This window comes from Phaseolus vulgaris, chromosome 10, assembly GCF_051622355.1.
Source record: "Phaseolus vulgaris cultivar YP4 chromosome 10, ASM5162235v1, whole genome shotgun sequence".
NCBI lineage: Eukaryota > Viridiplantae > Streptophyta > Magnoliopsida > Fabales > Fabaceae > Phaseolus > Phaseolus vulgaris.
In genome coordinates, this window is record NC_143507.1 from 26,856,102 (window position 1) to 26,927,154 (window position 71,053).

General features: G+C 46.0%; 4 protein-coding genes across 4 annotated transcripts; all 4 read left to right on the top strand.

The window, feature by feature from the left end:
• Positions 1-22,177: 22,177 nt before the first annotated feature.
• On the top strand, positions 22,178-38,678 carry LOC137807707 (uncharacterized). The gene is made up of 4 exons (XM_090296112.1): positions 22,178-24,763; positions 25,754-27,477; positions 37,762-38,254; positions 38,397-38,678. The coding sequence occupies exons 1-4, from the start codon at positions 22,178-22,180 to the stop codon at positions 38,676-38,678; spliced, it is 5,085 nt and encodes a 1,694-aa protein (XP_090152238.1).
• A 7,380-nt stretch (positions 38,679-46,058) lies between these two features.
• Positions 46,059-52,221, top strand: LOC137818237 (alanine--glyoxylate aminotransferase 2 homolog 2, mitochondrial). The gene is made up of 9 exons (XM_068621527.2): positions 46,059-46,625; positions 47,368-47,598; positions 48,420-48,590; positions 50,334-50,477; positions 50,656-50,835; positions 51,238-51,463; positions 51,556-51,669; positions 51,757-51,843; positions 51,934-52,221. The coding sequence occupies exons 1-9, from the start codon at positions 46,275-46,277 to the stop codon at positions 51,975-51,977; spliced, it is 1,548 nt and encodes a 515-aa protein (XP_068477628.1). The 5' UTR covers positions 46,059-46,274; the 3' UTR covers positions 51,978-52,221.
• Positions 52,222-53,933: 1,712 nt separating this feature from the next.
• On the top strand, positions 53,934-56,634 carry LOC137818238 (uncharacterized). Its single transcript, XM_068621529.2, has 2 exons — positions 53,934-54,815; positions 54,993-56,634. Exon 2 carries the CDS (start codon positions 55,691-55,693, stop codon positions 56,504-56,506), a length of 816 nt encoding a protein of 271 aa, XP_068477630.1. The 5' UTR covers positions 53,934-54,815; positions 54,993-55,690; the 3' UTR covers positions 56,507-56,634.
• A 9,966-nt stretch (positions 56,635-66,600) lies between these two features.
• LOC150024704 (uncharacterized) lies at positions 66,601-67,194 on the top strand. Its single transcript, XM_090296113.1, has one exon. The coding sequence runs from the start codon at positions 66,601-66,603 to the stop codon at positions 67,192-67,194; it is 594 nt and encodes a 197-aa protein (XP_090152239.1).
• Positions 67,195-71,053: the final 3,859 nt, after the last annotated feature.

The window sequence follows — 71,053 nt, forward strand, 5'->3', positions numbered from 1 at the left end:
AACAAGTTTGCTTGGACGAAGGAGTGCGAGGAAGCCTTCGTCAAGCTCAAGGAGTATCTGGCGAGCCCGCCGATTTTGTGCAAACCGCTGGTGGGAACCCCTCTCAGGTTGTATTTTGCTGTAACTGAGAGGGCGGTGAGTGCGGTGCTCGCCCAGGACCAAGATCAGGTTCAGAAGCCTATTTATTTCGTTAGTAAGGTCCTGCAGGGCCCCGAGACGAGGTATCAGGCCCTGGAAAAGGCTGCGCTGGCTGTGGTATTTTCGGCGAGGAGGTTGCGCCATTATTTCCATTGCTTCACCATACTGGTGATGACTGACCTGCCCATCCAGAAGGTCTTGAAGAAGCCTGACGTTGCAGGAAGGATGGTGAAGTGGGCAGTAGAATTGTCAGAATTTGACATCAAGTATGAGCCCCGAGGCCCGATCAAGGGACAAATCTTTGCAGATTTCGTGGTCGAGCTCTCATCTGAGGCAACACGAATGGAAGGGGACGACTTCCGTTGGGTACTCTCGGTGGATGGATCGTCGAACCAGCAGGGTAGCGGTGCTGGAGTCATTTTGGAAGGACCCAACGGCGTGCTGATCGAACAATCTTTGAGGTTTGCCTTCAAAGGCAGTAACAGTCAAGCAGAATATGAGGCGCTTATCGCCGGGATTTTGCTGGCTAAAGAGATGGGAGCCAGGGTGTTAATGGCTAAGAGCGACTCGCTGCTAGTCACAGGGCAAGTAACAGGCGAGTTCCAGGCTAAAGATCCACAAATGGCGGCTTACCTAGAGTATGTGCAGGAATTGAAGAGTTCTTTTGCCTCCTTTGAAGTAGTGCATGTGCCCAGAGAGCAGAATGCCCGAGCTGACTTGCTAGCTAAGCTCGCCAGCTCAGGCAAGGGGGGTAGGCAGAGGACGGTGATTCAAGAAACACTGAAGACGCCAAGAGCATTTGTAGCATATCACCTGGTTCTTCAGATAAGCAAGTCGACGGAGAAAGCAGCGAGAAGTCACAAATCCCTGACGCAAGAAACTTTGAGATCGCCGAGAATTAGAGCATGTCGAGGAGAGAAGGTGAACATGACGCAGGTCTGCGCTATCCATGAGCCAGACACCTGGATAACACAGTACAAGCGGTGCCTGGCAGATGGCCTTCTCCCGCTGGATCCGACAGAGGCTAGGAAGGTAAAGAAAAATTCTAGCAAGTACACAATGATCGATGGCGATTTGTACAGGTTTGGGTTCACTCACCCACTCCTGGAATGTGTGTATGGTGAGAAATGCACGAGGATTATGGCAGAGCTCCATGAAGGTATATGCGGAAGCCACGTCGGGGGTCGAGCTCTGGCCGCAAGGACCCTCCGTGCAGGTTACTACTGGCCAACGATGAGAGAAGACTGCAAGAAGTATGCGCAGTGTTGCAAACAATGCCAGCAACACGCCGATTGGCACAAGGCGCCACCCGAGGAGTTGAAATCGATCTACAGCCCTTGGCCGTTTCATACTTGGGGAATCGACATCCTGGGACCATTCCCGCTGGCGATCAGGCAGACGAAGTTCTTGGTGGTGGCGATTGAGTATTTCACCAAGTGGATCGAAGCGGAATCCGTGGCCCAGATCACCGCACACAAGATCGAAGGTTTCGTGTGGAAGAACATTGTGTGCCGGTTTGGTGTGCCCAAGCGCCTGGTGTCGGACAACGGGACTCAGTTTGCAAGTCATCTGTTGAAGAAGCTGTGCGAAGGGGTGGGAATTCAACAAGTGTTTGCATCCGTCGAGCACCCTCAGACAAATGGCCAAGTAGAGTCAGCTAATCGGGTGTTGCTGAGAGGGTTGAAGAGAAGGCTCGAGAAAGGAGGTACCCCGTATAGTCTGGGCGTACCACACCACCGAACAGTCAGGAACGCATGAGACCCCGTTCAGCTTGGTCTATGGGTGTGATGCGATGATTCCAGTAGAAATTCAGGAGAGCTCGCCGAGATTCCAGAACTTCGTAGAGGAAGACTCGAATGAAGAGAGAAGACTGAACCTGGATCTACTGGATGAGGTCAGGGAAGAGGCGAGATTGAAAGCTGAGGCGGTAAAGAGAAGGATTGAACGAAGATACAACTCGAAGGTGATGCCAAGACAGTTTAGAGAGGGCGACCTGGTGATGAGAAAAGCCCACCAGTACGAGATGGAGAATAAACTGTCGCCCAAGTGGACAGGGCCGTTCAGAATAACCGAGGCGCTCGGGAACGGCGCCTACCGCTTAGAGACATTGGAAGGAGGGGCGATTCCTCGAACTTGGAACGCCACGCACCTGAAGTTGTATTACAGTTAAGAAGCTTTGTAAGTAAAGACAAACACAAAAGTTATGTTACAATGTCTCTGTTAAAACAGTTTGAAGGGGGCACTCTTTTTTCCCTAAGGAGGGTTTTTTATGAGGCCACCCAATAAAAGAAGAGTTTTCAAAGTTCAAAGTTGTTTTAGATTGCGTGCTTGTTGTTTTCAGAAAGTGTTGAAGAAAGACCTTGTCACTTATATGTGATTTAAGGCAAGTAAAGATATATTGCATGCTTTCTAAAAGGTTTTAAAGTCCTCATCGTTTTTCGGCGATCGGAGGCATCAGTTAAAGTTTTAAAGTCCTCATCGTCTTTCGGCGATCGGAGGCACCAGTTAAAGACCTCGACGCCCTCGCGCGTCCTGAGGCGAGTTAAAGACCTCCTCGCCGTCGAGCGAGTGCAGGCGAGGAAGAGCGAAAAGTCCTCAGTGTTTCTGGGGGCAAGAAGATGTAACCCCTGGGGCAATGTAGAGGCACCAGTGAAAAGTCCTCAATGTTTCTGAGGGCGAGAAGATGTAACCCCTGGGGCAATGTAGAGGCACCAGTGAAAAGTCCTCAGTGTTTCTGGGGGCGAGAAGATGTAACCCCTGGGGCAATGTAGAGGCACCAGTGAAAAGTCCTCAGTGTTTCTGGGGGCGAGAAGATGTAACCCCTGGGGCAATGTAGAGGCACCAGTAAAAAGTCCTCAGTGTTTCTGGGGGGGAGGAGATGTAACCCCTGGGGCAATGTAGAGGCACGATTTAAAGACCTTCTCGCCTATGAGCGAGTTCAGGCGAGTTAAAGACCTTCTCGCCTATGAGCGAGTTCAGGCGAGATAAAGACCTTCTCGCCTATGAGCGAGTTCAGGCAAGATAAAATCCTTCTCGTCTCGAACGAGTTCAGGTATGGTGTAAAGGGTGGAAGAAGTTTGGAAGGTGGCTAAGGTAGGTTCGAAGAGAGCGCCTAGCCACCCGGTCTTTTGTTCTGAAGCTCAGGAAGGTAGAGAAGGATCCGAAAGGCGCCTCTACCCCCAGATAAAAGAACAATGGCCAAGGTGAAGCCAGAAAGAAGCTGACATCGCCAAGAGTCTTGGCGACCGGAAAAAGTTCAAACAGTGGCGAGAAAGTTAAAGACCCGTTTTGATGAAGCAGATCGGGTGAAGCGATGTTTTAAGCCAGTAGTTGCGTTAAAGTTCGTTGCTTGAAGAGTAATTTTGCGCTAGGGTTCATTGCCTTAAGATTACAAGGTGTTGAAGTGATTATTATTTGAAGTCGAAGTGGTTCGAAGCAGTTAAGTGTATGCTCGCGCTTACAAAATCGCTAAGTTAATTTCTTGAAGAAAGGTTAAAGCAGCTAAAGAAGTTATAAGAAGTGTACCGCCCTGGAAGTCGGAAGTGATGACGTGGCACCAAGCTACAGAGTAGGCGTGTGGATAAGGCGCCAGAGTGGCAGAAGGGAAGGAAGTCGGGTGGTTCGTGTAATCGCCAGTTATTAAGTTGGCGTGCTCCGATCTTCAACATGCCAGGCGATCGCCCAGTTGAACTCAGGCGACCATGTGATTGGAGATCGCCAGAACAAAGCACATCGCCGAAGGTGAAGGTGGTGCAGATTACGAAGGCGGCCGGCGAGACCACAAGGAAGGTGTACGAGAGCACCCTAACTCGCCCGTTCCAGTAGAGATCGCACTCTTAAGTTAGCTATGCACTGGGCAAAACCATGCATAAGTAACTTAGCCAAAAGGAGAGTCAGAAGAAGCGCCCAAGTCAAGGAGGCTCCAGATGATGGCACGTGTACGACTGGATGTGAGCCACGTGTCCAGGTCTGTAACTGCCAGGAGAGAGAAAGTGACCAGGTATATAAGAGTTCTCAACGAACTCTCTGAGGTACGCACGTTCAGAATACACTCTTTACGCTTGCGAGTTCGAGAGCACACTGTGAGAGAGAACATTGCACGGTTCCTTGAGATTTCTTGAGTGTTCTTGCTCTTAGTATTTGGTGGTGTTGTCACTGACTTGGGCGTTGGAGTGCGATCGGCCGCAGCGGCGCTGCTCTGTTCTTTTGCAGGTTCTTGAGCTGGATCTCGAAGGAGAACGGAAGCTTGAAGCGGTGCACACGTCGATCCTTTGACGAGGCAGTTTCCAGCGTTCTGGTCAACAGGCAGGATCATCAGGCGCCCACCGTGGGACCGTGTAAAACTTGCTCCCATCCACAGCATGAGTTCTTGGAGGTTTTCGAAGTTTTCTGCGTGGTTGTGTGCTGGTGCAACCATCGTTCGCTGTTTGCTTGAGATTCGTTCGGTGAATTCGCGTTTTATACTGTTCGTTTGGGTTTTTGATCGGCGAAGTGAGGTTTTCCTGCTGTTTACGCGTGATTTGTTCGGTGGAGTTGAGTTCTTTCGATCGTCTGGTTATCCGCGGGAAAAGCGGTGGTTTCTGGTGGAGTTGTTAGTTTGTTTGAAGGTTTGCAGTGTTTTTGAGTTTTCTTGCGGAGTTTCGCACAGTTTTTCCGATTGATCGCTGAGTCGATCGTAGCTGATGTAAGTGTCGTTCGCTGCATTCTGTGATTCGCTGAGTTTCATGAGAAAAATGAGAAGCAATCGTTCAAGTCCAGTTGCACCCGTCGCTGCTGAAGGTGCCGCAGCCATGACCATGGCACAGATGGTAGAGATGATGCGTTCGTTGCAGGCAACTGTGGAAGCCTCGCGCATAGAACAAGCGAGAATGCATGAAGACCTGGTCGCCTCTCGCGCCAGGAATGAGGAGCTCAGCAAGGTGACTGAGGAGCTGCGCCAAGCTCTTCAGGAGCAGCAAGGGCGTTCTTCTGCTGAAGAGGTTGCGCCGTCGTCGCCACCTCGTGTTTTTCCTATGCCTTTTGTTCAGGCGATTACTGACACGCCTATTCCTGCAAGCGTGGTTCCGGTTAAGGCTGTTTTCACCGGCGTGGAGGATCCTGAAGCTCATCTCACCACGTTCCATACGCAGATGATGCTGTCAGGGGGATCAGACGCCGTGTATTGCAAGATGTTTGTGAGCACGCTCCAGGGAACGGCGCTGGACTGGTTTGTGAGCCTGCCTAACGGTCACATAACCAATTTTCAACAGTTCTCGAAGATTTTCGTCGAGCAATACATTGTGAATAAGGCACCGCCCAGGGTGTCTTATGATTTGTTCGATATAAGGCAATATCAGGGAGAGTCCCTCAGAGACTACCTGAATCGCTTTGGGGCGCAGATGGTCAGATCGCCGGCCAAAGATGAAGAAATGCTGGTCTATGCATTCAAGAAGGGCGTGTTGCCAGGACCATTCTACGAGGCGTTGATCAGGGCACACCCCGCCACGTTTGCTGAGGTTAGGCGACTTGCGGTGGCCCACATCGCCGACGAGAGCGAAGTCGCCGAGAAGAGGGGAAGCGTGGCTCCCGCCAGGCCACGCGCCCAGACGAGGATCCAGCCGCAGAGGGTGCTGGAGACAGCGGCAGCCAGGAGGGATCAGAGGACTCGCCATCCTTATGATCCAAGGAAGAACAAGGGTAGGGGCCAAGGACGCCAGCAACCAGCACGCCGGGAATACAATCGCCCGCCTAAGCACAAGTTTGTCATGGGATTGGCGGATCTGATCGTCATTCCCAATATATCCGCTAGGCTGAAAGCGCCAGAAAAGGTGGGCGACAAGGTGCTGGGACCAAAGCCAGACGCCTGGTGTGAGTTTCACCAAGGCTTTGGCCACACTCTGGACTCGTGTTTGTCCTTAGGGTATCAGCTCGATGATCTGGTTAAGAGCGGGTTCCTAAATGACTATCTGCTGGACAGGAGGACGGGGGGAGCGTCGAGTTCCCAGCCAGCGGGTGGAGAAGCCCAGCAACACGAGATGCCTATCCACGGGGAAATCCACACCATTGCAGGAGGCTTCTCAGGTGGTGCATGCACCGCATCGCAGAGGAAGAAGTACGCGCGGTCGGTGATGACAGTGGATATGTTTAAAGATCACTCGCCGGAGGTGGACATTACGTTCACCAAGCAGGATCTTCGGGACGTTGTGCCCCATGACAACGATCCCATAGTCATTTCGTTGATTACGGCGGGGAGGAAGGTCCACAGAGTTCTGGTGGACGAGGGAAGCTCGGCAGACGTGATGTTCTGGTCGACTTTCACGCAGCTGGAGTTGCCCCTTGACCATCTAAGGCCCTATGGAGGGTGCCTGTATGGGTTCGCTGGTGACCAGGTGGAGGTCAGGGGGTACATTGAGTTGAGAACCACGTTTACAGATGAGGCTGGTTCGAGGACGAAGAAAATCACGTACCTCATTGTAAACACTCCTTCAGCATACAACATCCTGTTGGGAAGGCCCACGCTTAACAGGATAGGCGCTATACCGTCGACTCGGCACATGAAGGTGAAATTGCCGTCTATGGAGGGGGTGGTGATCACGATCAAGTCTGATCAGAAAGAAGCAAAAAAGTGCTATGAGAATAGCCTGAAAAACAAGAAATCAGTGAGTTATGTAACAACCACCCCACCTCCCGGTGTGAAGCCCAGATCGACGGTAACAGAAGAGACCGCCGGAAGGGACGTGGAGATGGTGGACGCTGAGCTGGGGAAGGGGAACGCTGGTCTGGAGGAGGAAGAGGCGCGGAATCGCCCTGAGGAAGCGAGAGAGCAAGGAATCGCCAAGGCGGTGATCGCCAGAGAATCCAGGCCAAAACCTGTCGAGCAGTGGCTCGAGAAAGAGATCGGGGGAAAGATCTTCAAGTTGGGAAGATCTCTGGAGGTCGAGCTCCAGGACCAGATCGCCAAGGTGATTGAGCGGCATCTGGACGCGTTTGCATGGTCCGCTTCAGACATGCCCGGGATTGATCCCGACTTCTTGTGCCATCATCTGGCGATGGACAACTTGGTGAGACCAGTGCGACAAAGAAGAAGAAAGTTCAACGAGGAAAGGAGGCAGGCGATTAGAGATGAAACACAGAAACTCCTTGCTGCAGGCCACATCAGGGAAGTCCAGTACCCTGAATGGCTGGCGAATGTCGTGCTGGTGAAGAAGAGTAACGGGAAATGAAGCATGTGCGTCGATTTCACCGACCTGAACAAAGCTTGCCCAAAGGATTCGTATCCTTTACCAAGCATAGACGCCCTGGTAGATAGTGCTGCAGGGTGTAAGTTGCTGAGTTTCCTGGATGCCTTCTCGGGGTATAACCAGATCAAGATGCATCCCATGGATGAAGAGAAGACAGCCTTCATGACGGAGAGGTCGTGCTATTGCTATAAGGTGATGCGGTTTGGGCTGAAGAACGCGGGGGCCACGTACCAGAGGCTGATGGATCGTGTACTTGCACCAATGCTGGGAAGGAACGTGCAAGCGTATGTCGATGACATGGTCGTGACCTCGCCGGAAAAGAGCAAGCACGTTGCAGACTTGGAAGAATTGTTCACGACGATCGCCAAGTTCAGATTAAAGCTCAACCCAGAGAAATGCATTTTCGGCGTGGAGGCTGGGAAGTTTTTGGGTTTCCTCTTGACTGAAAGAGGCATAGAGGCCAACCCTGATAAGTGTGCCGCCATCTTGGCGATGAGGAGCCCAACTACGGCGAAAGAAGTCCAGCAGCTAACAGGTCGGATGGCAGCCCTGTCTCGCTTCGTGTCAGCTAGCTGAAGGAGTATCTGGCGAGCCCGCCGGTTCTGTGCAAACCGCTGGTGGGAACCCCTCTCAGGATGTATTTTGCTGTAACTGAGAAGGCGGTGAGTGCGGTGCTCGCCCAGGATCAAGATCAGGCTCAGAAGCCTATTTATTTTGTGAGTAAGGTGTTGCAGGGCCCCGAGACGAGATATCAGGCCCTAGAAAAGGCTGCGCTGGCTGTGGTATTTGCGGCGAGGAGGTTGCGCCACTACTTCCATAGCTTCACAATACTGGTGATGACTGACCTGCCCATCCAGAAGGTCTTGAAGAAGCCGGACGTTGCGGGAAGGATGGTGAAGTGGGCAGTAGAATTGTCAAAGTTTGATATCAAATATGAGCCCCGATGCCCGTTTAAGGGGCAAATCTTTGCAGATTTTGTGGTCGAGCTCTCATCTGAGGCAACGCGAGTTGAAGGGGACGATTTCCGTTGGGTACTCTCGGTGGATGGATCATCGAACCAGCAGGGTAGCGGTGCCGGAGTCATTTTGGAAGGACCCAACGGCGTGCTGATCGAACAATCTCTGAGGTTTGCCTTCAAAGCCAGTAACAATCAAGAAGAATATGAAGCGCTGATTGCCGGGATTTTGCTGGCTAAAGAGATGGGAGCCAGGGTGCTGATGGCTAAGAGTGACTCGCTGCTAGTCACGGGGCAAGTAACAGGCGAGTTCCAGGCTAAAGATCCACAAATGGCGGCTTACTTGGAGTATGTGCAGGAATTGAAGAGTTCCTTTGCCTCCTTTGAAGTAGTGCATGTGCCCAGAGAGCAGAATGCCCGAGCTGACTTGCTAGCCAAGCTCGCCAGTTCAGGCAAGGGGGGTAGACAGAGGACGGTGATTCAAGAAACTCTGAAGACGCCAAGAGCATTTGTAGCAGATCACCTGGTTCTTCAGATAAGCAAGTCGACGGAGAAAGCAGCGAGAAGTCATAAGTCCCTGACGCAAGAAACGCTGAGATCGCCGAGAATTAGAGCATGTCGAGGAGAGAAGGTGAACATGACGCAGGTTTGCGCTATCCATGAGCCAGACACCTGGATAACACAGTACAAGCGATGCCTGGCAGATGGCCTTCTCCCACTGGATCCGACAGAGGCTAGGAAGGTAAAGAAAAATTCTAGCAAGTACACGTTGATTGATGGCGATCTGTACAGGTTTGGGTTCACTCACCCACTCCTGGAATGTGTACATGGCGAGAAGTGCACAAGAATCATGGCAGAGCTCCACGAAAGTATATGCGGAAGCCACGTCGGGGGTCGAGCTCTGGCCGCGAGGACTCTCCGTGCAGGTTACTACTGGCCATCGATGAGAGAAGATTGCAAGAAGTATGCCCAATGTTGCAAACAATACCAACAGCACGCCGATTGGCATAAGGCGCCTCCCGAGGAGTTGAAGTCGATCTATAGCCCTTGGCCGTTTCATACCTGGGGAATCGACATCCTGGGGCCTTTCCCGCTGGCGATCAGGCAGATGAAGTACTTGGTGGTGGCGATTGAATATTTCACCAAGTGGATCGAAGCAGAACCAGTGGCCCAAATCACCGCACACAAGATCGAAGGTTTCGTGTGGAAAAACATTGTGTGCCGGTTTGGAGTGTCTAAGCGCCTGGTGTCGGACAATGGGACTCAGTTTGCAAGCCATTTGTTGAAGAAGCTTTGCGAAGGGGTGGGAATTCAACAAGTGTTTGCATCCGTCGAGCACCCTCAGACAAATGGCCAGGTGGAGTCAGCTAATCAGGTGTTGCTGAGAGGATTGAAGAGAAGGCTAGAGAAAGCCAAGGGAAGCTGGGCTGAGGAAGTGCCCCGTATAGTCTGGGCATACCACACCACCGAGCAGTCAGGAACCCACGAGACCCCGTTCAGCTTGGTCTATGGGTGTGATGCGATGATTCCAGTAGAGATTCAGGAGAGCTCGCCGAGATTCCAGAACTTCGTAGAGGAAGACTCGAATGAAGAGAGAAGGCTGAACCTGGATCTACTGGATGAGGTCAGGGAAGAGGCGAGATTGAAGGCTGAAGCGGTGAAGAGAAGGGTTGAACGAAGGTACAACTCGAGGGTGATGCCAAGGCAGTTTAGAGAAGGCGACCTGGTGATGAGAAAGGCCCACCAGTACGAGATGGAGAATAAACTGTCGCCCAAGTGGACTGGACCGTTCAGAATAACCGAGGCGCTCGGGAACGGCGCCTATCGCTTAGAGACATTGGAAGGAGGGGCGATTCCTCGCACTTGGAACGCCACGCACTTGAAGTTGTATTACAGTTAAGAACTTTGTAAGTAAAGATAAACACGAGTTACATTACAATGTCTCTGTTAAAGTTTTTTAAGTCCTCGTCGTTTTTCGGCGATTGGAGGCATCAGTTAAAGTTTTTTAAGTCCTCGTCGTTTTTCGGCGATTGGAGGCATCAGTTAAAGTTTTTTAAGTCCTCATCGTTTTTCGGCGATTGGAGGCATCAGTTAAAGTTTTTTAAGTCCTCATCGTTTTTCGGCGATCGGAGGCACCAATTAAAAGACCTCAACGCCCTCGCGCGTCCTGAGGCAAGTTAAAGACCTCCTCGTCGTCGAGCGAGTGCAGGCAGGGAAGAGTGAAAAGTCCTCAGTGCTTCTGGGGGCGAAAAGATGTAACCCCTGGAGCAACGTAGAGGCACCAGTGAAAAGTCCTCAGTGTTTCTGGGGGCGAGAAGATGTAACCCCTGGAGCAATGTAGAGGCACCAGTGAAAAGTCCTCAGTGTTTCTGGGGGCGAGAAGATGTAACCCCTGGGGCAATGTAGAGGCAAGTAAAAGACCTTCTCGCCTATGAGCGAGGTCAGGCGAGTTAAAGACCTTCTCGCCTATGCGCGAGTTCAGGCAAGATAAAATCCTTCTCGTCTCGAACGAGTTCAGGTATGGTGTTAAGGGTGGACGAAGTTTGGAAGGTGGCTAAGGCAGGTTCGAAGAGAGCGCCTAGCCACCCGGCCTGTGGTCCTGAAGTTCAGGAAGGTAGAGGAGGATCCGAAAGGCGCCTCTACCCCCAAATCAAAGAACAATGGCCAAGGCGTGAAGCCAAAAAGAAGCTGATCGCCAAGAGTCTCTGGCGACCAGGAAAAGTTCAAACAGTGGCGAGAAAGTTAAAAGACCCGTTTTGATGGAGCAGATCGGGTGAAGCAGTGTTTAAGCCAGTAGCTGAGTCAAAGTTTGTTGCTTGAGGAATATTTTTACGATAAGGTTAATTGCCTTAAGTTTACGAATTGTTAAAGTGATTGTTGCTCAAGGCTGAAGTGGTTCGAAGCAGTTAAGTCAAAGGTCGTGCCTACAGTTTTGCTAAGTCATTTCTTTGGAATTTAAACACGCAAGGAAAGTTGAAGCAATTGAAGAAGTTATAAGAGGAAAAACGTAGACCTTTGTCATTAACAGTGAATATCAGTTCAAAACATATATACGAAAAGACATAAAGTCTGTTACAAGTTATATACAAGGGAAAGTATAAAAGCAATGGATGGATTAAATTGATCAGTCTTCGGCGGGCACCACTTTTCCATCCACCACTTCATTATTCAAAGACACCATGCTGAGATCCAGATCAGGGAACAAGCAGGCGAACTGTTCCCGTGTAGCCTCGAATCCGGCGGCCAGAATTTGGGCGGAACTCAGATTGAGATCTTCAATTTGCTTCTTAAGCTCTTCAATCTGTTTCTCGAGTTCTTCAGCTTGTTCTTTCAGCCCCTTATTCTGTTGCTCCAGCTCTTCAACTTGCTTTTTGAGTTGTTCGTTGGTTTCTTGAGCTTGGAGAAGGTCTTCAGCAACCTTCTTGGATTCCGCTTGCACTTGGCCCAATTCAGTAGCTATCTTTCCCTTCTCTTTGTTGGCCTCGGTGAGATCAGCTATGGCGTCGTCCCTTGCCTTTTCCACCTGCCCAAGGAGGGTCTCTTGGTCGGCTGACCTTTTCTCCAATTTCTTCACCTTGGCGGCGTCGGTTTTTACGAGAGCCTCCAGGTCAGCCACCTTGACGCGATAAGGTACAATTTTGCTCTCCAGTTCAATTTTTTCTTGAGCCAGTTGTTGCACCTTATGGCGGAGATCAGTGGCCTCCTTGCGCGCCAACCTGAGCTCGGTGCTCATCGCGTCTTCTACTCGGGAGTGCTCAATCTCCGCGAGTGTCAGATTGGCAGACAACTTCTCCACCTCGACCCTGATGGTGCTATTCTCGGTTTTGAGGGTGAAGAGGTCGTCTTGGAGCCTCCTGGTGGAGCTCTCCACCGCTCTGGTTATGATGGCAGGGATGTCTTCTGCTATCGTCTTCAGCTTAGCAGATAGAGGCTCCCACATCCTCGTAACCTCAAGAGGGAGGTTTGCTGCTTGTAGAGGCACTGTGGGAGCCTGTTGTTGGTTCTCGTCGCCACCTTCCTTAGCAGGTTCTTCAGTAGGCGCTTCTTGGCGTGGTGACGGAATCGGGGATTCAGTGATCAGAATCGGCGAGGTATGAGCAACCTCATCCCCGATTGGAGCAACCTCTGCGGCTGAGGCATTTGAAGGGGGACCCCCTCCAGCTGATACATATGGTGTGGAGGCGCTCGGGGGGTCCTCCATGAAATTTGGTTCTCGGGCCTCAACCGCAGGTGGCGCAATGGCCAGCGGGATCGCTTGGACTGGTGAAACAGGAGCTTGTGGGGGTGGTGATGATGGAGGTGGAGCAGGCGTGGATGGTGGCGTTGACGTGGGAAGAGGGGGTGGTGCAGGTGGTGAAGAAGGTGCCACCCTCTTCCTCTTCGTGACAAGGCCATCTTCAGTGGCCTCGTCGTCCTCCTCTTCCTCTTCGTGAATCACTTGAGGAGCTTTCCTCTTGGGCCTTTTGAGGACTAGTTTCTTACGTTGGGCGGCGGGTTGGACATCAGAGGGAGCCGGGCCCTTAGGTGGCGATCGTCCGTGGGCGATGGCTTTCTCCACCACCGAGTTGGGCACTGTTTGAGAGCCCGTCGCCAACCCGTGGGTTCGGGCGAGCGCCCTCAATTCCGCGAGCTTGCCTTGGCCCAACATGTTATCTGCATAAAGCGAAAATACAGGAGTTAGTTCAAAGAAAAAAAGTCAATGCACAAGGCAGTATGAAACAGCAAAGCGGATAAAGAATGCAGAAAAATAAAACCAAAGTCTTGCGCGCAGCGCACAAGACGCCCAGAAACAGTTGACAAAAGCAATATTGAAACAACAATTTAAATGTTCTAACCTATTCGAATTTCGAGTTGGTCCTCGTAGAATTCGAAGCAGATCAGGGTAGTGGTGAGGAAGGTGATGTTGGCCTCCGCCACACTCTTCCAAAAGAGACAGAGGTCTCTGTCCAATGCACCCATGCTGTCAGGACTTCTAGGTCTCCTGAAGCAGCTCTTGGACTCTTTCTTCCCCTTGTCCACCCAGTACAAGGGGAAGCCGTCGAGTAGGGAGGCGTCCTTGTCGTTGGGGCGCACTTGGACGAACTTCCCTTTCCAATCTTTATAGGATTGCTGGAAGATGGAGAAGATCGATCTCTCAGCGATCCCATTTAATCTAACCCATAGGCGGTCTCCCAGGTGCTTGGCTTCGAAGAGAAACAAAAACACGTCTACGGATGCGGGCAGCCCCAGGTGGTCGCACATCACTTGGAATGCTCGCACAAACGCCCAGCTGTTGGGGTGAAGCTGGGCGGCGGCAATGTTGAGCTCGGTGAGGAGTTCCCTCTCGAATCGGGTAAAGGGAAACTTCAGTTTCACCTTCTTGAATAGTGTTGTGTAGACGAAGCAGAAGGGCCCGTCAGCACTCGCCTTATCATCAGCACAAACGGGCAGATCGGGGGGGCAAGGTAGCACTATCATCTTCTCATCGTGCTCCTTATGAAACGTTTGGTTAGGTTCATCCCCCTTAGTCAGTCGCAAAACTGCCCCAGCAGTGTTCACGGAAGACGTTTCCCTCAACAGGGTCGAGTTGGCCCAGGGGTAGAGTTTTTTGAAGTCTGGTGGGGGAACGGGGGCTCCTTCGGTGGTAGGTGGAGTCGCCTGGGCCAGGTTCGGGCGGGAGGGTGCAGGCCTCTCAGCCTGGGAAGATGAAGCACCGCGCGCTCGCAGTTGCGGGTTGAGTGCTTGAGAAGAAGGGTTTCGCGATGAAGGAGGAGGATTCGGGGTGATCTTTGAGCGAGTCATTCTCGAAGCTGCAAAGGAAGAAGAAAAGGAGAAACGATCAGGGTTCGCAAAGGCTGACTCGATCATGGGAGGAGGGTGAAAAGCGAACGAACGAAGGTTCGTTGTAACGATAGACAAAGCCCTAAGTAACGAGAAAGGAGAAATGGAAAAACAACCCACAACGTATGCACCAGACAGTTACAGGATGATGCGAATCGGTTAAAATGCAAGAAAAACAAGCAGGAGAAGGAAAGTAGGTACCTTTTGATGATCAGGAAGACGATGAAGGATGATGGTGGTTCAGAATGTTGAAGAGCGCTGAGAGAGTTTTTTGCAGGAGAAGGTGAGAGCGTTTGAGAATACGAAGAAAAGTGATGGAACAGTAGAGTGAAAATGGGTTTAAGAGTTTTTTCGAAATGGGTTTGGGAAGCGCAAACGGTAACTGAAGGTAACCGTTGATGAAGCCACGTGTCGAGCGATGGGCGAGGGGTTTGGTGGAGCGTCAGAGAAGCAGAAGGTACAACCGCTTGGAATTCTGCGTCAGTGCCACGTAGACCGGTGTTGACGTGACTCTTTCAGTCTTTTCGCTGGACAAGTCTTCGCTTAAGACTGGGGGGCTTGTGTACCGCCCTGGAAGTCGGAAGTGATGACGTGGCACCAAGCTACAGAGTAGGTGTGTGGATAAGGCGCCAGAGTGGCAGAAGGGAAGGAAGTCGGGTGGTTCGTGTAATCGCCAGTTATTAAGTTGGCGTGCTCCGATCTTCAACATGCCAGGCGATCGCCCAGTTGAACTCAGGCGACCAAGTGATTGGAGATCGCCAGAACAAAGCACATCGCCGAAGGTGAAGGTGGTGCACATTACGAAGGCGGCCGGCGAAACCACAAGGAAGGTGTACGAGAGCACCCTAACTCGCCCGTTCCAGTAGAGATCGCACTCTTAAGTTAGCTATGCACTGGCAAAACCATGCAGAAGTAACTTAGCCAAAAGGAGAGTCAGAAGAAGCGCCCAAGTCAAGGAGGCTCCAGATGATGGCACGTGTACGACTGGATGTGAGCCACGTGTCCAGGTCTGTAACTGCCAGGAGAGAGAAAGTGACCAGGTATATAAGAGTTCTCAACGAACTCTCTGAGGTACGCACGTTCAGAATACACTCTTTACGCTTGCGAGTTCGAGAGCACACTGTGAGAGAGAACATTGCACGGTTCCTTGAGATTTCTTGAGTGTTCTTGCTCTTAGTATTTGGTGGTGCTGTCACTGACTTGGGCGTTGGAGTGCGATCGGCCGCAGCGGCGCCGCTCTGTTCTTTTGCAGGTTCTTGAGGTGGATCTCGAAGGAGAACGGAAGCTTGAAGCGATGCACACGTCGATCCTTTGACGAGGCAGTTTCCAGCGTTCTGGTCAACAGGCAGGATCAAGAAGGAAAACCAAGACTTTGTCATTAAAAGTAAATATCAGTTCAGAACTCGTGTACAAGAAAATATGAAGTTTTTTTTACAAGTTATATACAAAGAGAAAGCACAAAGACAGCGGATGGAGGGAATTGATCAGTCTTCAGCGGGAACCACTTTCCCATCCACTACTTCGTTGTCAAGGGACACCATGCTAAGGTCCAGATCGGGGAACAAGCAGGCGAACTTCTCCCGTGCAGCCTCGAATCCAACAGCCAGAATTTGGGCAGAACTCAGATTAAGTTCTTCAATCTGCTTCTTGAGTTCCTCAGTTTGTTCCTTCAGCCCTTTATTTTGCTGCTCCAGCTCTTCAACTTGTTTCTTGAGTTTTTCGTTGGTTTCTTGAGCCTGGAGAAGGTCTTCAGCAACCTTCTTGGATTCTTCTTGCACCTGGCCCAGCTCAGCAGCAAGCTCCCCTTTCTCCTTGTTGGCGTCGGCAAGCTCAGCCATGGCGTCATCCCTTGCTTTCTCCACCTTACCAAGGAAGACCTCTCGGTCGGCTGACCTTTGCTCCAGTTTCTTCACCTTGACGGCGTCGGTTTTAATGAGGGCCTCCAGGTCAGCCACCTTGACGTGATAAGGCACAATCTTGCTCTCCAGCTCGATTTTCTCTTGTGCCAAGAGTTGTACCTTATGGCGGAGATCGGTAGCTTCCTTGCACGCCACCCGGAGCTCGGTGCTCATTGCGTCTTCTACTCGGGAGTGTTCAATCTCCGCGAGTGTCAGATTGCAGGACAACTTTTCCGCCTCGATTCTTATGGTGCTGTTTTCGGTTCGAAGGGCGTAGAGGTCGTCCTGGAGCTTCCTGGTGGAGCTCTCCACAGCTCTAGAGATAATGGTGGGGAAGTCTTCTGCCATCATCTCCAGCTTGGCAGAGAAAGGCTCCCACATCCTCGTGACCTCAAGAGAGAGGTTTGCTGCTTGTGGAGGCACCGGGTGGGCCTGTTGCTGGCTTTCGTCGCCACCTTCTTTAGTTGGCTCTTCAATAGGCACTTCTGGGCGTGGTGGCGACGTCGGGGATTCGGTAATTAGAATCAGAGAGTTGTGGGCGACGTCATCCCCGATTGGTGCGATGTTGGCGGTTGAGGCATTCGAAGGAGGACCCCCTCCAGCTGATACAAAAGGTGTGGAGGCGCTTGGGGGGTCCTCCATGAAGTTCTGCTCGGGGGCCTCAACCGCAGGTGGCGCAGTTGCCAATGGAATGGCTTGGACTGGTGAGGCAGGAGCTGGTTGGGGTGGAGATGATGGAGGAGGGGCAGGCGTAGATGGCGGCGTTGATGTTGGAAGAGGGGATGGTGCAGGTGGTGAAGAGGGTGCCACCCTCTTCCTTTTCGTGACAAGGCCATCTTCAGTTGCCTCGTCGTCCTCCTCTTCCTCCTCGTGGACTACCTGGGGGGCTTTCCTTTTGGGTCTCCTGAGGACCAGTTTCTTGCGTTGGGCGGCGGTTTGGACATCGGAAGGAGTTGGGCCCCTGGGTGGCGATCTGCCTTGAGCAGCGGCGATCTCCACCACAGAGTTTGGCACTGTTTGAGAGCCCGTTGCCAATCCGTGGGTTCGGGCGAGCGTCCTCAATTCATCAAGCTTGCCCCGCCCCAACATGTTATCTGCATAGAGTGAAAATGCAGGGGTTAGCTCAGAAAGAAGATAAATGCATAAGACAGTATGCAACCAAGCAGACAAATAGTGCAGAAAAATAAAACCAAAGTCTTGCGCACAACGCACAAGACGCCCAGAAACAGTTAACAGAGAAACGAAAACTTAAATGTTCTAACCTATTCGAATTTCGAGTTGGCCCTCGAAGAACTCGAAGCATATGAGTGTGGTGGTGAGGAAGGTGATGTTGGCGTCCGCCACACTCTTCCAAAAGAAGCAGAGATCTCTGTCCAAAGCACCCATGCTATCAGGACTTCTGGGTCTCCTGAAGCTGCTCTTGGACTCTTTGTTCCCCTTGTTTACCCAGTACAGGGGGAAACCGTCGAGTAGGGAAGCGTCCTTGTCGTTGGGGCGCACTTGGACGAACTTTCCCTTCCAGTCTTTATAGGATTGCTGGAAGATGGAGAGGATCGACCTCCCAGCAATCCCATTCAAGCTTACCCACAGGCGGTCTCCTGGGTGCTTGGCTTCAAAAAGAAACAAGAAAACGTCCACCGACGCTGGCAGCCCCAAGTGGTCGCACATGATTTGAAACGCCCGCACAAACGCCCAGCTGTTGGGATGGAGCTGGACGGCGGCGATGTTGAGCTCGGTGAGAAGCTCCCTCTCGAAACGAGTAAAGGGAAACTTGAGTTTCACCTTCTTGAACAGAGTTGTGTAAATGAAGCAGAAGGGCCCATTGTTGCTCGCCTTGTCATCGGCGCAAACTGGCAGGTCGGGGGGGCAAGGCAGCACCGTCATCATCTCGTCGTGCTCCTTGTGGAATGTTTGATGAGGCTCATCCCCCTTCGTCAACCGCAGAACTGCCCCAGCAGTGTTTACAGAAGACGTTTCCCTCAAAAGGGTCGAGTTGGCCCAGGGATACAACTTTTTGAAGTCTGGTGGGGGGACGGAGGCTCCTCCGGTGACAGGCGGAGTAGCCTGGGCCAGGTTGGGGCGGGAAGGTGCAGGCCTCTCAGCCTGAGAAGATGAAGCGCCGCGTGCTCGCGGTGGGTCGTGTGCTTGTGAGGAAGGGTTTCGTGATGAAGGTGGAGGATTTGGGGTGATCTTTGAGTGAGTCATTGTTGAAGCTGCAAAGGAAGAAGAAAAGGAAGAATGATCAGGGTTCGCAGAGGCTGACTCGATCATAAGGAAAGGGTGAAAAACGAACGAACGTAGGTTCGTTGTGAACGTTAACGAAGCCCTAAGTTACGAAGAAGGAGAAATAGCAAAAACAACCCACAACGTATGCACCAGACAGTTAAAGGATGATGCGAATCGGTTAAAATGCAGGAAAAACCAGCAGAAGAAGGAAAGGAAGTACCTTTTTATGATCGGGAAGGCGATGAAAGATGTTGGTGTTTCAGAATGTTGAAGAACGCTGAGAGCTTTTTTACAGAAGAGAGTTGGAGCGTCTGAGAATACGAAGAAAGTGATGGAACAGTGAAACGAAAATGAGTTTAAGGGTTTTTCAAAATGGGTTTGGGAAGCGCAAACGTTAACTGAAGGTAACCGTTGATGACGCCACGTGTCGAGCGATGGGTGAGGGGTTTGGTGGAGCGTCAGAGAAGCAGAAAGTACAACCGCTTGGAATTCTGCGTCAGTGCCACGTAGATCGGTGTTGGCGTGACTCTTTTAGTCTTTTCGCTGGACAAGTCTTCGCTTAAGACTGGGGGGCTTGTGTACCGCCCTGGTAGTCGGAAGTGATGACGTGGCACCAAGCTACAGTGTAGGCGTGTTGACAAGGCGCCAGATTCGCAGAAGGGAAGGAAGTCGGGGGGGCTCGTGTAGTCGCCAGTTATTAAGTTGGCGTGCTCCGATCTCCAGCATACCAGGCGATCGCCCAGTTGAAGATGAAGTCGCCAGACGATAATCAGGCGACCAAGTGGTTGGAGATCGCCAGAGCAAGCACATCGCCGAAGATGAAGGTGGTGCAGATTATGAAGGCGGCCGGCGAGACAACAGGGAAGGTGTACGAAGGCACCCTAACTCGCCAAGTCTAGTAGAGATCGCGCTCCCAAGTTAGCTATGCACTGAGCAGTACCATGCATAAGTAACTTAGCCAAAAGAGAGTCAGGAGCAGCGCCCAAGTCAAGGAGGCTCCAGATGATGGCACGTGTACGACTGGATGCGAGCCACGTGTCCAGGTCTGTAACTGCCAAGAGAGAGAAAGTGACCAGGTATTTAAGGGTTTCTCAACGAACTTTCGAGGTACGCACGTTCAGATTATACTCTTTACGCTTGCGAGTTCTTGAGCATACTGTGAGAGAGAATATTGCACGGTTCCTTGAGAGTCCTAGAGTGTTCTTGCTCTTAGTATTTGGTGGTTCGGTCACTGACTTGGGCGTTGGAGTGCGATCGGCCGCAGCGGCGCCGCTCTGTTCTTTTGCAGGTTCTTGAGGTGGATCTTGAAGAAGGACGGAGGTTAGAAGCGGTGCACACGTCGATCCAGGTTTGACGAGGCAAGTTCCAACGTTCTGGTCAACAGGCAGGATCATATTTCAAACAGTAAAAAACAATCAATGAATGTACCTAATAAATGACTGAAAAATATTTCAGTCTTTATTTAATACTTACTTAAATTTCCTAGAAAAAGCTTTTATTAACGAAAGATCAAACAGTAAATCTTGCACCGGATTCATTGTACCAGATCTATATAACGATTATAATATAATCAAGACTAACTGTGTTCGCACATGTTCTATCAGACCTATCATTTTTTATTATTTTTCTCCTTTCAAAATAATTATTGTGTTTAATTTTTCTTTTAGAACATTGATGCTTTATAAAATTAAATTTATTAGTCATTTATATCATATTTAATAATTTGATTAAAATTATTTAAAATAAATATTAATTTATATTTTTTTATAACTTATTTAGAAAACATTTCATCAAAAATAAACTATATTTATATTTTAATTAGATAAGAATAGTTTTTCTTTCACTAATAAATAACAAAAAGCAATTGATCGAATACATCAGTCCATTAAAAAAGAGTAGGATGAGAAGGCGTGACTCGAAGTCTTGTGTAGAAAACACGCAAGGCAGATTATTTATTTTAATTAGTTGGTCCACTTAGATCCGTTCTACATGCAGTCTTATATGGACTAAGTTCGGAACAGGATGCACTGACTTGCATAACTTGTATATCATAAAAGTTTAGAAAATTTTTGTGTACTTTATTGCAGTCTCATATTCTCAATAATTCTAAAATTATTCATTTCAAATTCTATAATCCAAAATACAAATTTATATTTTTGATTGTGTGATCTAGAATATTGTATAGTACAAATACAAATTTTAACTTACAAATTCTATAACCAGAGAAGTCTATGAATTCTGTACCGCCCAGGTAGTCGGAAGTGATGACGTGGCAGCAAGCTATTATGTAGGCGTGTTAAGCAGGGCTCATGGCTGGCAGAAGAGAAGGAAGTCGGGGGGCTCGTGTAGTCGCCAGTTATTAAGTTGGCGTGCTCCGATCTCTAGCATACCTAAACCGGCAGTCACCGGGTTTGAGGTGAAGTCGCCGGATGCGAACCCAGACGACCAAGTGGTTAGAGATCGTCGAAAGAAGGACATCGCCGGAAGATCAGGAAAGCTTGTTCCAGGCTTTCGAAGCAGAGGATAAAGTCGTCAGATAGTCATTCCCTAGCTAGCCAGAGGTTGAGGTCGGGGAACAGCTTACCTGAACATGCACGATGAAGCAAGTGAAGTAGATCATGAAGGCGGCCGGCGAGACCACAAGGAAGGTGTGTATGAAGGCACCCGTACTCGCCACACAGAAGAGATCACGCTCCAAGGCAGCTATGCGCTGAGTTGTTTCATGCATAAGTAACTTATCCAAAAGCCTGAAGAGTAAGAAGTGGCGCCCAAGTCAAGGATGCTCCAGATGGTGACACGTGTACAGCTGGATGCAAGCCACGTGTCCAGATGTGTAACTGTCAGGAGAGAGAAAGTGCACAGGTATATAAGAGATTCTAACGAACTTCTGAGGTACGCGCGTTTTAGAATACTTCTTTTACGCTTGCGAGAACTTGAGTGCGCTGAGAGAGAATTTTGCACGGTTCCTGTTCTTAGTTTTCTCTTAGTATTTTGGTGGTTCAGTCGCTGACTTGGGCGTCGGAGCATGATCGGCCGTAGCGGCGCCGTTCTGTCTTTTGCAGGTTCTTGAGGCGAATCAAGGCGAAGGACCGAAGCTAACACGGCGTAGAGTCGATCCAGATTTGACGAGGCAAGGTTCTTTCGTCCTGGTCAACAGGCAGGATCAAATTCCACATACTGAAATTAAAGAAAAAAACATTCAATAAAAATGTAAAAGTGCAATTTAAGTATTTTTCGAAATATGGAATGTCAGAAGAAAGGCATGGAGGTGTTGGAAGAAACTCCCATCAATCCCTAATTCAGTACTGGTAGGCACCGGACGAACGCACGTGGCCGACCGGCCTTATACACAATAAATGGAAACGAACGCACGTGGCCGACCGGCCGTATACACAATAAATGGAAACGAACGCACGTTCCGACCGGCCGTATACACAATAAATGTAAGGGCATTTATGTGACAAGCTAAGGTGGTTAAGATACACCTCCGAAGAATAAGGAATATGCGTTTAGAGAAGATATGTTCCCCGGGTATTCCGGAGCACGACTGACAAGACATATCCATAACCACCCTGAGCCCAAGGGATAGAAAGCCCATTAGGCAATCCTATAAATACTGTGCTCAAGCCAGAGAAAGGTACGTTTTCATTCACTTACGAAACTGCGCTTAGAATCTCATACTTACTTGAGCGTCGGAGTGCCTTCGCAGGTACCCTCCCCCGCCCGACCGAAGTGGATAGCATGAAGGGACGACCGACCAAAGGAGACAGCAAGAAAGGACAATCGACCAGAGGAGAAGAAGATCAACACGTCAGCAATTACACCACGTCAACCGACCGTGCCTGGGCCCCATCTCTCCACTCAGGTACAATTGGCGCCCACCGTGGGGCCGAGGCAAATCTTCAATTTTTGAAGCTATAATGGTTGCGACAAGAAACAACAACGACGCTATGGCAGAACAGATGACTATGATTCAAATCCTCCAAGCTCAGATGGAGGAACTGCGACAAAAGGGGATGGAAGACCATCGTCAACATGATGAAGATAGACGCCTCCAAGAAGAAGATAGACGCCGCCAAGAAGAAGAAATCGCCTTATTAAGAGAGCAGAATGCACGACTCCAACAACAGGTCGATAATCCCGAACGAGAAGGCCAATCCCATATGGCCGACCGAACCGCCTCTCGCATACCTACACCTGCCAATACCAATCCTGCTTCCAGAGCTGAAACAGTCGAAAGAAAGTCAAGTAAAAGGGGTCATCCTTTTACAGACGAAATTATCACCACTCCACTTCCTGACAAATGGAGAGGCCTCGTCATTAAACTCTATGACGGCTCGACCGACCCGGACGAACACTTAAATGTCTACAAGACGCAAATGACTTTGTATACCACAGATAACAATGTGTGGTGTAAAGTATTTCCCACGTCGCTCCAGGGAGAACCTCTTACCTGGTTCACAGAGTTGCCTCCAAACTCCATTAACGATTTTGACATCCTAGCCGCAAAATTCTCCACTCAATATGCCACTAGCCGACCGCATCACATGTCCTCCATGTCTCTCCTAGCGGTACAACAAGAAAAAGGTGAATCTCTTAGAACCTTTCTAGATAGGTTCAACAAAGCATGCATGAACATCCGAGGGCTCAAACAAGAGGTTGCATTGCACCATTTGGTCTCGGCCATCCGACCGAGCCGTTTCACTGAAAGTCTCATTAAGAAACCACCTCAAGACATGGAGGACCTTCGAACTCGAGCAACCAATTTCATGCAAATCGAAGAACACATTGATTACCATCAACGGTTCAAAGCTGTCGGATTCGGAGCCCTTAAAGACCAAACTCAAAGTAAAGAAAGAGAAGTCGAAACCGAACGAACCGTCCGAACCACTCTGAGGTCCGACCGGAATAGGGGAGGCCGAATCCCCAGGTTTAACAGTTACACCCCTTTAACTGTGCCGAGGGGACGAGCCCTAGATGAAGCACTACAAACGGACCTAATCCCGACATTGAAGCAGTATCAAACACCACCGAATGCAGATACTGCTAAGCGTTGTCAATACCATCAGAATTTCGGTCACACGACCGAAGGATGTCAAGCTTTGAAGGATAAAATTGAAGAACTCATCCAAGCTGGCCATTTACGGCAGTTCGTCAAGAGGACAAGGAGTTCAAGATCCCCACCACGGAATACTGACCGTCCTTCCCGTGGTGTCGACCGGTCGTACCGTAACGATTACAAACGCCACACTGACCGTAGCCAGACTTCGCGAAAACGCAGCGAAAGCCCCGTTCGGCGTACACGCGCCCGTAGCACAAGTCCCGACCGAAACGCCCGACCTCGCCAACGAGTCCGCGAAGTCATCAACATGATTGCTGGACCCGTTAACTTGGGCGAACCGAACCACGAAACAAATTATATAGCTGGAGGATTTGCCGGTGGCGGGTGCTCAAATTCCGCCCGAAAGAAACATCTCCGTGACATCCAGTCCGCTCATGCTACCACGAGGAGGCGTCCACATATACCTCTGATTACTTTCACTGACGAAGACTTTACAGCCATAGATCCAGCCCAGGACGACCCCATGGTCATCACTGTAGAAATTGACAAGTTCGCAATTGCCAAGACTTTGGTAGATCAGGGTAGCTCGGTCGACATACTGTATTGGGACATTTTCAAGAAAATGCGCATCCCAGAAGCACATATTCAGCCCTATAACGAACAAATTGTAGGGTTCTCAGGTGAACGGGTCGATACTAAGGGGTACATAGACTTGTACACAACCTTTGGTGAGGAAGACGGCCTCCATAAAACAATAAACGTACGATACCTCCTGGTTAACGCACAAACTTCCTACAACATCCTGCTCGGTCGTCCATCCATTAACAGATTAAAAGCCATTGTGTCCACTCCACACTTAGCCATGAAATTCCCCTCGGCTAACAACGACATTGCAACCATCCATGTCGATCAAAAAACCGCTAGGGAATGCTATGTAGCAAGTTTGAAAAGTGAGCCAACTCGACGACTCTATACAACCAATACGGACGACCGAGTCCCGCAAAAACGAGGACGTTCCCCCACACGGCGTTCCGGACGACACATGTCCCGTCGTCAAATGATAGCCCTTGTTGACCTCGACCCTCGCATGGACGATCCCCGTATGGAAGCAGGAGAAGACTTGCATCCATTCCCGCTTCGCGATGATCGCCACACTACGCACATCGGTACTTCGCTGAAACCGGACGACCGAATAGCCATCGGGACGACACTTGTTAAAAATTCCGATCTTTTCGCCTGGATGGCCGCTGATATGCCTGGCGTAGACCCACAGGTAATCACTCACCGATTACCACTGTATAGAGAAGCTAAGCCAATAGCTCAAAAGAAAAGACATATAGGCGAGGAACGACGTCAAGCCGCACGTGAGGAAGCCGACAAATTGTTACAGGCTGGATTCATTCGAAAGGCCCATTACACCACATGGCTAGCCAACGTGGTTATGGTGAAGAAAGCGAACGGAAAATGGCGTATGTGTGTTGACTACACAGACCTCAATAAAGCTTGCCCAAAAGACTCGTATCCTCTGCCTACCATTGATCGTCTCGTCGACGGTGCAGCCGGGCATCACATCCTCAGCTTCCTTGATGCCTACTCTGGCTATAATCAAATCCAAATGCACCCGGCCGACCGGAAGAAGACGGCCTTCATGACTGATTCCGGCAATTTCTACTATGAAGTGATGCCCTTCGGACACAAAAATGCCGGAGCCACTTATCAAAGACTAATGGACCACGTATTCCACGACATGATTGGTAGGAATGTTGAAGTCTATGACGATGACATCGTCGTCAAGTCCGACTTATGCAAACAACATATTGCCGACCTAAAAGAAGTTTTTCAGGCCCTCCGCCAACACCAGATGCGACTCAATCCGGACAAGTGTGCGTTCGGCGTCGAGGGGGGGAAGTTCTTAGGTTTTATGCTAACTCATAGAGGCATAGAAGCTAACCCCGAGAAGTGCAGAGCTATCTCCGAAATGCGAAGTCCCAACTCCATTCAGGAAATTCAGAGACTTATCGGCCGACTCACCGCACTATCCAGATTTGTTCCTAAACTCGCCGAACGAACGAAGCTCATCGTCCGACTACTGAAAAAAGCATCCCGCTTTGAGTGGTCGACTGAATGTGAGGAAATTTTCCTCGATTTGAAAACTTTCTTATCAACCCCGCCGGTCATCCAGAAACCGGACGCACGAGAACCCATCATAGTCTACCTCGCCGTTTCACACGAAGCCGTCAGCTCAGTCTTAGTGCAAGAAATTAATTTTGAAGAACGGCCGGTTTACTTCGTCAGCCGCGCCCTTCATGGCGCCGAAATCCGATACCAGACGATCGAAAAGGTAGCCATGGCCCTCATCATTACCGCCCGACGAATGCGTATGTATTTTCAGAATCATCGGATTATTGTTCGGACAAATTACCCTATTGTAAAGATCCTCACTAAGCCAGATTTAGCCGGACGAATGATCGGTTGGACGATCGAACTATCCGAATTCCATATTCAGTACCAACCACGCGGAGCGATCAAGTCGCAAGCTCTCGCCGACTTCGCAGCTGAACTCACTACTTCTTCAGCCGAGACCGAACATTCATCATGGATCTTATATGTTGATGGCTCCTCCAACGAGAGGTCGTGCGGCGCTGGAGTTGTTTTGGAAGGCCCCGGCGAGATTGTCATCGAGCAAGCCCTCAAATTCGACTTCAAAGCTTCAAACAATCAGGCCGAATATGAAGCGATATTAGCCGGTCTACGTCTCGCTCAAGAATTAGAAATCACTAAGTTAATTTGCAAAAGTGATTCCCGGCTTGTCATCGGTCAGCTTAACGACGAATATGAAGTCCGAGAAAGCTTTTTACAGCGATACTATCACTTAGTCAAACAGTCGATGAGCACCTTTTCTGAAATTTCTATGCAGCACGTTCGACGCGATCACAATACCCGCGCGGACGCCTTGTCCCGGTTAGCAACCACGAAGTGTAAAGGAATGCATCGGTCGGTCATCCATGTTACGCTTGCACGCCCAAGCATCGACCTACAGGAATGCCTGACGACCGACACGGAATCTACTTGGATTACCCCAATCAAGCAATATTTACTCGACGGCACATGTAGTCCTCTCGGCGAAAAAACCATGAAGCTGCAGGCCGCCCGTTTTGTCTTAATCGGCGACGACCTTTATCGCCGAGGTTATACCCAACCACTCCTTAAATGTTTGACACCAGACCAAGCTTCCTATGTCATCCAAGAGTTGCACGAAGGAATTTGCGGAACTCACTCCGGCGCACGGACAATGGCTGCCAAAGTATCCCGGGCCGGATACTATTGGCCGACCGTCCAGGATGACTGCACCAATTTCGTACAAAAATGTCTTAAATGCCAAGAGTTTGGCACTTTGTCCCATCAAAAGCCTGAGGAACTCCATTTTATGTTATCACCTTGGCCGTTCGTCCAATGGGGTATGGACATCATTGGTCCTTTCGCCCCCGGTAAAGGCCAGTGTAAATTCTTACTAGTCGGCATTGATTACTTCACCAAGTGGATCGAAGCCGAGCCCCTGACTGCAATCACCGCCCGCAATGTTCAAAATTTCGTATGGAAAAATATCGTTTGCCGCTTCGGGCTTCCACAAATCATCATCACCGATAACGGTCGGCAATTCACCGACCGAACGTTAGCTGAATTTTACGAGAAGCTCCACATCAAACACATCGCTAGTTCAGTCGAACATCCGCAAACAAACGGACAGGCAGAAGCTGGAAACAAAGTTATTTTGAATGAACTGAAGAAACGTCTCGGCCCAGCAAAGGGCAACTGGACTGAAGAACTCTTAGAAGTATTATGGGCATATCGCTGTACTCCTCAGACGACTACACAAGAAACGCCGTACAGCCTAACGTATGGCACCGAAGCTATGATCCCCGTCGAGATTGGCGAACCCTCTCTCCGCCGGCAAACCCTTGATCTTGATCTAAACAAGGAAAGCCTCTCGGTCGGTCTCGATCTCATCAACGAACTCCGGGACAAGTGTAGAATTAGAGAAGAAGCATGCAAAATTCGGGCGGCCAGACGATACAACTCCAAAGTTAAACCAAGATTGTTCCACAAAGGCGACTTAGTATGGCGAATGCGGAGCAACGCACGGAAGGAAGGAGGCAAGTTCTCCAGCAATTGGGAAGGACCTTTCCGCATAACAGATACGGCAGCCGGTGGAGCCTATTATTTAGAATATTTATCTGGGAAGGAAATACCGAGAACGTGGAATGCCACACATCTCAAATTTTATTACAGTTGAACTTTAATAATAAAAGTGCACTCTTTCCTCGCTCGGTCGGTTTTTCCCTAAGGAGGGTTTACGACCGGGAAGGTTTTAACGAGGCACTAAATTAAAATCCAAATCTCCTAGTCCTTTACTCAATTCATATCTCGTTCGGTTTCATAGGTATTTAACGAAATCAGAATTTATCGGATTTATATATGCCTCGCTCGGCATCAGAATTATTACTTTTAACGAAGTCAGAATTATATATGCCTCGTTCGGCATCAGAATTATTACTTTAACGTAATAATAATTATTTATGCCTCGTTCGGCATCAGAATTTATCGGATTTATATATGCCTCGCTCGGCATCAGAATTATTACTTTTAACGTAGTCAGAATTATATATGCCTCGTTCGGCATCAGAATTATTACTTTAACGTAATAATAATTATTTATGCCTCGTTCGGCATCAGAATTTATCGGATTTATATATGCCTCGCTCGGCATCAGAATTATTACTTTTAACGTAGTCAGAATTATATATGCCTCGCTCGGCATCAGAATTATTACTTTTAACGTAGTCAGAATTATATATGCCTCGTTCGGCATCAGAATTATTACTTTAACGTAATAATAATTATTTATGCCTCGTTCGGCATCAGAATTATTACTTTAACGTAATAATAATTATTTATGCCACGTTCGGCATCAGAATTATTTACTCAATCTTATGCCTCGTTCGGCATCTGAATTATTACCTTAACGTAATCCAAATTATTTATGCCACGTTCGGCATCAGAATTATTTACTCAATCTGATGCCTCGTTCGGCATCTGAATTATTACCTCAACGTAATCAGAATTATTTATGCCACGTTCGGCATCAGAATTATTTACTCAATCTTATGCCTCGTTCGGCATCTGAATTATTACCTTAACGTAATCAGAATTATTATGCCACGTTCGGCATCAGAATTATTTACTCAATCTTATGCCTCGTTCGGCATCTGAATTATTACCTTAACGTAATCAGACTTTTTTATGCCACGTTCGGCATCAGAATTATTCACTTATTTATGCCTCGTTCGACATCAGAATTATCTTATTACTTTAATGTAATCAGAATTATTTATGCCTCGTCCGGCATCAGAATTATCTTATTACTTTAATGTAATCAGAATTATTTATGCAAGTGTGCATTGCCCACATGTCGGGTCCAGCAATTTTCTATGCCACATTGTTCATTAACTCTTCAAAAGAGGCGTTAGGCTGTGGGCCAGGGGTCTCCCCCTCGGCCTCCTCATTTAAATTATCATCGGGGTTGACCGGCACCAGCTTTCCATCAACTATTATTTTTTCTGTCGTACTGGTCGTCCTCCAGGGGTGCTCCATGCAGGCAGGCCGCTTGTCCGATGCCTAACCGAAAATATTCTTCGCTAATGCGAACGTCCCGTCATTCCGTTAAATTTAATGTCTGACAACTCGAAAGGCACAACAATTATTACGACTCTTCGGCTTTTATTCACCTCGAGCCTGGGGGGCAAGTGTACTGGTAGGCACCGGACGAACGCACGTGGCCGACCGGCCTTATACACAATAAATGGAAACGAACGCACGTGGCCGACCGGCCGTATACACAATAAATGGAAACGAACGCACGTTCCGACCGGCCGTATGCACAATAAATGTAAGGGCATTTATGTGACAAGCTAAGGTGGTTAAGATACACCTCCGAAGATTAAGGAATATGCGTTTAGAGAAGATATGTTCCCCGGGTATTCCGGAGCACGACTGACAAGACATATCCATAACCACCCTGAGCCCAAGGGATAGAAAGCCCATTAGGCAATCCTATAAATACTGTGCTCAAGCCAGAGAAAGGTACGTTTTCATTCACTTACGAAACTGCGCTTAGAATCTCATACTTACTTGAGCGTCGGAGTGCCTTCGCAGGTACCCTCCCCCGCCCGACCGAAGTGGATAGCACAAAGGGACGACCGACCAAAGGAGACAGCAAGAAAGGACAATCGACCAGAGGAGAAGAAGATCAACACGTCAGCAATTACACCACGTCAACCGACCGTGCCTGGGCCCCATCTCTCCACTCAGGTACAATAACACTTTCACAAAATTCGATAATGATTTTTTAGTATTTAATAGTGTATTTTTTTGTTTTTTTTTTAATTTCAATACTCATCAAATTTTAAATATAGTAGTCAGACATTATTCTTTTTACAATAAAATTTAAATATAATATTATAATATATATATATATTATATATTACTTGATACTATTTTTAAATTAAAATAATAATAATGTGTCTATATGTATTATTTAAAAAAAGTGTATATATAAATAAAATATTTTATTAATTTAGTACGATTAAAATTTAAATTTTATTAAAAATTAAAATATCATTATAATTTTTTTAGTATTATCATGAAAATAATATTGTACCGCCCTGATGGTCGGATGCGATGACGTGGCATCCTGTTACAGTGTAGGCGTGTTGACAAGGCGCCAGGTTGACAGTTGGGAAGGAAGTCGGGAGGCACGTGTAGTCGCCGATAGTTAAGTTGGCGTGTTCCGATCTCCAGCTTACCAGAATAGGCGATCGCCAGGTTGAGGACGAAGTCGCCAGATGCAGACTCAGGCGACCAGGCAGTCGGAGATCGCCAGAACAAGCACATCGCCGAAGTTAAAGGAGAAGCAGATTATGAAGGCGGCCGGCGAGACCACAGGGAAGGTGTATGAAGGCCCTACCTCGCCAGTTTCAGTAGAGATCGCACTCCTGAGTTAGCTATGCACTGGGCAGCACCATGCATAGGTAACTTAGCCAAAATGAGAGTAGAAGTAGCGCCAAGTCAGGGAGCCTCCAGATGATGGCACGTGTACAGTTGGATACGAGCCACGTGTCCAAGTCTGTAACTGCCAGGAGAGAGAAAACCACCAGGTATATAAGAGTTCCTAACAGATTTTCTAAGGTACGCACGTTCAGTTCATACACTTTACGCTTGCGAGTGACAGAGCTGTTTGTGAGAGAGATTTGCACGATTCCAGTTCTTAGTATTTGGTGATACCGTCACTGACTTGAGCGTCGGAGTGCGATCGGCCGCAGCGGCGCCGTATCGTTTCTTTGCAGGTTCTTGAGATAGATCCCGAGGAGGAACGGAGGTGAGTAGCGGCGCGCACGTCGATCCTTTGACGAGGCATTCTCCAGCGCTCCGGTCAACAGGCAGAATCAAATATTATGAGACCTAATTTCATCTATAAAAAAATAATTAACTTAATAAATAAAAACTAAATTTATTCAAAATTTATATTTATAAATTATTTTTTATTAATTTTTAAAATATATTTCTTATACAGATTAATCTATAGACCCGCATGGAAGGGAACTAATAAAATCAATCTACATTTCATCTACATGGGCGGACCAAATTCCAGTGTACTGGTCCACATTCTCGTCTCTAACTTTTGGCACATCTTTATTGGCCATAGCTTTCATATGTGGTGATGTTTTGTCCTTTGCAAAGGAAATATTGTGTTCATGATGAGTTTGTGTCTTATATCTTAAATTCAAAAAGACAAGCAACACCGAAACATACATAAACACGTTCCACATCAATAAATGATGATGAAAATTGGTTGTGGAAATCCTACTCGGCAAACAAACATAGAAGTGTCATCACAATGCTCAAAAAGCCTACATTCTTAGTTGTGGAAAACCTACAATGTTGAAAGCCATTTTTATTTTTTTTACTTTTCCTCTTTCTGTCTAAACAGTCTATGAATTGATCATGATACTGATACATTTAGTTTAATATTCTTTATTAGCCCACCCAAACAACTTTTGATACTATATAAATTTTTTTTATTGTTTATCTCAAATTTGTAAGCTTTAGGCTCTAACATAATAAAAAAATGTTTACTTAAATATATTTATTAATTGATAAACTAGTACTAGATGATGAATGTCCAATTTATAAGTTTGAAATTGATAATTTATTTTACTGGATTATAAGTGTATGATAAATTACATGATCAAGTAGTTAATAAATGTAAAAATAATATAAAAGATATAATTATATAAATAAAATTTTAAATAAAATATATTTATTATGTATTTACAATTTTATATTTTTTAAAAGAATTAAATTGTTATTAAATTTTGTAGTATTGTTATTTTTTAAAAGTTGTATAGGATATTTTGATTTGGTCAAGTTGGTTTATTTAAATGAGTAGATGTAATGTGTATTAATCAAATTAATTAATTATTTTTTTAGAAATTTAAATTTTTTAGTTTCCAATTTAAACTGTTTTATTACATATTTTTTTACAATTTCCACATGATAGTTACTTTAATTTATAATGTTATTTTTGTTAATTTAAATTACATAAAAAATTAAAAAATATTGAAAATAGTACAATAAATAATTATTTTTATAAAATTAAAATAAACAATAATAGGTAAAAAAAAATTAAGAATAACACAACTATACATTAAAAATATAACAATTGTTTATAAAAACTCGTTCAAAATTCTTTTACAATGTCAAACAAATTATTTTACAATGATATTGATGTTGTAAAACTCTTCGCATTGTAAATGTTTTTAAGTATTAACTTTTATTTAATAATATACTTTTTTATATAATGTATATGAGAAATGCCGTATTTATTTATTTAATAAAAAATATGATAAATAAATGCAACATTTATGGCCAATAAATGCAATATTTATAGATATTTTTATTGTTAATTAAATTTTATATAATAAATAAAAAAAATTAATGTAATATTTATTGATATTTTTATTACTTATTAATTTTTATACATGTATATGTACTTAGCTTAATCTTATATTAAATGAGAGTGTAGCTCATCATTAATTAAGAATATAACTTATGTAAAGAGTCACAACCTATTAATTATTAACACGTAGATTTTTTTTAACAAAATTAACCAGAATTTCAGGAAAAATAAAAATATGCTTATTATATTGAACAAAGTACTCGGGACCTCGGTCCAAACATTTGGGTGTAGTCAGCTCGACTTTGGGTGAGTGTGGACGCAAAGGGTGGGTCATGAGTTTGGCTTAGATATTGGTAGTCAGCTTAGGAAAAATAAAAAGAAGTATTTTATTTTGGTTATAATACAAATGTTAGTTAAATACAAATAAAGGTTGTTGAGAATAATGTTGTTAGCACCCGAGAATAATGGTGCACATGTAAACAAAATATTTTTTTGTTGTTAGCACCCGAAGATAAGAGGTGCACTTGAACATTTGGTTTTTCTGTTATGGTTATATGCTTTATGTTGAGATTATACTCTCATTAGTAGAAGCTGAAGAGAGGATATATATAAAATGGGCTTGAGACCTCCGATAAAGGTATGTTGTTGCTGAAAACTTAAGACTGAAACTGATTTGATATTTGAATTCTCTCACTAACTTGATCATCGGAGTGATCAACAGGTAGAGCCCCTTTTGTCCAAGTGAAGCGAAGCAACAGTTGGAGACAAAGCAGAAGTGGAGCTTGTCCATTCAGTCCGCCCGAAGTCAACCGGTGAGAACATTTGGTGCCCACCGTGGGGCCCGATAAAACTTTATCTCATCCACATTCGTGATTGAACCTTTTGACGTGATGAGAAACACAAGGTAAGGCCCGTAGGGATCTGAAGGAAGCGATGCCCCTGTCTTACAACAACTCATGGATACCATGAAGGCCCTTCAAGAGGCGAATGAGGAGAACAGACGAGAGTAGGAGCAGATCCAAGAGCAGAACTCCAAGGTACATAATGATCTTAAAAGAAGCCTTTTCTACGTTCGACCTTGTTCACATTCCCAGATAGCTGAACTCCCAAGCAAAGATGTTGTCTAAGCTAGCCAGCTCAGGGAAGGGAGGTGGGCAGAGGTCAGTGATCTAGGAGACATTAAAGTTGCCCAGAACAGCTAAAAGAGGACCAACCCAGGTCAGCCACGTGGTCTTAGGGATCAACTCAGGAAAAAGGAGAAGGTATCGGTCGATGACTCAGGGAACCCTGAAAGTCCCAAGAGTAACCACCTACGGGTTATTGGAGAATGAGTTTCTTGAGGTTTTACAAGTTGACACCACAGAGACTTGGATAACACCCTACAAGCGTTACCTAGCTGATGGGTAACTTCCTACCGAGCCCATGGAGGCCAAGATGGTTAAGAGGAATGCAGGGCGGTATACCCTAATAGATGGCAATCTTTTTCGTCACGGTTATACCCACCCAATCCTCACATGTGTAAGTGGAGATCAGTGCGTCTACATAATGGCCGAGCTCCATGAAGGCATTTGCGGTAGCCACATAGGAGGATGAACTCTCTCGTTGAAGGTCATCTGAGCTGGGTATTATTGGCCGACCATGAAGGAGGATTGCGTGAAATATGCACAACGTTGTGAGAAATGTCAGAAGCATGCTGATTGGCACCATGCGCCAACCGAGGAGTTACAGTCAATTTATAGCTCGTGGCCTTTTCACACGTGGGAAATAGACATTTTAGGCCCTTTCCCTTTGGCGATACGCCAGATGAATTGAATACTTCACCAAGTGGATTGAAGTCGAGTCAGTTACACAAATAACTGCTCACAGGGTACAACATTTCGTACGGAAGAACATTGTGTGCCGTTTTGGGATTCCGAGGCACTCAGTGCCCGACAATGGAACCCAATTTTTTAGCCAACAGTAAGGTAAGCTCTGCTCGGAGCTCGGAATAAAGCAGATTTTTGCCTTGGTGGAACACCCTCAGACGAATGGCTAGGTTGAGTCAGCTAACAGAATCCTATTTAGAGGATTGAATAGGAGGTCAAAAAAGGCCAAGGGAACTTGGTCAGAAGAAATTCCCAGAATCCTGTGAGCTTATCATACCACCCCGAAATCAACAACCAAAGAGATGCCTTTAGTTTGGTATATGGGTCAGACGCCATGATACCAGTGGAAATACAAGAGAATTCTCTTTTGTTCCAAAGCTTCGTTGTTGAGGAATTTAACGAATGAAGGATGGTAAACCTGAATTCGTTGGATGAGGTACGCGAACATGCCCGTATTAACTCAAAGGCTTTAAAGAGAAGGGTGGAGCTAAAGCAAAAGACCAAGAAGAAATCTCGGCAATTCAAGGTTGCCGACTTGGTGATGCGAAAGGCCCATTCCTACGAGTTAGAAAACAAGTTATCTCCGAAGAGGACTGACTCGTTTCGCGTAGTCGAGGTGCTTGGGAATGGAGCGTATAGGCTGGAAACCCTGGAATGGGGAGCCATTCCCCGAACGTGGAACGTGGAAAACCTCAAGTTTTACTTCAGATAAGACATCTCATTTTAATGCTTTCTTTTTAACAATGTGATGTTTAAGATGATGCTTTTTTTTCCTTGAAAGGGTTTTTTAACGAGGTCATCTAGTGATAAATTTGTACGTGGAAGATGGTGCATTAGTTTTGTTGATTTACTTGAGTTAGCACATGGTAAGTCGACCTAGCTCGGTGTAAGTATGTATACTCGAGCATAGGCGCACTGTGAGAGTACTTTGTTTGTTGATTTACTTGAGTTAGCACACGGTAGGTCGACCAGCTTGGTGTAAGTACGTATACCCGAGCATAGGCTCCCTGTGAGAGTACTTTGTTTATTGATTTACTTGACTTAGCACACGGTAAGTCCACCTGGCTCGGTGTAAGTACATATACCCGAGCATAGGCGCCCTGTGAGAGTACTTTGTTTGTTGATTTACTTGAGTTAGCACGCAGTAAGTCGACTTAACTCGGTGTAAGTACGTATACCCGAGCATAGGCGCCCTGTAAGAGTATTTTGTTTGTTGATTTACTTGAGTTAGCACACGATAAGTTGACCTAGCTCACCTGAGCATAATCGCCATGTGAGAGTACTTTGTTTGTTGATTTACTCGAGTTAGCACAAGGTAAGAAGACCTAGTTCGATGTTAGTACGTGTACCCGAGCAGGGGCGCACTGTGAGACTGGTTTGCCTAGTGGTTCACTTGGTTTGGGGTCAGGTAAGACGACCTAGCTCGGTGTCAATATGACTACCCGAGTATAGGCGCCCTATGCGTAAATTGGTTATCTAGTAACAGCTAAGACTACCTAGCTCGACATCAGTGCGATTACTCGAGTATAGGCGCCTGTACATAAAATTGATATAGATGAAGTATTTGGCAAGGTAAGATGACCTAGCTCGGCGTAAGAACGACTACCCGAGTATAGGCGCTCTGCAAACTGATTTGTTATGACTAAATTGTTTGATTTGATGTAAGGTAAGACGACCTAACTTGGCGTAAGAACAATCACCCGAGTTTAGGCGCTCTGTGAAATTATTAGATGACATGTAGTGGAATCCTTCGATTATATACGTGGGTAAGATGACTGAGCTCGTAGCAATTACGATTATCCGAGTAGGTGCTCTGCGGATTAAGGCTCAGAGAATTCATGATATGCGGCCTTTGCCCAAGTTTGTGAAACAAAGATGTGCAAGTCGAGATTGAATATAAGCTCGTTTAAGCTATGGGTTTATGGTTCATCGAAAGGTTAGTTCTCTGTTAAGTGAGAATTCCATGGTTTTTCATGCTTAGCCTTACCCAAGTTAGATTTTCGTTATACTTATTACTTCACGCTCAGAATGTAGAGATGAATTAGTGTAAGTGATAAGGTATTTGCATGTGTATTGATAGTAGTTGCGTAAGGGCAATTGCAATTAGGAAAGAAAATTGTTATTTTCATATTTAAGCTAGGAGAGGCTCGCTATATGATTTTTGTTAAGATAAGTTAAGTAACGAGGTGTGCATTTGTAAAGGTCTCAAAATAGTTATACATGACAAAGCGATTCAAAGGCAAGAAATAAAAAATAAGTAAGGTGATGATAAACATAAAGTGTTCAAATTGTTAAAGTGTTAAGATGAGTTAACATATTACAGACCATAAAAGTTAAAGTTATTCCTCCTTAATTGGTCGTCGACCACGGTCTTTTCTAGGTTTAAGGCGGAAAGATCTAGGGTTGGATACACTATGGCTGCTTGTTCCAAGGCCGTTTCAAAGCCAGCCAAGAAGGATCGGGTAGCATCGTCTTTGAGGGCTTCAATCATCTTGGTGGAATCTTCTTCCTTGTGTGCCATCTCCTTCTTCAGGTTTTCTATCTCGCCCAAAAGCTTGTTCCTCTCACGGACAGAGCCAGTGCCTCTTGGGTCTTCTTAGTGTAGAGATGTTCAACTTTTTGGTGTAGGTCCTTGAGTTGGTTATTCTTCGTTTGAATGTAGTCCATCCCTTTTTGGAGCTCCAGGATCTCTTTGTTCTTTTGTTCTTCGGATGCCTGGCGATCTTGGGCCTTATCATCGACCAAGCAAGCCAAGGCAAATGTTGTTGGATATGAAGTCAGGACCAATTGGGTTGGGCTGACTAGAGACCATATTTAGTGAGTGGGCTTAATCATTGTGTCCCCTTTATTATCTCTATTTAAAGAGATCATCGTGCTTGTAATTTTGTACGCAACAGGAAAGAAATAAAACCTAATAGTTTCCCGTGTGGATGAAGGTTGCAGTTGGCGACCAAACCACGTTAAATCTTGTGTCGTTTATTTTTCTGCAGTTGATTCATGATTGTCTGTGTTGCTTCTGCGTGCATTTTTCACATCAAGTGGTATCAAGAGCTTTGGTTCGTTTACACACTAGAGATCCGATCAGCAGAAATTAATCGACGAGACGTGAAAATTGCGGTTGCAGTAGCGTCCCAAAGTTAGGGTTTCGCAATGGCAGCAATACCGTCCCAAAGCTAGGGTTTCACAGAGGCGACAACAGCATCCCAAAGCTAGGATTTCGCAGAGGCGACAACAACGTCCCAAAGCTAGGGTTTCGCAGGGGCTGCATCAATGTCCCAAGGCTTAGGGTTTCATAGCGGTGTAAGGAGGAGGCTCCCAGATCTGCTTCACGAAGGCGATTACCAGTGACGGTGGTGGTGCGAAGCGCTAGTGCAGTGGGGACTATGACCAGGTCTGTTGGTGAGTGATTTTGGGTGGTGCAATTTTTGTGTTCTTGATTTAAAAAAAAAAAAAAAGATTGCCAAGATCTGAAATTAGTTGTACCGAGTATCTCGTCTAGTCATTTGAGATGATAGAAGACGGGAGGTTCTGAATTAAAAAATTCGATTGTACAAATTTCAGTTGGTGGAAAATGCAAATTGAGGATTTGCTAGTTCAGAAAGATTTGGACGTGGTTTTGGGCGACAAGCCAGAAAAGATGTTTGATGCAGAGTGGGCAGGTTTGGATCGGAAGGCTATACCCGTTATTCGACTCTCTTTGACCAAGAATGTTGTGTTCAACATTCTGAAGGAGAAGACAACAAAAGGTATCATGGAAGCATTGCCTAACATGTATGAGAAGCCATCTGCAGCAAACAAGGTGTTTTTGATTAGAGAATTGGTGAACACAAGGATGAAAGAAGACAATTCATTTACTGAGCACATCAATAAAACGGATTCGATCTTAGCCGGACTTATGTCAGTGGGTATTAAGTTCGATGATGAAGTTCAAGCTTTACTACTGTTATCGTCTTTGCCTGACAGTTGGTCCAGAACGGTTACAACACTTACTAGTTCAGCGGGATCTGATGGATTCACTTTTGAGAAGATTCGTGATCTCATTCTTGGCGAGGATGTCTGGAAAAGGAGTTATGGGGAATTATCTAGTTAATCGTTATATGTCATCAGATGTAAAAAAAAAAATCAAAGATAATTGGAGCAAGAATAAAAGAAGAATTCAGTCAAAGACTCGGGATTGCTCAAGTGTAACATGTTAGAACTACAAGGAGGTGGGGCATTTCAGGAATCAATGCCCAAATGATAAACAAGTCAACATTGCAGAAGACTACACGGACGAGGACCTTTTAGTCTGTTGCGCGGATAACAGTGTGGATTCCTGGGTCATGGATTCTGGTGCTTCATTTCATGTTACCCACAGCAGTGAAGCATTGCAAAATCTAGTTATTAGAGACTTTGGAAAGGTAAGACTAGCAGACAATAGAACTCTTGATGTTACGGGAATGGGTGACATAATGTTGAAGACACTAGTTGGTTCCTGAACTTTGAAGGATGTCAGAATTGTTCCAAGCTTGACGAAAAGTTTGATTTCTGTTAGGCAGTTGGACGAACAGAGACATGAAGTGAAGTTCGAAAATCAGCAGTGGAAGGTCGTCAAGGGAAATCTTGTCATGACCCGCGGAAGAAAGAGAGGTTCGTTGTATATGGTCGAATTACCGTCTGAGGAAGTGACCATCCCAGTTCAGAAGATAAACAAAGTTCTGTTCACATAATCTCATGAGTAGAAGAGGGTTGTCTTTACAAGAGAGAAACCCAGAGCCACAGGTCAGATTCAGGATGAACGAGCATGGAAAAGTTTAGGTAGACCAGTCAGAGGTACTTGTGGCAGTGGAAGCACGGGTCGTGCTTCAGCTGAGGTTCCTAGATGACAGTGGGTTAGGAGAACCAATATTCCAGCTATTGAAACTTCTCCAAAAAATTTCTTGTTGAATATTGAAAGTGTTTGTTCTCAGGTTGTTCCAAGATCTGACAATTCTTGTAAGTGGGAGCCGATAGAAACAGAGAATGGGTTAGTGACTGACGTGTTAAAATCAAGGGAGTTTTAATGAAGTCTTCAAAATGATTAAGAAGGCTGGTGGCAACTAGTGGTGGAACATTGAGTTCCGTTGGCAGATTACAGAAGTACATGTACAAAGTTGAAGCGCAGGTGAACATTGTTACGTGGCTTCAAGTGGGAGATTGTTAGGTATAAAACCAGGACCAATTGGGTTGGGCTAACTAGACACCATGTTTAGTTAGTGAAGTCAATCATTGTGTCCCCTTTATTATCTCTATTTAAAGAGATCATTATGCTTGTAATTTTGTACGCAACAGGAAAGAAATAAAACCTAATAGTTACCTGTGTGGATGTAGGTTGTAGTTGACGACCGAACCATGTTAAATCTTGTGTCATTTATTTTCTGCAGTTGATTCATGATTGTGTGTGTTGCTTCCACATTAATTTTTCTCACGAAGAACATGCGCCAAGGAGCCAAAGGGTGGTCAGACATTGGTCGCCAGGATGTACCGACGTGCCACTAGACATTGTGGAGAGGTCGGACATCGGGACCCAAACACTAAAGTTGGGCCACAAGAGGTGGATCCCAGACCACACACCAGTTATCAGTAAGGGAGAAGCCTAGGTCACAAGGGTCCATGCGTGTAGAGTGGATGACGCATTCAGGCGTAACACAAGTGTGGAGCCACTGGAAAGATATGACCCTTGAGGGTCGCGTTCCAGGGGTGAGCTGCATGCATGGCACGTGAACAGCTAGGGCACTCCCAGAGGCGGGTGACCCTAGAGATCAGGTGCACGAGAAGCCACCCAGGTGGTCACCCCGTCAGAGGTTGCACTCCAGTTAGGGACCCCGCGCGCTAAGTTATCCTAAGAGTAGGGTAACAACAGTGTTAGGCCTGCCCTATCAGAAAATTCCGTTTCGGGTAAAGAGAAAACCCTAGTTTTAGTTTATAAATAGTAAGGTAACAAACTTGGCAAGGTACGCTATTCATTTTGCACCGCTTAATCGCATACAGTGAACATATACCTGGTGGGGAGAGTATGCCAAGGACCCGAGGAAAGACACCAGGTATTAGAGAAGGCAACCCCCTTGGTTTCATGTCAGGCCTTCCCCGTATTGACTGTCTCTTTCAGAGTAACAGAGGTCCTCGGGACGAAGCATGCAGACTTGGGACGCTTAAGCAGAGGCCCAATTCTTCGCACATGGAACGCGGCCAATTTCAAGTTTTATTTTAGTTAAGCAGTAACGTTGTACATGGTACTAGGGGACGCTCTTTTTGGTTTTTTAACGAGGTCACCAGACAAATTTTGATTGAAATATTTTCTCGAGTTATGTACAATTCAGTAAAAACTTGTTTCCTTACGTTAGAAGTCTCGTGGGCGGAGAGGTAGGTTCGCGAGAGAACACCTCCCCTCTTAAGTGAAAATGCTAAGGTTAAACGAAATAGTTCGTGAGATAAATCCTCCTCGCCCTTGAGCGAAGCCGAGATCAGTTAAGGATTTGTTTTCCTCGCGTTAGAAGTCTTATGGACGGAGAGGTAGGTTCGTAAGAGAACACATCCCCTCTTGAGTGAAAACGCCAAAGTTAAACGAAATAATTCACCAGATAAATCCTCCGCGCCTTTGAGCGAAGCCGAGGTCAACTAAGTGTTTGTTCCCCTTGCGGTTAGAGGCCTTGAAAGTAGAGAAGTAGGTTCGTAAAGAACACCTCTCCTTTCAAGCAAGAACGCCAAGGAGGAACGACCTAGTTCACAGTTAAAACCCCCTCCTCATGATGAGGGGAGCATACAACAGAACGCTAGAAGAAGCGTCTTGGTGCCAGACACCTTGAGTTAGCAGTTAAGCAAGTTAAAGAGCAGTTTTAGATTTAAGGAAATGAAAGCGGCTATATGTTCGAGAAAGTAAAGTTTTGAGCAGATAATAAATTGTTTGTCTAACAACCAAATACAAGTTAAGGAAGGACCCTGGGAACGATTTGCTCGTTTGCAACACGGTTTGATGTCGTGAAAGGCGTAATATCCATCCCAGGATATGCGCAAGCAACTTGAGCGAGGGCATCTCCGAATCCCGCATCATAGGCATCGAGAACATCTCCGGTCAGCTCAGCCTCAGCTTCTTCAAACCTCTTAGCTTGTTGAAGGAGTTCGGCCTCCACTTGACCCAGTTGCACCTCTCGACTGATGGACCTTCTTTCAAGCCCCACAATCTTGGACTTGGACACCTCAACAGCCTCTTATAGCTCGAAGACCCAGATTCGCAAGGGCAGAACTCTTGCCTCCAGGTCAGCAACCTCTTGGCACTTGGCGTGAAGTTGCTTAGAGAGATCTTTTTCAGAACGGCGAAGGCGAGCCAACTCCTATTTCAGTGCAGTCTCGCGGGCAGCAAAGGAATGAACCAGCAGGGATGTTTCTTCTTCAGTCTTGGCCTCTACCACTCCCGGTTCAGGCCTGGTTAGGAGAGCGTTGGACTGAGCAAGAAGAGCCCCAAAATTGAAGCCCAGTCTTCCCTCGCAGCGACCTCATCCGAGTCCACAGTCACCCCTAGTTGGAAGCCTTTAAGGGCAGGCTGAAGGACAAGGGGCAGCTCGAGGGCAGGAGGAGTCGCAGAAGCACTCGTCCCACCAAGGTCAGGGAGCAGGGGAACGCTGGTCGTGTGATCCAGGGGCGAAATCGAGCGACCGATAGAAGAGGAATGGGAGGCCATCGCCGGCGTAGGCTTGGGCCTTTTAAAGATTGGCCCTTCGGCGGAATGGAGCGGGAGACGATTGGGCGGCGACGAGAGGGATCGCGACTCCAAGAGTGGGCGAAGGCGCGGCGGTGGCAGAAGCAAGGGCATGGTGGCTAGAAGTGCCCACATCCCTAGAAATTCCGCAGAGGTGAGCGAGGATATTAGTCAGTTTGGCTCGCTTCTCTTCACTCAGAACCATACCTGCGTGCAAATTTCAGAAGAAACATAGAGATAAAACATGCAAATGCACCGAGGTAGAGTGCACAAACACAACATTACGATAACAAGAGTTAGCTCCGCCAGAGTCCCGGGTTTCTTGAACCCTAACTCGAAGGAAACTCAGGGAAAAGGAACAGAGAGCGATTGAAATACAAAGATTAAACAGCCCAGGCAGTTATCCAACATCAGAATTGAAAGTGAGTGTGAACAATAGTCAAAGTTCATACCTTTAATCAGATAGCAAGAAGATCTTGGAATGTGTAGGCGCAAGAATACTCGAGGAAGAAGACGAAGCAATCGAGAGTTTCAGCGAATGATAGAACAGTGATTGGATGTGCGCGCTTTCGAACGTTTAAAGAAAACAAAAAAGCGTAAGTGACATTAAGCCCTAACTGTTGATCAAAACACATGTGCGCGGATAAGACAGGCCCATAAAGACGTCGCTTTGGTGCAACATTCACGTCCTGTCACACAGAGCCACGTAGGTCACCATGGCAAGGATTTAGTCTCTTCGCTGAACGAGTTACAACTCGAGACTGGGGTGCTTGTGTATCGACCAGTCCTTGGGCGTTTTTGACCACTAGTAATGTTGGTGCCACGTAAGCGGGGTCCCACGAGCGGCGTGGGCCAGTGTCTCGCGAAGCACGTGCACCAAGAAGCCAAAGGATGGTCAGACATCGGTCGCCAAGATGTACCGACGTGCCACTAGACAATGTGGAGAGGTCGGACATCGGGACCCAAACAGTAGAGTTGGGCCACGAGAGGTGGATCCTAGACCACACACCAGTTATCAGTAAGGGAGAAGCCTAGGTCATAAGGGTCCATGCGTGTAGAGTGGATGACGTGTTCAAGCGTAACACAAGTGTAGAGCCACTAGAAAGATATGACCCGTGAGGGTCGCGTTCCAGGGATGAGCTGCATGCATGGCACGTGAACAGCTAGGGCACTCCCAGAGGCAGGTGACGCTAGAGATCAGGTGCACGAGGAGGCACCCAGGTGGTCACCCCGTCAGAGGTTGCACTCTAGTTAGGGACCCCACGCGCTAGGTTATCCTAAGAGTAGGGTAACAATAGTGTTGGGCCCGCCCCATCGGAAAAGCCCATTTTGGGTAAAGAGAAAACCCTAGTTTCAGTCTATAAATAGTAAGGTAACAAACTTGGCAAGGTACGCTATTCATTTTGCATCGCTTAATCACATACAGTGACAGTAACACAATTTCGGTGTTTCCTAACCCTAATACTGACTTGAGCGTCAGAGTGCAAACGGCCTCTAGGGCGCCCCTTGTCTTTGTGTTTTCAGGCATTCATCACAGGAATGGCACGTGCAAATGCAAAGATTCTGAACGAAAGAGTGACGTAGGCGCATGAAGGCACTTCGAGTCAACCGACAGGAACAATATCTATAAAAGGGGCTTGAAACCCCCGGTAAAGGTACGCTGTTTCTGAATACTTAAGACCGAAACTGATTTGATATTTGAATGCTCTCATTGACTTAATCGTCGGAGTGTGATCAACAGGTAGAGTCCCATTTGTTCCAGTGAAACGACACCTCAAAGTAACAGTTGGAGACAAAACAGAAGAGGAGTTTGCCCATTGAGTCCGAATTCAACTGGCAAGAACACTTATGAGATAGAACAAAATTCAAACTTTAAAGATTATACCATATTAATTAAGATTAAGATGTTAACAAAATAACTAACCAAATTTTATAAAATACTCCTCCCACTGTGAATAAAACCAACAATTTTATACATGTACATGTTTTAAGTAGGTATTAGAGCAATATAATAAGTAACACATTTAACGTAATATTTAACTTTTTTTGTTATAGTTAATTATATTTTTCTTTAATTATAATTTTGATCTCTATATTTTATAAAATTTCAATTTTAGTTGATAGTTTTTTTCCTGAAATTTTAGTCTTTTTATTTTTTAATTATCTTTATTCTTTTCTAAACTTTTTACACAATTTTAATTTTTAATTATATAACCTTCTTTAATTTTAGCTAAATTATACATAATTTTTTTTGTTACTTTAGCTATGACATAGTATTGAAAAGAGTAATAACTCCATAAAATTATTTCCAAATATAATTTATATATTTTTAAAATAAAAATCGAATAAGTTTAAAAATAATTAAAAATGAATTGATTAAAATTACGTAAAAGATAAGTTCAGAGATCATAGATAATTAAAAATTAAAGGACTAAAATTAAGAAAAAAATAAATTCATGAATTTTATAAAATAAAAGAATATTGTTACAATAAAAATATTAAATAAAAACTATTTTTAAAAGCAAAAAATAATTAATTAATATATTAACTAAATTTAATATTTATAAAGATATTATTTTATAAAGTAAAAAAATTATTGATATCTAAAATAATTTATATTATTAATAAATTAATTTATAAATTAGTATTTAATTAATTATTAAATTTTTAGATACTAGCTAATTTAAATATCAATTTAAAAATTAATTTATAATATTTTATTATAAATTAATTTAGATATCAATAATTTTTATTTTATAAAATAATATCGAATTTAATTAATATAGTAATTAATTATTTTAATCTTTAAATTGTTTTTTTAATAATTTTATAGTATTACATTTTAATTAAATATAATATTTGATATTTAATATATATTGATAATTTATATATCTGATAATTTATAGTTAATTGAAAATATAAAAATTATAAAAAAGATAAATTAGAAGATATATTTTTTGGGCATGTGAATTTTTGGTAAATTAAAATCGTTATCTTCAATAAAGAATTTTTTTTGGGAAATTTGCATTCTCCCTATTCGTGCTGATCCGGTCGGTCATCGGTAGTCGATGACGTCAACAGCAGATAATCACGTGGACCACTCGCAGGGTGACACGTGGATCAGGTGGCAGAGAAATCAGGGAGGAGATCACCCAGTACAGTGATCGGTGGTCAGTAACCGAGTGGCCACGACAGATCAGTTCCAAGATAAACACCCGGGGGAGAACGCGAGAAGCAATAGAGCACTGATCAGTCATCGGGTGCATGGTCATCGGGGTTTCGTGTTACACGCAGTTAAACTGGGACTGAGAGTCCCAGCGAGAGCGTTACGCATGATCATATCTCAGAGAAAGAGGAGCTGCTCGCCGGAAGAATCGTGCACGAGAGTGGCCTGAGGGAGTTAGTAAACTAGTCAGTGATTGGTGACTCTCTTAACCCATTACGTGTATGACATCGTGAAGGGGAAATCGTGTATGCAGAGAGAAATGCTTGGTGAGTGTGCCTAGTCCAGCCACACCTGGCGTTCTCCTGGGAGTGTGCGATTCACCCAGATGGAAGAAACGCGCTAAGTTACTCCGCAAGGGAATAACTTAGGCGCACAAAGAGATGCGCTAGAGCCCTTCAGGTAGTGGCACGTGTACGTTTAGATGTGAGTTGCATGCCTCCACGTGTCACCATCTGAGAGGGGCGCGGCCAAGATAAAGGTGCACTCCGCGTCGTGAAAGGTACACACAGAAAACACAGACACCCACGTTTTTACTCATTGTGGTACATTTTCGCACAATAGCGTAACAGAATTCTGACACACGCAAAGAATAGCGTAACAGAATTCTGTTAGGCACAAACATAGAGAGAGAATCAGAAAGAGATTGAGTGAGATTATTTTTGTTGGTGGTTCTGTGACCTAACTTGAGCGTCGGAGTGCAAACGGCCGCTAGAGGCGCCGTCTGTGTGTTTTGCAGGTTGCGTTTGAAGTTCCCGGAGAAGGTTCTAAGAACATTCTTACAGATAGCACAGTTGCATAGGCGGGGTAAGGAAATGACAAAGCAATTCCTCCACGCTAGAGTTGACGACAGGATCACGTGCTATTCAATTTAGAAAAGAATACGAATATATTCCTAATCAAAATTATTTATACAATCCATTAACAATTATTTACTTAATTAATTTTAAAAAATAAGAATATTAAAACATTAATTTTCCTAAAATAAAACTTAAAGCATGAAGAGTAAAATAGACAGAAAACCATTAAGGTTGGGAATTCCAAAATGGTAATTTTCACTAGATTCAAGGGTATTATTGCCACGTCCCTAACCCAATCCTTTATCCACGTCGTTATCCTCTATTCATACTTCTATATATGATACTTCCCATTCTTCTTTCTCTTAAGTCCTTCTCTTCAGTCTTCACCTTCATTTCTCTGATCGGGTCGGGTTTTTCTCCGGATCTCATAAGCGGAAAGTCCTCCGCTTTCAAAGTGAAAATGACGTTTCCCCTTGCAGCCAGGATTTTGATGCGACGATCACCGTCACTTCACTTGCGACGTAACTTTGCTCGGGCAGCGGTGGAAGTCGAGAATGGCTCTGCCGCCCGAGAGCTTCCGCCGTTTGATTACACCCCGCTGCCGTATGCGGGGCCCACCGCCGACGAGATTCTGGCAAAGCGCAGAGAGTATCTGAGTCCTTCCATTTTGCATTCGTACAAGAACCCCGTGAGTTCGCGCAACACCCGATTATTTCCACAAAAATACCGATGTCGTTTCAAAGTTTTTACCATGCGAAGAAAACCAGTCTTTCAATTTTTATATGATTTTCAAAATAATTTTCATATATTATGGTAGTTAAGAATTTGTTTTTATTATAATAATTTTGATGAATAACATTCTCAAGAAGATGCATATTTGTATATATTATTTACTACACTTTAATTTTTATAAGTAAAATAATTTATGCGTTAATTCATCAAAAAATATGATTAAGTATATATATATATATATATATATCGTATTTACAAAATTTGATAAAATTATTTTTCATGTTAATTTGTAATCAATTAAAAACAATTTTACAGTAATAATACATTATCATTCGGTATATATGTGTTAATTCTCCTACTAATTTTTAAATAAACAATTATTTTTTAAAGAGTTGTAGTCATTTTTTTATTTAATAGGCTTTAATGGAGGAGTACAAATATTTAAAGTTTTTTCTTTTATTTGTGATTGAATGAATTGGTTGTAAAAATTCTTTTAGTGGATGCGGTTTTTAATCGTATAGACAAATATTTATTCGTAAAACAATAAATATGATGTGAATATTTATTTAATGCTAATCATAATTAATTAATTAATTACAATAATATTTTTAATATTCAATGAGCATAACGTAGGAATAATAAAGATTAATTTATTTAGAAATGTATAGTAGTGATAAAGCAGTGGTTTGTGGGTGCAGGTGAACATAGTGGAGGGAAAGAAACAGTACCTGTTTGATGAAAAGGGAAGAAGATACGTGGACGCCTTTGGAGGGATTGCGACAGTGTGCTGCGGGCACTGTCACCCTGATGTGGTGGAGGCCATAGTGAAACAAACCACAAAGTTGCAGCACTCCACGGTTCTCTACCTTAACCACGCCATCGCCGATTTCGCTCAGGCTTTGGCTTCTAAGCTTCCCGGTGAACTCAAGGTTAGTTCCTCTTTTCCACACTCTCTTATTCTTTCTTCCTACTTTTTCTTTATTAGCTTTATTTTTTTATTTTTTATTTTGATGGGATTGAAATTATTATGCGGATATCCACTGTATAAACAGGTTAGTTCGGCTTGATGTAACCGTTTAACAATAATTATTAAAATAAAATAAAAAATTCTAAAGAAGCAGCAATTATTACAACCATTACAACAATGAAAATAATAATTACTAAAACAGTTATTAAAAATAGTACTTCTTTATAAGAAAAATTTAAAAACTTACCATTGTAATTCGTCCCTAATAAATAAATAATGATAAAGTTATAAAATTTGGACAAATTGTGTTCGTAAAGCATCACATGTTTTTGAAGAAATCTTATTATACAAATATGATTTTAAATTCATTATGGGTTGAGAGAATCACTACAAAATTGTTGTGTACCACATTTTTACTGATGGTGGAAGTAAAAATAAAGAAATAAAGCGAACCAAAGGCTAAGGACTATTGATGAAGTTAAAAACTTTTAGAGCAGCTTCCACGTAAGCCACTATCTCAAGTATCGGCATGTTTCAATGATCTGGGTGGAATATAGTATTTTATTTTTTTAAATGTTGCTTTCTTTGTCCTCATACTAATGGGTTCATTGGATTGAGATGCCACTGGTTGCGTGGATGGCATGAGTGCTTCAGTATTGCATAATGTTTCAATATTATATATTTCTTTCAATAATTTGATAATGAGGAAATATTAATATTTTATTTTACGAGCATATTTTGATTTGAAATAATCAAACCCTTTGTCTTTTTTTATTATGCTAGGTAGTGTTTTTCACAAACTCTGGAACAGAAGCAAACGAATTGGCCATGCTGATAGCAAGGTTGTACACCGGGTGTCATGACATAATATCTGTGAGGAATGCTTATCATGGCAATGCAGCTGGGACAATGGGAGCCACAGCTCAAAGCAACTGGAAATTTAATGTAGTACAGGTACAAACAATTATTGTTTTCATTTTTAAATTTCATATAGGAATTGGTACTATTTAAACACAAAATAAAAGAAAATAACACAAGTAATGTTTATAAAAATAATGTAATACTAGGTGACTTTTCATTTTTTTTTTATCAAAATAGTATAGTTTTACTTTAGAATATATAATTTTTTATTAGGAGTATCCAGAGAGCTTCATTTTGTGTAAAGAAGTTGTAAACAAAAAAGACTTTATAAAATTCGAAATCAAAGTCATGTCAACATAAAATAATTTTGATTAAAAAATTATAAAAAGTTTATCTAGATCACAAAATTTTTATATTAAATAAAAGTAAATAATACAATTTACCTGTATGCAATTTTAATTATTTTTATTTATTATTAAAATCGTGTTACGCATATACGAATTTACCAAATCTCTTAATAATTTTTTTATTTTTTTCAGTGAAATTACAGTCAAGTTTAATGAAAAAAACGTGAATTTACATATCTTTTCTTTCATTATTTGAAAGGAACAATTTAAAGATTCACCGGGCACAAGCTCATGTAGTGATGACACGTATAGTTGAGTGGATTGTCACATTGGTAGCTAAACTCATTTTTTTAACTCAATTCTTCACTTTCAACATCACCCTGTTTTGTGTCTAGCTATAGTGGACGTGTGTCACGGATCACAGGTAGCAACATATAAAGTGTGAACCTCCAAAGTGATGTTAACATTTAAAATGGACTTTAGTACTTTACAGTGTGTTGGACTAATAATAATATGACTGAAAAATAGGTTTATAAATTGGATGACTCTTAATGTATTATCTTATGTTATTAGGTTTATCGACTCGTGTCTAATATTATACAATTTAATGATCAAGATGTTAAATTCTCAACATAAAGAATATGTTTTGAAGATATATCTTATATTACTTAATAGTATAATCAATCATGGTATTTATAAGAACTAACTTTTTTTTCATCTCACTTTTAAAATTGACTTTCATCCAAATCTGTATTTAAGAAAATGAAAACTAACATTCCATCAAACTAATAATAAAATATTTTTTAAAGTATATTAATTTTAATATTTTAAAATATATCAATCTTTTTTAATATATCAGTATATTTTAAAGATTAAAAAAAATATATATAACACAGAAAATTTGGATTTCGTTACATATTATCACAAAGTTCCATCTGCTATATGAAAGTGTGGGTCATCCCATGAACAAATAATTTGCCATACACGTGGTCTCTGATTTGGCTTTGTTTCAGTTCTTCATAACAGAGTGAACAAATAAGTATGTATCTTGTGTTCCTATCTTCGGAATTATCATATTCATTGTATACGTCAAATTATCATATTCAGGACTCTTTCAGATAAATTTGAAACTATAGATAATTTTGAAAGATTTTCTAAGGAATATCATGACCCTGGAAAAGTGCATTTCTCAATAATACGGAAGTAATGTTCTGTATTCCTTGTTAGTATCAAATTAATTACGATTGTTTTCTTTTATAGTGATAATTTTTTATATTTAATATCACAAGTTCCATTCTTAAGATTTAATTATGTTTTTAATTCTTAAATATTTTAATAAATCCGGCTTTACTCTTCTAAATTTAAAAGCATTGATTTTGAGTCCTTCAAACTTAAACAAAAATTACTGTTTTAATCCTTCAAATATATTTTAGTCACTCAAACGAAGTAATGTTTACCTTACGTGTTCTTGTGTTGGTATTGTCAACAGAGTGGTGTTCATCATGCAGTAAATCCAGACCCTTATAGAGGCATTTTCGGTTCTGATGGAGAGAAATATGCAAGAGATGTCCAAGATATCATTAACTTTTCAACTTCCGGCCATGTTTCAGCCTTCATGTTTGAAGCTATACAGGTATTAAGCCAAATGTATATAGACAGATCCAACCTTTTTGTTTATTTTTCCTTCTCTTTTCTTTCTACATATAACATCATCTTCTAATACCTTAAATAACAAGATATTATAATTTGATTTATGATTTGAAACAATTTGGGAATTAAACACACCTTCATGCTGGTCTTGTTTGTGATAGGGAGTGGGGGGTATCGTTGAACTGGCTCCTGGTTACTTGCCTGCTGTATACAATACAGTAAAAGAAGCAGGGGGACTTTTCATTGCCGATGAGGTTCAGGCTGGCTTTGGTCGCACTGGTAGCCATTTCTGGGGATTTGAGGCCCACAATGTTGTTCCTGACATAGTGACAATGGCTAAGGTAACTTTCCTAATGTTGTGTAAGATTATTATTTGTTTGGAAAAAATCTTAAAAGTATTTATAAGAGGGATTTTTTTTTTATAAATTATAATCAGTTTATGTATAAGTTAAAATTAGTTTTTTTCTGAAGAAAATAAATGCTAATATTTTTATAAAATAATTTCAACATATAAGAGATTTTTTTCCCATTTTATCTTCTTATTTATTTCTTGAATCGATATTAATTTAGAAAATTATGTAATCAGAATGTATGTGAATTTGGTTAAGTTGATTACTAATACTTTCGACAACCATATAATATACACCAAAAAGTAATCATTTATCTCATGATAGATGGCATAAACTTTTGTGATAGCATCAATTTGTTATATGTTGCCTTGTTTTTAAATTTTAATTTGGCAGGGCATTGGAAATGGCTTTCCCCTTGGTGCTGTTGTAACAACTCAAGAGATTGCAGAGGTCTTAACCCACCGGAATTACTTTAACACCTTTGGTGGGAATCCTGTTAGTACTGCTGCAGGGATGGCTGTTTTAAAAGTAATAGAGAAAGAGCAGCTTCAAAAAAATGCGTTTGTGGTTGGATCCTATTTGAAACAGAGGCTCAATACCCTAAAAGAAAAATATGAATGTAAGTAAGAAATAAGATATCAAAAACAAAAATTATCATGATTTCATTTTTTTTTCTACCAATTTTATAGCCAAACTTGGTTTCTTCTGTAGTGATTGGTGACGTGAGAGGAAGAGGCCTGATGCTAGGAGTTGAGTTTGTCACTGATCGTGAGCTTAAAACTCCAGCTAACAAAGAAACATTACATGTAATGGACCAAATGAAAGGTAAAGTCCACACCCTCTAGATATGCACTTTGGTGCTAGCTATAGTTTTCTTCTATATTACAGACTGATCATTCTGCGTTACTACAGAATCAGGGGTACTTGTTGGTAAGGGTGGTTACTATGGAAATGTCTTCAGAGTTACACCCCCCTTGTGTTTCACCAAAGAAGATGCAGGTTAGGCTCAACCTCAATTTCTCTATTTGTAAAACTACACAACATGAAACTAGTCTGTTTTTAACAGCTTGTGTATTCCACTGTTTGCAGACTTCGTAGCAGATGCAATGGACTTGACCTTGTCCAGAATGTGAGGCTTAGAAAGGATCCTAGCTTTAAGAAAACTATTATATTATATATCATAAGTGAAACGGTGTAATGTCATCTTCACAGGGGTCAAATTTACAGTGATGAAGATTAATATAGCTAAAATAGCCAACCTATCCATGATCTTATAGGATATGAATGAGCCAACAACTCGTTGTCTCTTGTGTGATGTTTGCATCTTTTTCAAATGAATGAGACAACAATTCGTTGTCCCAATTAGCTGTTGCTTTATTTTCAGGTAACTTCATGCGAATCCTGACACTAATATCGTTCGTTTCACTTGTGCCTATCATGGTTGATAGTTTCACTATATTATGCCAAAACTGATAACTTGGCCACTAGAAGTTTCTAGCAAATAACACAGCAATTTCTTTTAAAGAAAAAATTATTAATTTCGTTTTCTTTATTAAGTATGTCTCTGCCCCCACGACATGTTGTTCGTTGTAATTTAAGAAAACTATTTATATAAAGAACTCTCCAATAGTGATCCTGCCTGTTGACCAGAACGCTGGAAACTGCCTCGTCAAAGGATCGACGTGTGCACCGCTTCACACCTCCGTTCCTCTTCGAGATCCACCTCAAGAACTTGCAAAGAAACAGAGCGGCGCCGCTGCGGCCGATCGCACTCCAACGCCCAAGTCAGTGACCGAATCTCCAAATACTAAGAGAACAAGAACCGTGCAAATCCTCTCTCACAGTCAGCTCTATAACTCGCAAGCGTAAAGAGTATAATCTGAACGTGCGTACCTTAGAAAGTTCGTTGAGAACTCTTATATACCTGGTTACTTTCTCTCTCCTGGCAGTTACAGACTTGGACACGTGGCTCGTATCCAACTGTACACGTGCCATCATCTGGAGCCTCCTTGACTTGGGCGCTGCTTCTACTCTTGTTTCACTAAGTTACCCATGCGTGGTACTACCCAGTACATAGCCAACTTGGGAGTGCGATCTCTACTGGAACTGGCGAGTTAGGGTGCCTTCATACACCTTCCCTGTGGTCTCGCCGGCCGCCTTCATAATCTGCTTCTCCTTCATCTTCGGCGATGTGCTTTCTCTGGCGATCTCCAACCACTTGGTCGCCTGAGTTTTCATCTGGCGACTTCATCTTTAACCCGGTGATCGCCTATTCTGGTATGCTGGAGATCGGAACACGCCAACTTAATAACTGGCGACTTCACGAGCCCCCCGACTTCCTTCCCTTCTGCCAACCTGGCGCCTTGCCAACACGCCTATACTGTAGCAGGATGCCACGTCATCACTCCCGACTACCAGGGCGGTACACAAGCCCCCCAGTCTTAAGCGAAGACTTGTCTAGCGAAAAGACTGAGAGAGTCACGTCAACACCGGTCTACGTGGCACTGACGCAGAATTCCAAGCGGTTGTACTTTCTGCTGCTCTGACGCTCCACCAAACCCCTCGTCCATCACTCGACACGTGGCTTCATCAACGGTTACCTTCAGTTATCGTTTGCGCTTCCCAAACCCATTTTCGAAAAAACTCTTAAACCCATTTTCACTCAACACTGTTCCATCACTTTCCCTCGCATTCACGAACGCTCTAACCTTCTTCTGCAAAAAACTCTCAGCGCTCTTCAACATTCTGAATCACCATCAACCTTCATCGTCTTCCTGATCATCAAAAGGTACCTACTTTCCTTCTTCTGCTGGTCTTTCTTGCATTTTAACCGATTCGCATCATCCTGTAACTGCCTGGTGCATACGCTGTGGGTTGCTTTTTCCATTTCTCCTTCTACGTAACTTAGGTCTTCGTTAATCATCGCAACGAACCTACGTTCGTTCGTTTTTCACCTTCCTTCCATGATCGAGTCAGCCTTTGTAACCCCTGATCATTTTTCCTTTTCTTCTTCCTTTGCAGCTGCAACAATGACTCGCACAAAGATCACCCCGAATCCTCCTCCTTCATCAAGAAACCCCCCTTCTCAAGCACACGACCCACCACGAGTTCGTGGCGCTTCATCTTCCCAGGCTGAGAGGCCTGCGTCTTCCCGTCCTAACCTGGCCCAGGCGACTCCACCTATCGCCGGAGGAGCCCCCGTTCCCTCGCCAGACTTCAAAACCTTGTATCCCTGGGCCAACTCGACCCTTCTGAGGAGACATCTTCTGTGAACACTGCGGGAGCAGTTTTGCGGTTGACTAAGGGGGATGAGCCCAACCAATCGTTTCACAAGGAGCACGATGAGAAAATGATAGTGCTACCTTGCTCCCCCGATCTGCCCGTCTGTGTTGATGACAAAGTGAGTGCTGACGGGCCCTTCTGCTTCGTCTACACAACACTATTCAAGAAGGTGAAACTGAAGTTTCCCTTCACCCGATTCGAGAGGGAACTCCTTACCGAGCTCAACATTGCCGCCGCCCAGCTTCACCGCAACAGCTAGGCGTTTGTTCGAGCTTTCCAAGTGATGTGCGACCACCTGGGGCTGCCCGCATCCGTGGACGTATTTTTATTTCTCTTCGAAGCCAAGCACCCAGGAGACCGCCTGTGGGTTAGCTTGAACGCGATTGCTGGAAGGTCCATCTTTGCTATCTTCCAGCAATCCTATAAAGATTGGAAAGGGAAATTCGTCCAAGTGCGCCCTAACGACAAGGACGCCTCCCTACTCGACGGCTTCCCTTTGTACTGGGTGGACAAGGGGAAGAAAGAGTCCAAGAGCTGCTTCAGGAGACCCAGAAGTCCTGACAGCATGGGAGCGTTGGACCGAGATCTCTGCCTTTTCTGGAAAAGGGTCGCGGATGCCAACATCACCTTCCTTACCACCACCCTGATCTGCTTCGAATTCTACGAGGACCAACTCGAAATTCGAATAGGTTAGAACATTCACTGTTGTTTTAATACTGCTTCTATTTGACTGTTTCTGGGCGTCTTGTGCGTTATGCGCAAGACTTTGGTTTTATTTTTCCTGCACCGATTATCTGCTATGCTGCATACTGCCTTGTGCACTTATTTTCTCCTTGAGTTAACCCATGCATTTTCGTTTCATGCAGATAAAATGTTGGGCAAAGGTATGCTTGCTGAACTGAGGGCGCTCGCCCGAACCCACGGGTTGGCGACGGGTTCTCAAACGGTGCCCAACTCGGTGGTGGAGACAGCCATCGTCCACGGGCGATCGCCACCTAAGGAACCTGCCCAACGCAAGAAACTGGTCCTCAAGAGGCCCAAGAGGAAGGCTCCCCAGATAGTCCAAGAGGATGAGGAAGAAGATGACGAGGTCACTGAGGATGGCCTCGTTACAAAGAGGAAGAGGGTGGCACCTTCTTCACCACCTGCACCACCCCCTCTTCCCTCGTCAACGCCACCATCCACACCTGCTCCTCCTCCATCATCGCCACCTACACAAGCTCCTGTTTCACCAGTCCAAGCTATCCCGCTAGCCATTGCGCTGCCTGCGGTTGAGGCCCAAGAGCCAAACTTCATGGAGGACCCCCCGAGCGCCTCCACGCCACATGTATCAGCGGGAGGGGGTCCCCCTTCAAATGCCTCAGCCGCAGAGGTTGCTCCAATCGGGGATGAGGTCGCTCATACCTCACCGATTCTGATCACCGAATCCCCGATTCCGTCACCACGCCAACAAGCGCCCACTGAAGAACCTGCTAAGGAAGGTGGCGACGAGAACCCACAATAGGCCCCCACAGCGCCTCTGGTGCCTCTTCAAGCAGCAAACCTCCCCCTTGAGGTCACGAGGATGTGGGAGCCTCTATCTGCTAAACTAAAGACGATAGCAGAAGACATCCCAGCCATCATCACCAGAGTTGTGGAAAGCTCTACTAGGAGGCTCCAAGACGACCTCTTCAACCTCAAGACCGAGAACAGCACCATGAGGGTTGAGGTGGAGAAGTTGTCTTTCAACTTGACGCTGGCGGAGATTGAACACTCCCGAGTGGAGGACGCAATGAGCACCGAGCTCAGGTTGGCGCGCAAAGAGGCCACTGATCTCCGCCACAAAGTGCAACAGCTTGCTCAAGAAAAGATCGAACTAGAGAGCAAGATTGTGCCTTACCGCGTCAGGGTGGCTGACCTAGAGGCTCTCATGAAGGCCGACGCCGTCAAGGTGCAAAAACTAGAGAAAAGGTCAGTCGACCGAGAGACCCTCCTTGGGCAGGTGGAAAAGGCAAGGGACGACGCCATAGCTGATCTCGCCAAAGCCAACGAAGAGAAGGGAAAAGTAGCTGCTGAATTGGCCCAAGTGCAAGCGGAATCCAAGAAGGTTGCTGAAGACCTTCTCCAGGCTCAAGAGACCAATGAACAACTCAAGAAACAGGTTGAAGAGCTGGAGCAACAGAATAAGGAGCTGAAAGAGCAAACTGAAGATCTCAAGAAGCGGATTGAGGAACTTCAGAAGCAAATTGAAGAACTCAAGCTAAACTCTGCTCAAATTCTGGCCGCTGGATTCGAAGCTGCACGAGAACAATTTGCCTGCTTGTTCCCCGACCTAGATCTCAGCATGGTGTCGCTGGATAATGAAGTGGTGGATGGAAAAGTGGTGCCCGCCGAAGACTGAACAATTTAATTCATCCATCGCTTTCATACTCTCCCTTGCATTATAACTTGTAATAAACTTTATGTCCTTTCGTATATATGTTTTGAACTGTTATTCACTGTTAATGACAAAGTCTACGTTTTTCCTCTTATGTTTTCCTTAATCGCTTCAACTTTCCTGGCTTGTTTTACTTTCAACGAAATATCTCAGTAATCTCGTAGGCACGACCTTGTACTTGGCTGTTTCGAACCATCTCAATTTCGAATAATAACCACATTTATCGACTCGTAACTTAAGGCAATAACCCTTAGCGTAAAATGATACCTTAAGCAACAAACTTTGACTCAGCTACTGGCTTAAACACTGCTTCACCCGATCTGCTCCATCAAAACGGGTCTTTTAACTTTTTCGCCACTGTTTGAACTTTTCCTGGTCACCAGAAACTCTTGGCGATCAGCTTCTTTCTGGCTTCACGCCTTGGCCATTGCTCTTTGATCTGGGGGTAGAGATGCCTTTCGGATCCTTCTCTGCCTCCTTGTGCTTCAGAGCAAGAGACCGGGTGGCTAAGCGTTCTCTTCGAACCTACCTTAGCCACCCTCAGAACTTCTTCCACCCTCTACACCGTACCTGAACTCGCTCGAGACGAGAAGGATTTTATCTTGCCTGAACTCGCTCATAGGCGAGAAGGTCTTTAAATCATGCCTCTACATTGCCCCAGGGGTTACATCTTCTCGCCCCCAGAAACACTGAGGACTTTTACTTGCCTCTACATTGCCCCAGGGGTTACATCTTCTCGCCCCCAGAAACACTGAGGACTTTTACTTGCCTCTACATTGCCCCAAGGGTTACATCTTCTCGCCCCCAGAAACACTGAGGACTTTTACTTGCCTCTACATTGCCCCAAGGGTTACATCTTCTCGCCCCCAGAAACACTGAGGACTTTTCGCTCTTTCTCGCCTGCACTCGCTCGACGGCGAGGAGGTCTTTTACATGCCTCGGGACGCGCGCGGGCGTTGAGGTCTTTTAACTGGTGCCTCCGATCGCCGAAAGACGATGAGGACTTAAAAATTTTAACTGATGCCTCCAATCGCCGAAAAACGATGAGGACTTAAAACTTTAACTGATGCCTCCAATCGCCGAAAAACGATGAGGACTTAAAAACTTTTACTGATGCCTCCAATCGCCGAAAAACGATGAGGACTTAAAAACTTTTTAGAAAGCATGCAATATGCCTTTACTCGCCTTAAGTCACGTATAAGTGACAAGGTCTTTCTTCAAAACTTTTTGGAAAACAGCAAGCATGCAATCTGAAAACGCCTTATACTTCGTAAACTCTTCTTTTATTGGGTGGCCTCATTAAAAACCCTCCTCAGGGAAAAAAGAGTGCCCCCTTCAAACTGTTTTATCAGAAACATCGTAAAATAACTTTTGTGTTCGTCTTTACTTACAAGCTCTTAACTATAATACAACTTCAGGTGCGTGGCGTTCCAAGTGCGAGGGATCGCCCCCCCTTCCAGTGTCTCTAAGCGGTAGGCGTCGTTCCCGAGCGCCTCGGTTATTCTGAACGGTCCCGTCCACTTAGGCGACAGCTTATTCTCCATCTCGTACTGGTGGGCTTTTCTCATCACCAGGTCGCCTTCTCTAAACTCCCTTGGCATCACCTTCGAGTTGTACCTTCGTTCAATCTTTCTCTTCACCACCTCAGCTTTCAGTCTCGCCTCTTCCCTGACCTCGTCCAGTAGATCCAGGTTCAGCCTTCTCTCTTCATTCGAGTCTTCCTCTACAAAGTTCTGGAATCTCGGCGAGCTCTCCTGGATCTCTACTGGAATCATCGCATCACACCCATAGACCAAACTGAACGGGGTCTCATGGGTTCCTGACTGCTCGGTGGTGTGGTACGCCCAGACTATACGGGGCACCTCCTCAGCCCAGCTTCCGTTGGCTTTTTCTAGCCTTCTCTTCAAACCTCTCAACAACACCCGATTAGCTGACTCCACCTGGCCATTTGTCTGAGGGTGCTCGACGGATGCAAACACTTGTTGAATTCCCACCCCTTCGCAGAGCTTCTTCAACAGGTGGCTTGCAAACTGAGTCCCATTATCCGACACCAGGCGTTTAGGCACTCCAAACCGGCACACGATGTTCTTCCACACAAAACCTTCGATCTTGTGTGCGGTGATCTGGGCCATTGGTTCTGCTTCGATCCACTTGGTGAAATATTCAATCGCCACCACCAAGTACTTCATCTGCCTGATCGCCAGCGGGAAAGGTCCCAGGATGTCGATTCCCCAGGTATGAAACGGCCAAGGGCTATAAATCGACTTCAACTCCTCGGGAGGCGCCTTATGCCAATCGGCGTGCTGCTAGCATTGTTTGCAACATTGGGCATACTTCTTGCAATCTTCTCTCATGGATGGCCAGTAGTATCCTGCACGGAGAGTCCTCGCGGCCAGAGCTCGACCCCCGACGTGGCTTCCGCATATACCTTCGTGGAGTTCCGCCATGATTCTCGTGCACTTCTCGCCATGTATACATTCCAGGAGCGGGTGAGTGAACCCAAACCTGTACAGATTGCCATCAATCAGGGTGTACTTGCTAGAATTCTTCTTTACCTTCCTAGCCTCTGTCGGATCCAGCGGGAGCAGGCCATCCGCCAGGCACCGCTTGTACTGTGTTATCCAAGTGTCTGGCTCATGGGTAGCGCAGACCTGCATCACGTTCACCTTCTCTTCCCGGCAAGCTCTAATTCTCGGCGATCTCAGAGTTTCTTGTGTCAGGGATTTATGGCTTCTCGCTGTTTTCTCCGTCGACTTGCTTATCTGAAGGACCAGGTGATCTGCCACAAATGCTCTCGGCGTCTTCAGAGTTTCTTGAATCACCGTCCTCTGCCTACCCCCCTTGCCTGAACTGGCGAGCTTAGCCAGCAAGTCAGCTCGGGCATTCTGCTCTCTGGGAACATGCACTACTTCAAAGGAGGCAAAATAACTCTTCAACTCCTGCACATATTCCAGATAGGCCGCCATTTGTGGATCTTTAGCCTGGAACTCGCCTGTTACTTGCCCTGTGACTAGCAGCGAGTCACTCTTAGCCATCAGCACCCTAGCTCCCATCTCCTTGGCCAGCAAAATTCCGGCGATCAGCGCCTCATACTCTGCTTGATTGTTACTGGCTTTGAAGGCGAATCTCAAAGATTGCTCGATCAGCACGCCATTGGGCCCTTCTAAAATGACCCCAGCACCGCTACCCTGCTGGTTCGACGATCCATCAACCGAGAGTACCCAACGGAAGTCGTCCTCCTCAATTCGTGTCGCCTCAGACGAGAGCTCGACCACGAAATCTGCAAAGATTTGCCCCTTGATCGGGCCTCGGGGCTCATATTTGATATCAAACTCTGACAATTCTACTGCCCACTTCACCATCCTTCCTGCAATGTCAGGCTTCTTCAAGACCTTCTGGATGGGCAGGTCAGTCATCACCAGTATTGTGAAGCTATGGAAGTAGTGGCGCAACCTCCTCGCCGAAAATACCACAGCCAGCGCAGCCTTCTCCAGGGCCTGATATCACGTTTCGGGGCCCTGCAACACCTTGCTCACAAAATAGATAGGCTTCTGAGCCTGATCTTGATCCTGGGCGAGCACCGCACTCACCGCCCTCTCAGTTACAGCAAAATACAACCTGAGAGGGGTTCCCACCAGCGGTTTGCACAGAACCGGCGGGCTCGCCAGATACTCCTTCAGCTTGGCGAAAGCTTCCTCGCACTCTTTCTTCCACACAAACTTATTGTTGCGCCTCAAGCACTGAAAATAGGGATGGCCCTTTTCTCCGCTAGCGGACACGAAGCGGGACAGGGCTGCCATCCGACCTGTTAGCTGCTAAACCTCCTTCACCGTAGCTGGGCTCCTCATCGCCAAGATGGCGGCACACTTATCAGGGTTGGCCTCTATGCCTCTTTCAGTCAAGAGGAAACCCAAAAACTTCGCAGCCTCCACGCCGAAAATACATTTCTCTGGATTCAGATTCAATCTGAACTTGGCGATCGTCGTGAACAATTCTTCCAAGTCGGCAACGTGCTTGCTCTTTTCCGGCGAGGTCACGACCATGTCATCGACGTACGCTTGCACGTTCCTTCCCAGCATCGGTGCAAGTACTCGATCCATCAGCCTCTGGTACGTGGCCCCCGCGTTCTTCAGCCCAAACGGCATCACCTTGTAGCAATAGCACGACCTCTCCGTCATGAAGGCTGTCTTCTCTTCATCCATGGGATGCATCTTGATCTGATTATACCCCGAGAAGGCATCCAGGAAACTCAACAGCTTACACCCCGCAGCACTATCCACCAGGGCGTCTATGCTCGGTAAAGGATATGAATCCTTTGGGCAAGCTTTGTTCAGGTAAGTGAAATCGACGCACATGCGCCATTTCCCGTTACTCTTCTTCACCAGCACGACATTCGCCAGCCATTCAGGGTACTGGACTTCCCTGATGTGGCCTGCAGCAAGGAGCTTCTGTGTTTCTTCTCTAATCGCCTGCCTCCTTTCTTCGTTGAACTTTCTTCTTCTTTGTCGCACTGGCCTCACCAAGCTGTCCATCGCCAGACGATGGCACAGGAAGTCGGGATCAATCCCGGGCATGTCCGAAGCGGACCATGCAAACGCGTCCAGATGCCGCTCAATCACCTTGGCGATCTGGTCCTGGAGCTCGACCTCCAGAGATCTTCCCAGCTTGAAGATTTTTCCCCCAATCTCTTTCTCGAGCCACTGCTCGACAGGTTTTGGCCTGGATTCTCGGGGGATCACCGCCCTGGCGATTCCCTGATCTCTCGCTTCCTCAGGGCGATTCCGCGCCTCTTCCTCCTCCAGACCAGCGTTTCCCTCCACTAGCTTAGCGTCCACCATCTCCGCGTCCCTTCCGGCGGCCTCGTCCGCTACCGTCGATCTGGGCTTCACACCGGGAGGTGGGGTGGTTGTTACATAACTCACTGATCTCTTGTTTTTCAGGCTATTCTCATAGCACTTTTTCGCTTCTTTCTGATCAGACTTGATCGTGGTCACCACCCCCTCCACAGACGGCAACTTTACCTTCATGTGCCGAGTCGACGGAATGGCGCCTATCCTGTTAAGCGTGGGCCTTCCCAACAGGATGTTATATGCTGAAGGAGCGTTTACGATGAGGTACTTGATTCTCTCCGTCCTCGAACCAGCCTCATCTGTAAACGTGGTTCTCAGCTCAATATACCCCCTGACCTCCACCTGGTCACCAGCGAACCCATATAGGCACCCTCCATAGGGCATTAGCTGGTCAAGGGGTAACTCCAGCTGCGTGAAAGTCGGCCAGAACATCACGTCTGCCGAACTTCCTTGGTCCACCAGAACTCTGTGGACCTTCCTTCCCGCCGTAACCAACGAAATGACTATGGGATCGTTGTCATGAGGCACAACGTCCCGAAGATCCTGCTTGGTGAACGTAATGTCCACTTCCGGCGAGTGATCTTCAAACATATCCACTGTCATCACCGACCGCGCGTACTTCTTCCTCTGCGATGCGGTGCATCCACCACCTGAGAAGCCTCCTGCGATGGTGTGGATTTCCCCGTGGATAGGCATTTCGTGTTGCTGGGCTTCTCCACCTGCTGGCTGGGAACTCGACGCTCCCCCCGTCCTCCTATCCAGCAGATAGTCATTTAGGAACCCGCTTTTAACCAGATCATCGAGCTGATACCCTAAGGACAAACACGAGTCCAAAGTGTGGCCAAAGCCCTGGTGAAACTCACACCAGGCGTCTGGCTTTGGTCCCAGCACCTTGTCGCCCACCTTCTCAGGCGCTTTCAACCTGGCAGATATGTTGGGAATGGCGATCAGGTCCGCTAATCCCATAACAAACTTGTGCTTAGGCGGGCGATTGTATTCCTGGCGTGCTGGTTGCTGGCGCCCCTGGCTCCTCCCCTTGTTCCTCCTATCGTAAGGATGGCGAGTCCTCTGGTCCTTCCTGGCCGCCGCCGCTGTTTCCAGCACCCTTTGCGGCTGGATTCTGGTCTGGGCGCGTGGCCTAGCGGGAGCCACGCTCCCCCTCTTCTCAGCGACCTCACTTTCGTCGGCGATGTGAGCCACCGCAAGTCGCCTAACTTCAGCAAACGTTGCAGGGTGAGCCCTGATCAAGGCCTCGCAGAATGGTCCCGGCAGCACGCCCTTCTTGAATGCATAGACCAGCATTTCTTCATCTTTGGCCGGCGATCTGACCATCTGCGCTCCAAAGCGATTCAGGTAGTCTCTGAGGGACTCTCCCTGGTACTGCCTTATATCAAACAAATCATAAGACACCCTGGGGGTGCCTTGTTCACGATGTATTGCTCGACGAAAACCTTCGAAAACTGCTGGAAACTGGTTATGTGACCGTTAGGTAGGCTCACAAACCACTCCAACGCCGTTCCCTGGAGCGTGCTTACAAACATCTTGCAATACACGGCGTCTGACCCTCCCGACAGCATCATCTGCGTATGGAACGTGGTCAGATGGGCCTCTGGATCCTCCACGCCGGTAAAGACAGCCTTGACAGGGACCACGCTCGTAGGAAAGGGCGTGTCAGTAATCGCCTGAACAAAAGGCATAGGGAAAACGCGAGGTGGCGATGACGGCGCCACCTCTTCAGCAGAAGAACGCCCTTGCTGCTCCTGAAGAGCTTGACGCAACTCCTCAGTCACCTTGATGAGCTCCTCATTCCTGGCGCGAGAGGCGACCAGGTCCTCATGCATTCTCGCCTGCTCTATGCGTGAGGCTTCCACAGTTGCCTGCAACGAACGCATCATCTCTGCCATCTGCGCCATGGTCATGGCAGCGGCGCCTTCGGCAGCGACGGGCGCAACTGGACTTGAGCGATTGCTTCTCATTTTTCTCATGAAACTCAGCGAATCACAGAATGCAGCGAACAACACTTACTTTAGCTACGATTGAGTCAGCGATCAATCGGAAAAACTGTGCGAAACTCCGGGAGAAAACCCAAGAACACCGTAAACCTTCAAAGGAACTTGCAACTTCACCAGCAACCACTGCTCTTCTCGCGGACAACCGAACGGACGAAAGAACTCAACTCCTCCGAACAAATCGCGCGAAAATAGCAGGAAAACCTCACTTCACCGATCGAAAACCCAAGCGAACGGTGTAAAACGCGAATTCACCGAACAAATTTCAAGCAAACAGCGAACGATGGTTGCACCAGCACACAACCACGCAGAAAACTTCGAAAACCTCCAAGAACTCACGCTGTGGATGGGAGCAAGTTTTACACGGCCCCACGGTGGGCGCCTGATGATCCTTCCTGTTGACCAGAACGCTGGAAACTGCCTCGTCAAAGGATCGACGTGTGCATCGCTTCACACCTCCGTTCCTCTTCGAGATCCACCTCAAGAACCTGCAAAGAAACAGAGCGGCGCCGCTGCGGCCGATCGCACTCCAACGCCCAAGTCAGTGACCGAATCTCCAAATACTAAGAGAACAAGAACCGTGCAAATCCTCTCTCACAGTCAGCTCTATAACTCGCAAGCGTAAAGAGTATAATCTGAACGTGCGTACCTTAGAAAGTTCGTTGAGAACTCTTATATACCTGGTTACTTTCTCTCTCCTGGCAGTTACAGACTTGGACACGTGGCTCGTATCCAACTGTACACGTGCCATCATCTGGAGCCTCCTTGACTTGGGCGCTGCTTCTACTCTTGTTTCACTAAGTTACCCATGCGTGGTACTACCCAGTAATAGCCAACTTGGGAGTGCGATCTCTACTGGAACTGGCGAGTTAGGGTGCCTTCATACACCTTCCCTGTGGTCTCGCCGGCCGCCTTCATAATCTGCTTCTCCTTCATCGTCGGCGATGTGCTTTCTCTGGCGATCTCCAACCGCTTGGTCGCCTGAGTTTTCATCTGGCGACTTCATCTTTAACCCAGTGATCGCCTATTCTGGTATGCTGGAGATCGGAACACGCCAACTTAATAATTGGCGACTTCACGAGCCCCCCGACTTCCTTCCCTTCAGCCAACCTGGCGCCTTGCCAACACGCCTATACTGTAGCAGGATGCCACGTCATCACTCCCGACTACCAGGGCGGTACAAATAGGAACTTATATTTTTAAAAGAAAAATTATACGTTTGAGAACTAAAGAGTTGTATATATTTTTAATGTTTCAATTTAAAAAAAATATATAATAAAAAGTAAATTTATAATTAAATGATGTAAAATATGATTAAAATAATAATATTAAAAGTTGGAAGGTGAGTGATTTTCAATGTATGATGATTTTTTTTTAAAATTCATATTAAAATAATATTGTTAGTGATAAGAAACTCTTTTAAGAAATTCTCATTAGAGTTGGTCGGTCTTTGGTCTGGGTGTTGTAAAATATGGAGGCGGAATGTTCTACTCTTATAATGTCATTCCAACTTTGTTAGAATTATAGATTTTTTTTTTATAAAAACTTAATATGTCATCAATATATGAGAAAAATACTCAAATTTCTAAGAGACTTAATATTCCCTACAAAAAATAAATATGTCATCAACATATAAAATACAAGAGGGAGTGAGATAACCTTACGGACTAGCCATATGTAATTTTTTTTTATCATTCACAAGCTTAGAGATACCTCTACTAAGAACTTCCTCTGTCAGAAAGAAAAGTAAAGGAGACAAAGGATCACATTGTCTGACACCTATGCTGTAAGGAAAAAAACCCACCAAACTGCCATTTATTATGATAGAAAGTATAGCTGAACGGAGAATTGTAGTAATCCAACTGACAAACGAGAGGTGAAAACCAAAGCGTGTCAAAACTAATAATAAGAACTTCCAACTGAGAGTGTCAAAGGCTTTATGAATATCAACTTTGTAAGCCACATTACCTCCTCTATCCTTTTTTGAAAGCATGTTAATAGCTTTAGAAGCAATACCAATGCAATCCTGAATTTCTCTACCCTGCACAAACCCATATTGATTAGGATAAATGATTCTAGCAGTCATAAATGCAAGTCTATCCTCTAGTATCTTGGAAATAATCTTAAATTTGAAATTAACAATAACAATTGGCTTGTAATCTTTAATGGAATCAACACCCTGAATCTTAGGAATAAGAGATACCACATTACTGTTCATTCCAAGGAGAACCCAGTTTTGTTTAAAAAACTGTTGAACAACATTGCAAACATCTGTCCTAATAATGTTCCAGCAAGAATGATAGAAAACACCACCAAAACCATCAAGACCAGAAGCATTATTACCTTTAAGATTGAAAACAACAGTCTTGATTTACAAAAAGTCAAGATATTTAATTGATCCGGTCGGTCATCGGTAGTCGGTGACGTCATCAACAGATAGCCACGTGGACCGTTCTTAGTGGGACACGTGGGCCAGGGAAGCTGATGTGTCTTGGAGAGGGTCACCGGGGGGGTGATCGGTGATCAGGTGGTGATCGGTGGTCAGAAAGGATGCGAGGAGGCCTTCGTCAAGCTGAAGGAATATATGGCGAGCCCACCAATTTTGTGCAAGCCACAGATGGGCACCCCTCTCCGTCTGTACTTTTTTGTGACAGAGAGGGCGGTAAGTTCGGTGTTGGTCCAAGAATAGAGCCAGGCTCAGAGACCTATTTATTTCGCGAGTAAGGTGCTGCAGGGCCCTGAAATAAGGTATCAGGCCCTGGAGAAGGCGGCTCTGGCGTTGGTGTTCTCGGCGAGGAGGCTCCGCCACTACTTTAACAACTTCACGGTGGTGGTGATGACCGATCTGCCTATCCAGAAGGTGCTGAAGAAGCCAGATGTAGCTGGGAGAATGGTGAAGTGGGCCGTAGAGCTGTCTGAGTTTGATATCAGATACGAGCCCCGAGGACCGATCAAGGGGCAGGTGTTCGCGGACTTCGTCGTAGAGCTGTCGTCGGGCGTTACACCTTCGAAGGGCTTGGATTTTCGCTGGGTCTTATCAATGGATGGTTCCTCCAATCAACAGGGGAGTGGCGCTGGAGTAATCCTGGAAGGCCCAAACAGAGTGCTGATCGAGCAGTCTCTGCGCTTCGCCTTCAAGGCCAGCAACAACCAGGCGGAGTACGAGGCCTTGATCGCCGGTATGTTGCTGGCGAGAGAGATGGGAGTAAGGAGTTTGATGGCCAAAACCGACTCTCTGTTTGTCATCGGGCAGGTAACAAGAGAGTTCCAGGCCAAAGACCCTCAGATGGCTGCATACCTCGAGTATGTGCACACCCTGAAGACATCCTTTGCAAAGTTCGAATTGGTCCATGTGCCGAGAGAGCAGAATGCCAGAGCTGACTTGCTCGCCAAGCTAGCCAGCTCAGGCAAGGGGGGAAGGCAGAGGACTGTCATCCAAGAGACCCTGAAGGTCCCTCGCGTGTTCGTGACGGACAACCAGGTACTTCAAGTGTACAAGTCAAGGGAGCGTATAGCGATCGGTCATCGGTCTCTAACTCAAGAAACCTTGAGAGCACCCAGGGTGAGAGCGCGACCGGTGAGGACCGATGAGGTGATGGAGGTTTGCGTCGTTGGAAGGGCTGATATGTGGATAACGCCGTACCAGCGGTATTTGGCAGATGGGGTGCTCCCACTGGACCCGTCGGAGGCAAAGAGGGTAAAGAAGAGCTCAAGTAAGTTCACTCTTATCGACGGGGATCTCTTTAGGTTTGGATTCACCCATCCGGTGTTGCTGTGTGTGCACGGGGAGTAGTGCACGAGGATCATGTCAGAGCTCCACGAGGGAGTGTGCGGGAGCCATGTGGGTGGTCGCGCTTTGGCAAGCAGAGTTCTCCGTGCGGGGTACTACTGGCCAACGCTGAAGGAAGACTGTGTGGGGTATGCTCAGCGTTGCAAGCAGTGCCAACTACACGCAGATTGGCACAAGGCGCCCCCTGAGGAGCTGAGGTCAATTCACAGCCCATGGTCGTTCCACACCTGGGGAATTGACATCCTGGGACCTTTCCCCTTGGCAATAAGGCAGATGAAGTTTGTGATCGTCGCTATCGAATATTTCACAAAGTGGGTAGAGGTAGAGCCGGTCGCGCAGATCACCGCTCACAAGGTTCAACAGTTCGTGTGGAAGAACATTGTGTGCTGTTTCGGAGTGCCAAAGCGTTTGGTTTCTGACAACGACACCTAGTTTACGAGTCACCAATTGAAGAACCTGTGCGAAGAGATAGGGATACAGCAGGTGTTTGCCTCGGTGGAGCACTCTCAAACGAATGGGCAGGTAGAGTCGGCCAACCGAGTACTGCTCAGAGGGCTGAAGAGAAGGTTAGAGAAGGCCAAGGGAACGTGGGCAGAGGAGGTTCCCAGGATCGTGTGGGCCTATCACACCACTCCACAATCTAGCACCCACGAGACACCGTTCAGCTTGGTCTATGGGTCAGACGTTATGATCCCTGTGGAGATACAAGAAAGTTCACCAAGGTTTCTAAATTTCGTGGCCGAGGAGTCCAATGAGGAGAGGAAGGTGAACCTAGACCTCCTGGATGAGGTACGAGAAGAGGCTAGGGTCAGTGCTGAAGCTGTGAAGAGGAGGGTGAAGCGTAGGCACAACTCCATGGTGAGACCGAGGCAGTTTCGGGAAGGGAACCTGGTGATGAGGAAAGCACACCAGCACGAGATGGAGAATAAGTTGTCCCCCAAGTGGACTGGCCCGTTCAGAGTGGCGGAGACGTTGGAGAATGGCGCTTATCGACTGGAGACTTTGGACGGAGGGGCGATCCCCAGAACGTGGAACGCCACACATTTAAAGTTCTATTTCAGTTGAAAATGTAAAGTAGTCGCGCTTTCGCGCTAGTATAAACAGTTTGAACAGTTCAAGGGGCACTCTTTTTCCCAGAAGAGGGTTTAAATGAGGCCACCCAATAAAAAAGAAGTTATCGGTTAGGCCTTCCTCGCCCCAGGCGCGAGCGCAGGTAATCGGTTAGGCCTTCCTCGCCCCAGGCGCGAGCAGGGCAACCGGTTTAAAGTCCTCCTCACCCCAGGTGTGAGTGCAGGCAGCTAAGGTTCGAAAAGCCAGGGGTGTTAGTAAGCCCGAGAAGGGAAAGGAAGGATTTCGAGAAACGCCTTTACCCAAGTGGCATAGCATCAATATTGGCGCAGTAGAACTCTTAGTCAAAAACCATCCTCACCCCAGGAGTGAGAAGGTGGAAGTATGACCCGACGTGTTAGGGGTTGATGACCTTGGGGCAGGCAAGAGGGGTTATCGAGAAACACTCTTCTCCCCAAAACAGGGCATCATCCTTGACCGATCGGTGGGGAGTCCTCTATGCACTTAGCGCTGGAGCGACAAGCAATCCAGAAAGACATAAGGTGGAGGCAGAGCGCGATGACTGATGAGTGGTTGGCTGAACTATCCTGATCGGTTATCGGTGGTTAGAACGCTGTTTGAGGAGTCTTAGACAAGTTCTTACGCGATAGGCCTAAGCAAGCAATGCCACGCCAGAACAGTTATCAAGCGTTGTTAGTCGCAATCAAAGTCAGAAGTAGAGAATTCAAGGTACAACGAAGTTTCGTGCCAAGTTTAAGCAGGTTAGCAGTTAATCGTGCATGGAAAGAGATAAAAACTAAAGAAATACACAGCAGAAGAAATAGTAAGAAGAAAGTGCATTTTATACGCAATCAGAGTTTTTACATTCAATAGTTTATATACAAAGAGATGTAAACTGGATAAAAAAGCGATCAAGGGCGGACGATCTTGCCGTCCACCACCTCGAAGTCCATAGCAAATTGAGAGTAGTCGACCTCCGGAAAGACACACTTCACTTGCTCAAGGGCCAAGTCGAACCCATCAGCAAAGGTATCGGCAGCCTCTTCCCAGAGCTTGGCCTTCTCATTTTCAAGCTCAACCTTATCGGTCTCGAGCACGACTTTCTCAATAATCAGGGTGGCGTTGGCGGTCTCGGCCTCCTTGAGCTTTTGATCGTTCGCTGCGAGAGCCTCCGCCAGATTTGCAATCTGTTGGCGCAAGAAGGCGTTCTCAGCTTCAAGTTGGATGGCCCTCCCCGTGGTCTCCAATAGATCGGCATCAAGAGCGGCAACGACATTCCCCATCAACATCTCCGTCTTGATGGTTTCTTGGACTTGCAGGGCGCGCCCTCTCTTGGCTTCCTCCACCATACCCTTCAGCATGTCGTTAGTGCTCTGCAAGGCCTCGTAGTCGCTTTAAAGCGACTCCCTTTGGTTGAGCAGCTCGCTCATCGTACCCTCCAGCTTTTCGAGGCGACGATGCTGTGTGGAGAACTCAAGGGAGAACACCATTTGGCGGGCCAGATGAAGGTCCACCTTGCTGGCGCTCCACTTGACTAGCTCACGATTTTGGAGCAGTTGTTTAGTCAGTCGGAGGACCCTGGTGAGCCCTTCAGCGCTGGAGCCCGATGCTTGAAGGGAACTCTCGCCACCACCCTCGGTTGTGGTAGCAGAGTCTTGAGGGCATGGTGAGGTTGGGGGGTGAGAGGTTCCCTCCGAGCGAGCAACCCCGCTCCCAGCTGTTTGAGTTGGTAAGGCAGGGAGTGGCCTGGCTGGGGGCGGGGAGGGAAGAGGGGCTGGGGAAGAAGAGTGTACAGGAGAAGCCTGTGCTTGAGGGATCAGAGTAGCATCTCCCTCAAGGCCCTCGGTTCCCCTCTTTCTCCGTTGGACTAGGGGAGACCCCGAGCTCTCCTGTTCGATAGATATAACGGTGGTGGGAGCCTTCACCAACCGTTTCCTCTTCTTATCACCCCTGGTCTCCGGGCCTTCAGCTGGTGCGACCGAGATGGGGGAGGCAGGGATAGGCTCGGCGGTAGCCTCCGTTCCAGAAGACGACCCGACAGCTCGTCGGCTCTTAGCTAGCGCGATCAGCTTCTGTCGTCGTTCTTTGTTGGAAGTCATATCTGCATCAGTTAAACATGGAAAAGGGTTAGTGCACGAGGAGCCAAGAAGCAAACAAGTGCAGAAAAGTAATAAACATATGAAAATACGCAAGTATGGCAAGCAAGCGCGAGGATGCATGCCCAGAGAAATAGCAAGTTAAAGGAAAGAAGAGAAGGTAAACCAATGTATTTCTTGAGCATTTCTGCGTCGAACTCGTGCTTGATGAGGGTGGAGGAGTCGAACTTAGCGCTCAAACTCGAAAGTAGGCCGCACAGCTCGCGCTCGTATGGTGCCATGGCCTCCAAGCCTCGAGGTTTTCTGAACTCTACCTTGGGGACCCAGTAGAGCGGGAAGCCCTCAAGTAGAGTCGGGCTGTGCTCGTTGGAGGTGATCATGTAGAACCTACCCTTCCAATCCTTGAAGGATTGCTGGTATAGGCCCAAGATGACCCTCCCTGACACACCATTCAAGCTTACCCACGACCTATCACCCGGGTTCTTGGCCTCAAAGAAGTGGAGACGTCGGTTGATGGAGGGTGCCCGAAATGGTTGCAGAGAATTTCGAACGCTCGGATGAAGGCCCAAGCGTTCAGATGGAGTTGGCAGGGAGCCACGTTCAGCTCGGTAAGGAGATCCTTCTCGAAGAAGGTGAAGGGAAGTCGGAGGCACAACCTCTTGAAAATGGCAGAATAGATGAAGGTGAAGGGCACCTTA

Coding starts and splice junctions, on each gene's coding strand:
- LOC137807707 (XM_090296112.1), top strand. CDS start 22,178: ATGGTTGCGACAAGAAACAACAACGACGCTATGGCAGAACAGATGACT. Junction 27,478..37,761: donor GCACGGAAGGAAGGAGGCAA/GTTCTCCAGCAA, acceptor TACAAATTTCAG/TTGGTGGAAAATGCAAATTG. Junction 38,255..38,396: donor ATCTCATTCTTGGCGAGGAT/GTCTGGAAAAGG, acceptor GTAACATGTTAG/AACTACAAGGAGGTGGGGCA.
- LOC137818237 (XM_068621527.2), top strand. CDS start 46,275: ATGATACTTCCCATTCTTCTTTCTCTTAAGTCCTTCTCTTCAGTCTTC. Junction 48,591..50,333: donor GGAAATTTAATGTAGTACAG/GTACAAACAATT, acceptor TATTGTCAACAG/AGTGGTGTTCATCATGCAGT. Junction 51,670..51,756: donor TGTAATGGACCAAATGAAAG/GTAAAGTCCACA, acceptor GCGTTACTACAG/AATCAGGGGTACTTGTTGGT.
- LOC137818238 (XM_068621529.2), top strand. CDS start 55,691: ATGTGGGAGCCTCTATCTGCTAAACTAAAGACGATAGCAGAAGACATC.
- LOC150024704 (XM_090296113.1), top strand. CDS start 66,601: ATGGGAGTAAGGAGTTTGATGGCCAAAACCGACTCTCTGTTTGTCATC.